The following is a 71,934-nucleotide window of genomic DNA, read 5'->3' as shown; positions in this document are numbered from 1 at the left end:
CTTTCTTTCTTTCTTCTTTCTTTCTTTCTTCCTTTCTTTCTTTCTTTCTTTTTCCTTTCTTTCTTCTTTTCTTTTTTTTTTTAGCAATGCCAGGGATAATACCCAGAGCTTCTGCACTAAGCTGCAAATCATCCTCTTTGAAACAGTGTCTCACTAAATTCCCTGGGCTGGGCCTAAAGTTGCTATTCACTTGTTTCAGCCTCCTGGGTGCCAGGATTACAGGTATGCACCACCATGGCTGGCTTCACTTTCTTTGTGTAAGGCTTAAGGCTGGAACTTTTAGAAACACAAAACTTATGCATGTTTTCTCTCTGGTAGAGGTATGCATTGCTTTCCATAGAGCAAAATGCTCAAAACTATGTATTCACAATTCATCTACTGACCTGAATTAAATGTTTTCATATAAGCAGATGGTAAAGGATACAGATGCAGGGAAAGAACTCACACCACAGACTGACTCTCCCATGGCTGTTGTGAAAAATCACCATGAACCAAATGACTTGACCCAAACAAGTTTATTATTGGATAATTCTAGATAGCAAAAATGCAAAACAGCTTGTACAGGCTAACATCAAGTTGTGAACAGAACTGCATTCCTTCCAAAGGCCCAGGGAGAAGTCAGTTTTCTTGTCTTCTCTAGCATTCAAAGGAGACCTGCTGTCCCTCACTCATGACCTCTTTGTTCATCTACAAAAGCTATGCTTCTTTGGCCACATCTCCTCTCTTTCCTGCCAACCCTTCTGTCTCCTTTTCACAAGAATCCCTGTGATTCCTCTGAGCACATCAACAATCCACAATAATCACTTCATTTAAATACCCTTAATTCATTCACACCAAAAACCCCTGTCATGGTTTATGTTTGTGTCCCCCAGGCCTCATGAGTTTGCACTGTTCATTTGTGATGGTTCATTGTATAGTGCTTGGATTGATGGGTCAGTGCTCCACCCACATAGGGGTGGAGCCAGGATGTGATGTAATGGCAGGAAGAAGGTGTGTCTTTCTCTTTGCTGGTTCGAGCTTGCTGTTTGCAGCCGCCATGAACTGCAGCCCAGCCATGCCTGCCTGTCTTGGAGCCAACTGAGTGTGGACTGAAACCTCCAAAAACTGTAAGAAATAAACCTTTCCTTTCCCAACTTGGGCATCAGGTATTTTGTTTCAGCGACGATCATAAAGTAACTAAGACAGAAATTTGGTACCGAGGAGTGGGGTCGTTTGCTGTGACTATACCTGGCCATGTTTTTCAAGAGGCTTTGGAAATGGCTTGTGGGCAGAGTTTGGAAAGGTTTGGACATGTCGCCTGGATGCATAGAGCTGGAGCAGCTTAGGCTGTTCTGTAGAGCTCAGGAGACCAGAAGGCTGATGATAGAAACCCTCATGGTAAAGACCAGGCTTGGGAGGTTTCTGCTGGGAAGGACTGCATTGGTTGTTGGACTCCACATGATGTATGTTATGGCTTGGCAGAAAGTTTGTCTGCATTTTGCTCCTGCCCAGAGACTTTGCCTGAGACTGAGACAAAGGGCAATGGACTGATTAATCTTGAAAAAGAAATTAAGAAGCAATCGAACATTGAGGCTGTGGCATGGCTATTGTTGGTGGCTTTCAGCCAGCTTTATGTTTCAAATCAGGAGCAAAGAGCCCAGCAGGATAATGTACAATGCTGTGAGTTTGGCCCAAAGGAAGATTCCAGGAAGGGTGTGGATTATAAAGACAGAGTTGAGATTTTGATTCCTGAGGAGAAATAGAGAGATAAGAAAGATGGCCCTGGGGCATCCCAGGAAGCAGGTCCCCACCCTGTGCAGCCTCACAGCAAAGATGAAAAATTTTGCTCAGAGGAAAAAGGTACAAAGTGCCATGCTCCAGAATGGCGACAGAGGCCAAGTGAGGTTCCAGAATGGCGACAGAGGCCACATGAGGTTCCAGAATGGCGGCAACACAGAGAAGCTTTTTCTCACAATCAGGTAAACAGAGCCCTGCGATCCAGGCAACTGAGCCCTACAGCCAAGAGAGAGAAAAGCCTGGCTACTGCTTCAGGTAGCAGCAAACCTTGGCGGCATCCACAAGGTGCTGATTTTAGGTGCAAGGAAAATGAACAAATTCTGAGGGTAAGACAGCTTCCACCTCGATTGCAAAGGGCCTGGCTGGCCATGCAGTGTGCCCCTGAGAGGGCAATTTGTGAAGATGTAAGTGTGAAGCCGAAGGTGCAGTGGAGACCCCAGAAGTTTGGAAAAGCCAGGAATGTGGATGATCCAAGGAAAGCTGCAAAAAGTGAGCAGAGAGGATTTAAGAGAAAAGCTGCTGGAGTTGAAATCGCTGGAAGTGCCCTGGGGGTGGAATCACCCAAGGCTTTTGGAACTTGCAACCAGATTGCTTCAGATGCTGAATGTAGAACTCTAGGACTTAATGTTTGCCCTGCTGGATGTTGGAATTGCTTTGTTTTGAATGCTTTCTATTCTTCTGTTTGTAACTTTTGGAATGGTAATATTTATCTTGTACCTTTGCATTTCAGAAATGTTTAACCTTGTTTCTTTTGTACAGGGGCTTATAGTTAAGAGTTTGCCATAGATCTTGGAGGAGACTTGGGACTTGGACTTTTCAGCAATGTTGAAGCTGTTAGGACTTTGGCAACTCTTGGAGATGGACTAAATGTCTTTTGTATAAAGGATGTACATGAGTCCTGGGGGCCAGGGGTGGAATGTCATGGTTTATGTTTGTGTCCCCCAGGCCTCATGAGTTTGCACTGTTCATTTGTGATGGTTCATTGTATAGTGCTTGGATTGATGGGTCAGTGCTCCACCCACATAGGGGTGGAGCCAGGATGTGATGTAATGGCAGGAAGAAGGTGTGTCTTTCTCTTTGCTGGTTCGAGCTTGCTGTTTGCAGCCGCCATGAACTGCAGCCCAGCCATGCCTGCCTGTCTTGGAGCCAACTGAGTGTGGACTGAAACCTCCAAAAACTGTAAGAAATAAACCTTTCCTTTCCCAACTTGGGCATCAGGTATTTTGTCTCAGTGACGATTATAAAGTAACTAAGACAACCCCTTTTGTCATATGAGGAAAAATATTCACCAGGAAGTAGATGAAGACATATTAGGAGAAGAACATTATTTAGCCCTCCTTGCAGAAAACAGTACAGCTAGGAATCCTAATATCAGGACTGGAGAAGGGTAGCCCCTTAGGTGGATGTGAGAAGGTTTGACTCCTGAAAGACAAACTTTATCTAAATCACAGAGCCAGGTCAAGTGTGGGAAAATTTTAGAATCAAGTTTTGGAGTCAGGCAAACACGAGGCCTCAGTGTCCTTATACTGTAAGTAGATTAGTAATGGTGTCCACTCAATGATAGGCTTATAATGAGGATTTTAAAAGATCGCATATGTAAGGTAGCTGGCATTTGGTGATCATGCAACTTGACTGATAGGTAAGACAGAGCTAGAGATGATATCAGTAGTCCATTTCAAACTCTTCCCTTCAAGACCAAAAGGACACAATGAAAGAGAAATTGCAAATGAAAAGTGATGGAATCCTGCAAGTGACCACAAAAACATGATGAAGTGACTTCCTCCTTTCCAGAAGCTGTAAGTTTTATATCCAGTGGTCAAGATTGCTTGCCAAATTACATGGCTAATTTCTGTCCAGAAGAAAAAAACAGCTCATAATATAATTCAATCAGGAAGCCATTTCCATGGTAACCCAGGACCAAGCTGGGTTTCTTTAAAAACATTGGGTTGCAGGATCCTGAGAAGATGGCAGATTGATAGGTAGCAGGGCAGAGAGCCTTTCTGAGAAAAACAACTCAGACACTAGAATTTACACCATGGAGAAGACCAGACAAAAGGAGAGGGATTCTCACGACCCAGGAAGAAACTGAGGGAAAAGAAAAAGAGAAAAAAATAAAAGAAAGGAAAGAAGGAAAAACATGGACGAAAGGCTGGAACCAGACTCACTCTCACTGGAGCTGGTCCCATGCTGTGCTGGGTATGCCTTGGAGCCAGACAACTCACAGTTGCGCTGAAGTTGCGGAAGTGTCAAAATTGGGGGTTGGTGAGCCCAAGACCCTTGGCAGGAAGACGTGGTGCAATGGCGAGCAGAACCAACATGGAGAGCTGCACTAACCCGTGGTGTTAGGAATTGGGTCCTGTAGAGGGGGTGACTGGCTGGATGACATATTGGAGTTGGGCAGGAAGCCCTGACCCGGGAACTGCAGTGGCATCAGTCGGCCACTCCTAACTCAAAGAGGACTGGTGGGAACTGCTTGGGCTGGGTCACACCCCTGGTCGGGACCCAATAGCCAGAGATAAAACTGTTCCTAACCTGTGACGTCTGCATGGCACAGACTAATGTGCTGAAGTCACTTGCTGGTTGACTGGCTCAGAAGAGTGGGGCCAGTCCACATTGTCCCTGTGTGCACCTCAAGACCAAGAGCAAACTGGAGAGGGCAGCAATCTCCTAGCCAGTGCACCTCAGAAAAACTGTAAGCAATATGAAAGGGCTTGAGACCTCTACCATACACCTGTCTGAAAGAAACCAGAAACATCACAAGAGAAAAAAATAAGAAAAGCCTCCAGCTGCTGACCCATGTAGAATAAGTCCAGGAGAGGTAAATGCAGAAGAGATCCAGGGCAACAATCATACAATATCAGCCACAGCATCAGCAGAAATAAAGAAATACTTTCATGATCTCAAAGACAAACTTAAAACTGAAATTCTAATTCAAGTGAAGCAAGATATAAAAAGATTAATAAAAGAAATGCTAAGCACCTCTCAAGAAGACACAGATGGAAGAATGGAGGAAACCAGAAAAAGGAGAGAAACGTTTGATGAAGAATATAAATAAAATTTAGAATACATGAAACAGATACAAAGAGATTACCAGGAAATTAAAAACTCCATTGAAAACTGGCAAAATTCCTTGACAGAAACTAAAGTTAGACTTTCAAAACTTGAAGATAGATTTGCAATGTGTGATTGTGAAAGGAATGATCTCTTAAAAATAACAAGGAACCAGGAAGTAACAATACAAAGACTAAAAGATGACAAGAAGATCTATAACTTAAGAATAAAAAACGTGAGCAAAGAAGCAGGAGTATACACGAATTAAATACAAAGGCTATTCACAGAAATAATTAAGGAAAACTTCCCAAGCATAGGGAAAGGAAATGATATTCAAATATATGATGCATACAGAATTCCAGCCATCTACAACAAAAACAGGTCTACACCCAGACATATAATAATCAAGATCCCAGAAATTCATCATAAAAACAGAATATTAAAAGCAGACAGAGAAAAGAAATAGATCACCTATAAAGGAAAGCCCATCAAAACCATGAGACTTCTCAACACAAACTATCAAATCAAGAAGAGCTTGGAGCAAAGTATTTCAAGCCCTGAAAGAAAATAACCTCCAACCCAGACTGATGTACCCTGAAAAACTGTCTCTTAAAATTAATGGAGAAACAAGATGTTTTCATGACAAAGAAGAACTGTGGGAGTTTGTGACCACCAATCCAACCCTACAAAAAATACTGAAGGACATTCTAGAGAGAGAGAAAAAAATCACCAGGATTCCAGCAACAATGGCAGAGAGGCCTCATTGAATGGAGCAGACAGTGGAATGCAGGAGAAAAGTAGACAACCAACAGCAGAAAAATAGCATAGCAGAGATGAGGCAGAGAAGACTAGCTATAATCTCTAACACAAATGGCCTTGATACACTAACAAAAAGAAACACAGGCAGAGTAGATCAGGAGATAGGGTCCATCGAGATGGTCTGAATAGGAAATATAATCTACCTGAAAGGATTAATGAACCGAAAGTCAAAGATGAGAAAACAATGCTCTATGTGACACAGGGAACCAGAGAGAAATAGGGACAGCTTGTCCAGCAGCTTCAGATAGGTTGGAAAGTCATGACACTTTTGTGCAGTGGAGAACTACTCAGCTAGAAGGAAGAAAATAGATAAAGGAAGTAGATAAAGTAATACAGCTCAAGATAAAGCTCAGGGGTAAAAAGGTTCAGCACCACTTAGGTAGATAATGGGCTGCCCCCCTAATCTAAAAACTAAAGGAGTTAGTGGGATCCAAAGTGTACAGTGCACCCTGAGAAATGGAAAGGAGAAGAACTGTCTAAAAAAAGAAGGCAGAGGACAGTGTTAATAGTGTATCAGGATTTAAAAGCCACATTAGTCTTATAGCTCTGTTCAGTTTGAATTCATTCTGTTCCAGTCTGTCTACTCATTCTAGATTTGAGGGCACAGAGAACTATCCCAAAACTAGCAGGATTTACTACAGTAACTATCCTTAATGTCCTATTAACTTAAACTGAAGCCCCGTATTACTTACACTGTGTTACTATAACTGATCTTATTTGAATCTGGTTTGTTAGATTGCCATTTTGTCTTGACTGATTTTATTCAAATTTGGTATGCTTGATAGTATCAAGTCTAAGAGCAGAGACAACTACTCTGAAGACAACAAGATGCAATAAAATACCCATCCTGGTTTGATTATTAACTGCTTTTGAAGTCCTACAGTGTCTCCAACGTTTTGTTTTTATTAATATTGTTATGTAGTGCTATGTTCAGTTATATTATGCCTGAGGATATAGACAATTCTATTGAAAATAACAAGAGACATCATAGTAGCTACTGTAGATCACCTAGTATTATGATTTTATATGTCTTTTTCTTTGAAATCTGTTTCTTAAATTGTTTTCTTATGATGTTTTGTTATGTTTAATTTTACCCTGCTTAAAATTTTAAAAACCAGAAATTTTAAAAAACATTAGGTTGGACCAGTGAGAAAAGTAAGTCTGATAAAGCGGTTGGCTCTGTACTGGTGGCAGCTGCCTGGCTCAGCCATGCTGCTTGGCTACTGTCTCTAAATGTACAAAGCAATAACTTTGGGAGTTGGTGCTTCTGTAAAGCTGACTGTATCTCATTAAAGTTCACAGGTTGAAAGCTGCTCCTTACCATGGTGATATTTGGAGATGGGGCCTTGGGAACATAATCAGGTCGTAAAGAGTCTGAAGTTATTATGCTTATTAAAGGTATCCCAAAGAGATGGTCACCAATGAACAAAGAAGGAGGCTCTTTTTACAAACACTGAATCTTCCAGAGCCATGACCTCAGGCACTCTGGGCAGTTGGAGGTGGGGCAGGAATGGTAGTGAAGTATACTTCCTTCTCAGGCAACATCATTTTTCTAGCAACAAGACTTGATAGTTGGAAACAGCCCAGAGGTCAGGGTACTTCCAGAAACCTTGAGCTGGACAGTTCTTCTGGTTGCATAACCTGCAAGATCAATTGTAAGCACAGGTGTGTCCCATCTGGAAGCTGATTTATTTCTCTTTGGAACAGATGAAGTGGTGGAATGGGGTCCTGAACAAAGCCTAGAATGACCCTTTTGGGTGAATGGTGATTTAGCTCTTACACTTACAAAGAAGACTGAGCTTCTTTTTTGGCTCCCACATTTTATTGGTGCTTGTATCCTGTGACCTACTCTGTCACAAATGGCTCAGGATTTTAAAAGTTACAAAAGTGAATTTGAGGACACCAGAGTAGAGGGGCCATGGAGTGGGGGCAGGACACAAGGGAACAGATGTGGTTCTGGCATGGGTCAGATGGCCATTTTAAGCAGTACAGTTGGCACAACTCCCTGTCTGCATGAATCAAGATTCTTGCGGCTACAAGAAACAGAAATGTAACCGGAATCACTCAAGCAAAATAGATTCATCCAGGGATACTTGTAAGCCAGGATGCAGGCCATCTCCAAGAGTTGAGGACCACCTTAAACAGTGAGCATGATGGGTGTCAAAGCTAGGGACAGGCTCTGCATGGCTCCAGAGGTAGCCCTGGGCAAAATAACAGACTATTTCAGGACACAGATTTTTTGATCCAGTGTAAGAATGAGTTGCCTTTGGGGACAAGTCACAATTCCTGTGTCACTCAAAAGTGGGAAGCAAACAATGTTATTGACACAGGGGAAATAAATATAACTCCCAACCTACCAGGTGCCTGATATGCTGAGTTTGTGTTCCCAAAAGCTGAACAATGAATCCTAATGAACAATGGAACTTAAGAGTAGGAAAATTTTATATAGATAGCTCCTGAGGGACAGGAGGGGATTGAAACATGGATTAGTAACAAGCTCACTTCTCAAAGGAAGTTTTATAGAACAAAATTAAGAGGTGGGTACAAAATGGGCCAAAACTATGATCAAACAGTAAGAATAAAAATGTAGCCACTCCAGTAATATGATCCAGTGGGAAAGCTGATCATGCAGCAAATGTAAGTGGAAAGCACAAAGATCTTTTTAGGAGGGGATGGACCAGGATGTCCTAGTCACCCACCTTTACTGGGCTGGACTTTGCTGGACCCGGTGATACCACTTCCCCTTTGGAGAGGCATGCTGAACTGATCATTTGTCTTTATTTTGAGGTCTGAACTTAAACAGTTGCACCGCCAGCCACAATTGCACTGTGTTCTCATCCTCAGCATTGACTCTCTCATGGCCTATCCCTTTCTGACTGCCTGTATTTTTTATCTAACTTAGCTTTCTAAAATAGTGTCATGCGATTGGGTCTGAAAAGGTCTCCCAGGCTGAAATAAGGAATTTATTCCACTCTTTGGTAGAATAAGTTGGAGATTGGCTGACTTTTCACTGCAGAAAAAATTTTTTCAAGGCACATCGGGAAGAAGCAAGAGACAGGTTTATCAGGCAGAGATTTTAGGATACACTCAAGAAAAAAGTGCAGATGCTCAGAGAAGAATGGGAAATATGAGCTAGAGCTGGGAATATTTAAGGAATGTTGGGGGTATCTTCAAAGTGGGTGTCTAAGATGTCTTTGCCTACTGTCTGCAAGGTTACCTATGTGGCAGTTTATGTAAACCGTCTCTGTGTTGAGACATGGTCCCCACTAGTATTGCTACTTCCTTGAACGTGAAAAGGACAGGTGAAAAGCACAGGCTTAGAGTCCAGTTTTATAGGTTTGTTGTGTCTTGAAGACCTTTAGGAATTTTTTTAATGAGTTTATGTCTTACAGCCGCAATTAAGCATGATTTTAAAATTTCAATTTCCTTGTCTCATTTCTGTCTACATTTTATTTTTTCATTGTACTTTGGTGGTAATTTGTGGAGGACGTTCTGTTAGATGGCACGCTAACGTCCATTCATTGCATCTCAGGTTTTGAAAGGCTGCCATCACTGGACTTGGAGTAGAGCCTGGACACAGTGTGTCTTGCTCCATACTCATCCTAGAGCTTGGAGACATCCCCTGTGATTGATCCTAAGAAGGTTCTGTGGCCAAAGGCTACATGAAGTCGTTACCAGGTTGTAGGGTGCTAGAATCTCCTTCTTCATGTGGTTTCCAGGTTCTTTCTGTCCTGAGCAAAGAATTGGTCGAGATCCACACAAAAGGTACTGAGGTTTTATTTACATTTATCAAAAGTAAGAATAAAAATGTACTCTGCAGAGTGACTTTGGGCCAAGTAAAAAAAGAAAAATGTACTCTCTACAGGATGAAAGTGAACCACTGTGAAAAAGAGAACACAGCAGCCAAGAGCTCAAGGATGGCTGTCTTGTGCATCTCCCACTCCTCAAGCTGATGTCAGGTCTAGACCGTCCTATCAAAACCTGCTCAAGTTCCTGCAAGAAGAATTGAACAAAGCCAGGTGCAGGGCTTTGGGAAATGTTCTGTGAATACATCCTGGAACTCTGTGATCAACTCCCACTGCCCATTTCCCCAACCAGTTTGCCTTAATTCCTTCCCCCTTTCCCCCAAAAGACATAAATCCTCATAATTTTTTATGGGGTGCTGAAGTAGAAGTTTCCATCTTTGTATAGATACTTTCTGCTGGAAGGGGCTATTGGCCCTGCCTAATGAGGATTATGTCCTCTCCAACTTCCTTAGGATGTTTGTGGGTCACCAGCTAGGTTGGGAAAAAAACCTGAAGTAGTACTGGAGTCTTGTTTTATGAGGAGGAACATCAGAGGTTCACAACCATAGCTTTCTCCGCAGTCCTGTGAAAATTCTAATGACTATTTCCCATGCAGGGCTTTTATAGCTTTCTCCTGTGCCCCTTGAGGAAGACCACCTTAAATGGTTCCTCAGGAACAGGAAATAAGGCTGAGGTCTTGAGGTGCTCCAAGGCCGTGCTTCTTCTGCCTCTCTGTCAGACTTGTTATTTCTCAAGTAGAGTTTAAACATGTCTCTCTGGTGTCCCTTACAATGAATTGCAGTGATCCATATGGGAAGAATAGCTCATGCCCTCCTTCTTGGTAAGCGACCATGGCACAAGCGAGAGGCAGACGAGCCAGGAAGAGAACCAGTCAGAGTCTCCCCTGAGCCTACTGGTGCCAAATGTCCCATTTCCTCACCCCACCCCCATTAGCAACTGGGAGCCAGAGGTCTGAGCATCTCTTGGGAGGACGACCATATGCAATACAGCAAATATGGAGGATTTCCTTCTGTATTCTCTTTGAAGGTAAATGTTTTCACTGTTTTGCTCTGTTTTGATTAATTGTTTTGCTCTATTCAATATTCTGTTTTGATAGGTTTATAATGCTCTGGTTTTGGTTTTATTTTGCTATACCTGATTGAATGGACAATTATTATGAAGAAAATGAGATATAGTATGGTAGTTATTACTGATATCCCAGTATCCTGCTGTGAAGTTCTGTACCAATTTCACTGCAATGTCTCTGTTTGCTTTGTTCTGTCTGGTTCTGTTGTATTTTATTATCTTCAAAAAACAAACAAACAAACAAAAAGAATAGTCCTAATCCAGGTGTGGTGGTGTATGCCTGTAATCCTAGCATTTGGGAGGCTGAGCAAAAGGATTCCTGTGAATTCAAGGTCAGCCTGAGCTGCACAGTGAGTTCAAGACTGCCTGAACTACATAGGGAAAGACTGTCTCAAAAATAAGTAAATAAATAAAAAGTCCTGATCTGGTGAAATGTTAGGACTTCTAGTTTTTGCCCCAAACTTAGTTTCATAGCTTCTTCTGTTAGCATAGTTGAAACTGCTACTGCCCTCAGGCAGAGTAGTGATTTAGCAGTCACTTTGTCTAACTGTTTTGAATACTGTGCCACTGGACAAATTCCTGTCTTATCTAATAGGCAGAGGAGGAAGCATTTCCTTAAGTTAGGTATTTCCAGGGCTAGAGCCTAAGTAAGGGCATGATTCACTACCCTGTCAATCACACTGTCAGTCATGCACTGAAAGATCCAATGGTATAAATCCTAAGCCAGATGTGCATTTCAAATCCTCAAGCCCAACACATTCTGCACCTGTGTCATTTCTCTCTTCTGCTTGTACCATTATGTTTTCCATTCATGCCACTCTCCTTTCTGCCAGCGTGAGCCTAGTTGCTCTGAGCATGACTTCACCTTTTAAACATTATTAAACTTAGGTACTTTTCCCATACTATTATGTACAACATTCCACTCTTTTTTCTTCATGTGCAAGAACCTAGAAACACATCCTAGACCTGCTCACCCAAGGTAACATACATATATGCATGTATACACACATTATACATATACACATATATGTACATAGATGTATGTACCTATATATATGCATCTCAGCATAGCTGAGCTGTGAAACAAAGCTGAGTGAAAAAAATTATATAATAACACACATCATACTGTATGTAGATGACCATACTGTCATCTATAAAAATCTTGAAGATATATAAAATAATATGCATTGCACATGAATTTATATATATGAAAAAAAGATATGAGAAAAGTGTGTAAGAAAAAGTGAATAGTAAAAATTGGCTTGGGGTGAGGAGGCAAGAAGAATGGAATTGAAGGGAGATGAGCAAAGATGCTTCCTTTTATTTATTTTAAAAAACACAAATACAACAAAGTATGAAATATTAGATCTGGTCAGGCAGGACACATGTTTGCTACACTGACAGACAGAAACAAGCTGAGGCCCTAAAAACTGGTTTTGACAGCATGCCCTAGGGTGGGGTTTAAGATGACTTTCTAGTAGGTCTGCCCAGCAACTCTTCTGCCTCACACCAGACTCCATTACACTTGGCCACCACCCTTCCTTTGTCTCTGCCTCCCATCTTTCCCCAGACCCACTCAGCTTCAACCACATGCCACAGAAGGCAAGATGCTTGCTCTATTTGTATAAAAAGACAGTACCTCACATCAGAACCTGAGAAAGCTGCTGGTAATGGGGGATTCCGGACACCTCGTGAGGATAAGGAACAGAGGAAGGCAGAGGTGCCCCTAAGTAATCGTCCTTGGCACCCTGAAGAAGACTGAAATTAGTCCAGAACCCATATCTCTTCCTGAGAGGAAGAGAGCTTATGAAATGGAACAGGTCTCACCTCTCAGGCAGAGTTCTTACATCTCGGTCACTGTGTTACCCATGCCGATCAATATGCCTTTTTCCAAGCTCTGCCCCAGGTAGGTCTGGAGGGGCCCAACATCCATAGTAGGGGAGCTCCCCAGAACCCATGTTTTTTACCATAAAACAAGCAAACAGAGGTCTAAACCAGTGCCCCAAGGAAGATGAAGTCCTGCTAATCTATAACGGGGGCAAGAGAAAGTGGATGCATTGGGAAAGGACACCAGCCCCCGAAGAAGAAGATCAGAAAGATGTTCCAAGCCATGGGTGATGCCCCTCTGTCCCCTGGGTCCTAAAATAGTCTCAGATCTCAAAACAGCTAGAGCCAGGGAGCAGCAGTGGCTTCATGCAGAACAAGTTGAATACTGAAACATCTGCAGACATCTGCAGACAGGTCTGCATAGCCACTCAGTTTTCATTCATTTTTGAGCTATGCAAGTCTTACTTCATGCCTTGCATTAGAGTCTGTGCATGAGGTCTGTGCTCTCGTGGCACTTACATTTTAGCAGGAAAAGTGATCAACAAACAAGCAGATCAGTGAGGTGGGTGTGTATGGAATGGCTAAGTGTGACTGGAGCAGACAAGGGACAGTGGGTTCAGTTGGGCTCTGAGCCCCTGCGCCAGGCTTGACAGTGCTTCCATAATGAGGTGGAAGATGCTGCCCACTTCTACCATCAGACTGGTGTATTTGTCCTTTCTTCTTTTCTCCTTCTGGGCACGAGTCCGGTTCATACTCTGGTGGCCCATACCCACCTGGAGATACACGGCATCAGGTCACCCCCTAGTGGACATACCATCCTCCCAGCCAGATTTACCATGTGTCCTTTCCTTCTTGCCTATCCCTGTAATAAATATTTTAGATGTTCTGGCGCTCCGATGCAAGATGCCTAGCTCATTGTACATGTCAGGTTCTCCAGAGAAACAGAACAGAATATAAATAAATGGAGAAAGAGACATACTACCAGGAATGACTCAAGCGGTCATGGAGGCTGAGAAGTCCTACCAGTGCCATCTGTAAACTGGAGGCCCAGGGAAGCAGGTTGTCATTCCTGTACAAATCTGAAGATCCAAGAAGCAGAAATGCTTGTGTCCTTGCTCATAAAGAAAGAAAGCAAACAAACTCTGCCTTTTGTTTTATCAGTGCTCTCTGCATATATGGGGAGGTCACCTTGAGGGGTGAGAGCTGCTTCTTCACTCAGACTACTGACTCAAACACTAATGTATTTTAGAAACAACCTCACACACATGCTCAGGAAAAAAAAATAAAACATCTTACCAGATGCCTGGGTATCCTTTAAGCTTGCCAAATTTGACCGTAAAATTAGTGATCATGTTACAGAACCCAGGTCCAGAAACTCATCTCATGGAAAAACCAATATCTAAGAGTTGGAGGGAAATAAAGGCTTTCTTCAATGATCAAAGAATAGTAAAAACAGAGGTCTGCTCGCAAATCAGCTTCTCCTCCAAGTGAGTTGAGGAGTTACTGACACAGATATGGAACAAAGGGGAGAGTGTCAGACTCATTTCTCAGAATGGGCAAAGATCTTCCAGGAACTCAGGTGTCATCTATTTCTCTCCTTTCATGGTCTAGTGTATCTGGTTATGGTAGATGCTAACCTTGAAGGAGAAGAGTGAAGCGGTCAAGTTACCCCTGTGCTATAGCTCTGGACAAATCATTTCTCAATTGATCAACATGTCTACATGAAAAGGAGTAGAATCTGACCCAAAGGTTAGCATACTAAAGGAAACAAAAACACCATGAAAACAGAGATCCCAAGCCTCTTCACTTCTTTCCAGTCAGGCATCAGACACGTGCAGTGTGGAGTGAGGAATCAGTGTTACCGCATGTCTAACACACGTTGGAGATGTCATCCACAGTGAAGCTACGGAAGACTAATAAATACATTGTTCAACTGTGTGATCTCCAAAATTATTGATTTTTAAGTTGACTAACGGCAATCTGGAGGGTTTATGTAGGCTTTTCCTTGGTGACGAGGAAGTAGTAAAGTTATAGAATGAATTGGTAAGAAAAACAGGCCTTGCCAGGGATTTAATTTAGCGGCATTAAACACCTGCCTGGCAAGCATGAGGATAAAAGTTCGATCCCCAGTTAAAAAAAAAGTCCTTGTGTGAGCAGGTATCAGACTGTACCACAATTAGCAATCTGAACACCATCAAGAGGGCTTGGCAGGATGAAGGAAGGAAGGACAGTGAGCATGTTAGCCAGGCACATGGGCCTGGGCAGATGGACAAGGCAAGAGACAAGTATTTCCCAAGAACCCAGGAGAGGGGAGGCAGCTGTGTGGAGGAAGCAGCTCTTGTTCTTATTACAAGGACAGACCACTGCCCCATCCTGCCCTAGGAAAAGCGTCTGTGCATATAACATGTAGAAATGTGCGGCGCAGGTGGCTTACCTGGAAACCCACAGGGCCATATGTCTATTTTGTCACATTTTCCATTGGCCTCCTTAGTCTAGTGCAGATTTGCTTTCATGGGAACATGTGTTTCTGTCATGGGAAAAGGATGGGGTCAGGGAAGCCTGGAAGGAATGCAGTTGGAGCCACGTGGGAGCCGTCTGCTACGCTGCCAGCAATTGCAAAGGAATTTTTCATTTTTACTTCAGGTTAGTGTGCAAGCTTTGGCCTGCTGGGGAATCTATTCCTCTGGGAAGTTATGCAATGAGAAGCCTCTGCTCACCTTTGTTTAGAACACACCTGCCTCAGGGCTGTGGCCTGGCCCAGTGTGGGCCACTGCCTGGTGCCACAGCAGAGTCTTTTTCTGAGCAGACAGGACCTCTTTCTTCTTCTAGGGCTTCATTGCGTGTCTCTTGTTGTTTAGTTTTCAAGATATTTTTAATTAACTTTATTTTTAGAGCATTTTTAGGTTCATATCTACACTGAACAGAAAGTATGGAAAATGCCCCTGTACCCACTGTCCTCCCACCAGACCTCCCCCATTAGCTACAAGTGATGAGTCAACTTTGACTCTCACTGTCTCTCAAACTCCACAGCTTCTAGTAGAGTTCACTTTGGCATTGTGCATTTTATGGGCTTTAGCATCAGGATGTATCCATCATTGCAATAATAAGTTTTATTGCCCTAAAACTCCTCTGTGTGCCTCCCACTCATCCCTCCCTCGTCACCCTATAGCAATCATTGCATAATTTTGCAATCTCTCCATAATTTTGCCTTTCCTAGAATGTTATCCACCATAAGTCCCTGACTTACTAATATTCGAGTGGCAAAGTTTTGGGACACAAAAGGACCTCACGATTACAAACATTCATAGATGTGAACAAATCACAGAAGTAGCTCACTTGTCTGCCAGCCACTGTCACAGTGGTACTGCTGTGTGCCTTCTGTACAGTGAGATAGGGCACAGCAGGGTGGTACAATCTGGGACTCACTGTATTTTGTGTGTGTTTGTTTTTCTTATGCTTTCCATTGTATACTTGTATCAAAAGTATATAAGATTCACTTTGTCAGACTAATGAACCAATCTGGCTCTTAAACGTTTTCCCAGAACTTATTCATAAATCAGGGACGTACTGTAGTTGGAATCATATGGTATACTGTAGCCTTTTCACAGTAGCTTCTAGAAATATACACTTAATTTCTTCCCCATCATTTCATAGCTTGAGAGCGCATTTCTTTTTGGCACTGGATAACATTCCACTGTATGGATATATTACAGTTTGTTTGTTCATTAGCTGCTGGAGGACATCTTAGCTGCTTCCAATTTGGAGGCAATTATGAAGAAAGCTGCTATAAACATCTGTGTGCGGCCTTTTGCATGGGTGTAAGCTTTCCGTTCCGAAACCCTTTTGAGCATTTTTACTCCTTGTGGATTTTCAGCTTAACACACTATAATTTTTACTAATGAGCAAATTATAATTGATGAATGTCTAGACTCTTCTTCCACCCAATTTCAGGGTGGGTATTGGGTTCTGTGGCTCCAGAGGACAAAGCCAGCCAGGACACCTCTGCTTAGGCAATCTGACCACTCGTGGGACCTTGGTGCTGGGAACCAGCTTCCAGGTCCCAAAGCACACAGCCTGGCCTCCATTATCTACTCTGACTTTAGTAGCTATGCATCCTTGAATGAGGTAAGCCACCTCTCTGCACTTCTGCTTCCTTCTCTAAGAAGAGGGGCAGCAACACTAACTAGGGTGCTGTCAGCATTCAATGGGATGTGACTATGCGGACTTAGCACAATGTTGAACACAAAACTAGCACCTGATAAAGTTCACAGGACCAAGAACGTGACCAAGGTCATAACGAGGAACTGTATGACCAGTCCCCACCAACACTGTATCTGAGACAACAAACACTCTAAAAACCTCAGTTCACTTAGATCTGTTCTCATTAGCCCAAGAGAGCTGCTCATTTTCTTCCACATCAACCCCATATTTCTCAATTTCAGTCATCAAACCATCAGCACAATTAATCAAGGAGGGAATGAGTAAGAATTAAAAGCCAGGAAATAACTGAAAAGTGAGAAGTCTCAATCATGAGGCTTTGAGGGAAGTTTGAGCCCTTTGCAAATGATCTCTAGAGTGTGCTCCCTGGGCCCTGTACTAGGTCTGTTCTTTCTCCTGAGCTTCACTGCAGATCAATGATTCATTACTCAGGACAATGGAAAAAGCACAAAGAGATCATGGTCTTAGGTTAAGAGAGGGCCCTGGAGCCAGATATCAGGGGTAGCAATGTTTCATCTACTCCTCTTTCTTACTGGGTGACTTCAGGCTGTCACTCAACTGGTGACTGCTTTGTGCCTCAATGTCCTTTTCTCTCAAATGGGGTTTCTAATGATATCTGCCTCATCAGGCAAGGAAGAGATAAAACATGTTGTTATAGTGGCTAGTGGAGAAGATAATGGTGAACAAGAAGGTGGAGCCGTGGTGACAGAGGATCAGACGGTATTCATACCAAACTTACGTCTCCTGGTGGGACACAATGAACAGAAAGCAGTTCCCCTATAGAGTGTAGGCCACATTTTATTTCATTTAAGACTTAAAAATGCATTTATTAGTGTTTATTTCATCTGATCTTTGATGGTTCTTGGCAGGGACCCCACACTGAGGCAATTACTTTTTAAAGTTCAAATAAAACAGCTTCGTGACAGGAAGGCCCCTCCTTGAAGTGTGCTCCACCCACATTCTGATGAAAGTTCAGGGTGTGAGTGTCAGCCCAGCTGGGCCACAGACACAGAATGCAGAGCGGGTGGGCAGCGCCAGAAGACTGTCCTAGAACCAGGCCTGGTGCTCTGCAAAGGCCAGTCCTAGTGACATGCGTCTCCCACAGGCAGACATGATTTGATCCCAACAACTGACATCCTTCTTGGCACTCAGATTTCTTTCTGTGAGTGACATCACCTCCGCTGGAAGATTCCAAGTTCTCTTAGCCAGAGAGAAGCCTGCCATGCTAGGCCCCTCTGCATGGCTGAGAGTGAGGTACCCAAGAAGAACTGTCCCGTGTAATACGCCACAGGGCACTTGGGTCCCTTTTCCTGCGATCTATTAGACATGAAAGTTGATACACTGAGCAGAAAATGCCTGTCATGGCCCAGGATGTGGAGAGTGGAAATGAGGGGAGGCACCAGAGTAGCAGAACTTTCAAGAGTCTTGAGGGCATTCTCAAAATGGATGTTTTAAGTCTCAAGTGAACATTATATTCATTGTTTTGTGGAGTTAGATAATACCGGCGCAGTACAGTTGATCGAGGTGTGTGGATTCCACTCTGGTCCTGTCTCTCTCCAGATTTGGGCCCTTCTGTCTCCCTGTTTCAAAGAATGCTTGATAAAGCACATCACTCCCAAACACCTGGAAGGAGTACCCCAAGCTGGGGACTGCACAGGCATAAGTCAATGCCTCTCACAGGATTCGTCATCCACACAGAGGAGCTTCCAATGGGGCCACAGGAGCTCAGAGAATTCAAGAAACTTGTTTCCCATATCATAGCTAGTAAAACCCAAACTGTGATTATGGGAGCTCCCCCACAGTGGGCTTTGTTAGGAGTGTTTCTGAGAGCTGAGATTTTAAACGGGAAGCACTGGCACTGAATGCAGACTTGGAGTTCCCTCCCTGTGACCAGCCTGAGGCCTCCTCCTATCCAGGGCGAGGGAGTGAAGTGCTTCAAAGGTTGTCACAAACTACCCACTTGCACCACCCGGAGTGAGGCCCTCCTCCCTTCACCCAACCCACTTCTTCCAGGTCCCCACTCCTCACGTGCCCTGCACACAGGCTAGTTGCAAAAATGAATTCAATTAGACTGTGTGCCAGGGTGAGCCTTTCCTAAATAGCTCATAGGACATCTGCCTGTCCAGGGAGATGCAGACCACACCATCTGTTTAGCTCATCCACATTGGTTGACATCCACTTTGCCCACCTGCTCCAATGATCCCAATGGAAAAGACTGACTGGCCTGGCCCTTCTAGCTCTGGGGAAAAAAAATACCCCAAAGTGGGGTGCTTTGACATGCTGAACTAGAGAAAATGTCTCAGAACCAAGGTCTCTCTCTGACCTTCAGCTTCTCCACCACTCAATTATCTTTGAAACTCTTTCTTTTCCCAAGAGAAAATAAAAACTTTCTTCAAATTTCTCTGGATTCTTTATCTGATAAAGGAAAATTCTCTTCCCAGAAGTATTACAGAATCTCATCAAGTAACCTGGAAAAGAAGAGATCACAGATTATTAGAGTCCTCACCCTTCAGACTTCTCATCTGTTCTTCTGGGGGCAGCTCCAGCAGACAACCTGGGACACTATCTTGGTTCACAGTGCAGCTGTGCCCCTTACCTTCCAGTAATTTATCATCACCTCCACACAACACCGAGGAACTTTTTCCTGGAACTCTGTCTTCACTTTGGACCCATTCATTCCTCCTAAAAATCATTTACTACTCTAAAATTGTCTATAGCTTCATCCCCTAAGAAGAGAGTATTTAAACCTCAACCATTGGAACCTCTCTTTGAGCTTTGTAATTCACATTCTCAGGCACATGTGCATGTTAATCAATGTGAATGCTTTTTCTCCTGTTAACCCAGCTATTCGCATTTCATTTCAGTGAATCATCAGAAGGTTAAAGGAAATCTCTTCATGCCCCTACAGTATCCCCAGAGACTATGACTCCATAGGAAAGAACAGACAGTCCCAACTCACAAGGCACAAAGAAACACTGCAAGCCCCAGGAAGGGAAGCCCGCTGGGCAGATCTCTGATCCTGGAGAGAGATGGTGAAGCAGCCAGAAAGGCTTCCATGCAAGGAGGAGAGAGCGGTGTATTTGGGTCTGAACACAAGGAAAAGAGTAGCTTATTAGAAGAACAGAACTGGGTTCTAGGGGAGAAATGCAGAGGTGGGATGGGAAGGAAGGGACCAAGTAAGGAAAGATCTTGTGGATCCCAGAAAGGTGTTGAAACTAGCTATCCAAAGCCTAGAGGTTGGGCAAGGCTTATCAGTGTGCTTCCGGGCCGCTACTGCTCATCATCTCTGTACTTTGTGTCAAAGACACACCCTCTCCCCCACTAGTTGCCAGCTGGGTGATCTGGGAAAAGTTACTTAAGATCTCTCTGGGTCTTAAATTAGGAAAATAGCTTCTATTCCCTAGAGCTATTGAGGGAGGTATGTATGCAAAATGCTTGTGCTGTGCTAAGCACAGACATTCTTGGCAATGATACTTTTGCTGTCCCTTGTAAAGACTGCATGAACCTTCATTTTAGAGCAACATTTACTCCTCTTTCACTGCGTTCCTTTTATGAACATTCCTCACCCTCTCTTGGGTCAGCTCATGGACACGAAGCCCACTCTCACAGCCCTCTCTCTGACTATGCACAGAAACCTATCGTGCCTGCTGGGCAGGTCCCTCAGAATGTGTCCCAACACCAACTCCTGCCCCATCTTCTAGACCAGTGACAGGATGCACAAGGAGAGATTCTCAGAATAGTCAGAACAGGGACCACTCCTCAACTGGCAGTAGGTGGTTCTGATGAAGAATGGCAAAATGACTCTTTTTTTTTTTTTTTTTTAATTTTATTTAAGGAGAAAAGAAAAAAAGCAGAGAAAGGGTACAAGTTATACAGATTTGCAGAAAAAAAAATGAACAGTAGGAAATTACTAGTTAATGGATTACATATTGTCATCTTAGAAATAATTGTTCAAGTCACAAAATTAAAGCTTGTAAAGTAGACATTCCATCAATGATACTGCAAACAGTTCTGTTCAATGATCCAATAAAACTCTGTGATATCATTTTCTATCTTATACACTTAAATATACATGCAGTTATATAGTACAGAGCACTTTCTTTTCCTCTCTTTTGTACAATGACTATTACACATTTTGGGTTTCATTGCTCCCATGGTTCTTATTACTTTTTTGGAAGAGAGTAAAACCAAATGTGACATAACAGAACAGAATCGGTCAAGTCAAAGGGGTGGACATAATAGATAATGTGAAAACATAATACAAGGTGATCAACAATGGTTACCATAATGCCTCCCGCTATCTCTAATAGAATTGCCTATATTGTTAGTTACAATACAATTAAACAAAACTGTAAAGAATAAAACCGACAAAACCAAAACATTGGAGACATTGTAGGTCTTCAAAAATAGATAAAAGTCAATGAGAATGGGCGTTATAATGAATCTCATTATCTTCACAGCTGATGCCTAAATTTTCGAACCTGATACTATCCAGCAAAACAGAATGGGGGAACATCAGTTAAAAACCAGATGGTGAGAGTAATACAGGGCTTTAAATCGAGGTAATGGAAAGTCAAAGTGGGTTACTATAATATATCCTGCTATTTTTTTCCTTTAATTAAAAGGATAAAAATAAAAAAGTAAATAATGGAGTGGAGATTGAGATAAAAGAGGGCATAACAACGAAACAGCACAGATCAAAACATAACCATTTAAGCAGAATAGTGTTTCACCACCAGATAATCCTGACCTAAAAGTAGTTACCATATTATCTCTTTCCTTGAAATCCTTGAGTACAACTTCGTATACTGTAGCATTAAGTATATCAAAACAATGTAAAACCATTCAAGAGAATGACAGCATTACAGAGTATTTAGAATCGACTAACAGAAAATGAACAATGGTTTCTGTATAATCTCCTTGTCTTTAAAAGGTTTTTGCTTATACTATCATACATAATAAAATCCAGTAAGATACAACCTATTTGGACCATTGGAGACAGAAGGACAAAAGCTAGATGAGACTTCAAAACAAGATGATACTAAATCAGTATTACCTATTAAGATGTCATTTTCTCCAAAATAGCTGTTCCTATCATCCAATCTTCTCTGCCTCATTTCTGTTGAGCTCTTATTCTGTCAGTAGCTGTCAGTTTGTCTTCTTCACTTTGTTCTCTGCTCCATTCGTTGTGGCCTCCATTATTTCTGGATTCTTTGTATTTTTCTTTTTTTAGAATATCCTGCAATACTCTCTGTAGAGTTGAATTGGTGGTTGCAAATTCCCCCAGTTCCTCTTTATCCTGGAAGCACCTTGTTTTTCCATCAATTTCGAGGGACAGTTGTGCAGGATATCTCAATCTTGGCTGGAGATTATTATCTTTCAAAGCTTGAATTATTTCCCCCCAAGCTCTTCGTGATTTGATGGTTTGTGCAGAGAAATCTGCTGTAATTCTGATGGGTGCTCCCTTGTAAGTGGTCTGCTTCTTGTCTCTGACAGCTTTTAATATTCTGTTCTTGTATTGAATTTCTGGAATTTTTATTATTATATGCCTGGGTGTTGCTCTGTTTGGGTTGTAGGTAGCTGGGGTCCTGTATGCCTCATACATCTGAGTATCTTTACCTTTTGCTAAATTAGGAAAATTCTCCTGGATTATTTCTGTGAGTAGCTTTTGTAGTTCATTTGTTTGTGTCCCTACTTCTTCTTTTATGTTCTTAATCCTTAAGTTATGGCTCCTCTTATCATCTTCTTGTCTTTGTATTATTGCTGTTTGTTTCTTTGTTATTTTTAAGAAGTTTTTCATTTCATTCTCCCATATTACAATTCTGCCCTCCAGTTCAGATAGTCTGTCCTTAGTTTCTTTCAAGCTGTTATGCCAGTCTTCGATAGACTTCTTAGTTTCTTGGTAGTCCCTTTGAACCTGCTTCACGTATTCTATGCTTTCCCTGTTTTCTCCATCAAACACTTCTCCCCTCTTTTTCTGTTCTTCCATTCCACCATCTGTTTTTTCTTGGGTGGTGCTTAGTATTTCTCTAACTATTTTGCATACTTCTAGCTTCAGGTCGTTGATAACTTCATTCCTGAATTGGTCTATGAGGCTCTCTATATGGCGCCTTATGTGTAATGGTGCGGTGTCTGTTATTGCCTGTTTCTCAGAATTGGGGGCCGAGGAGCCTTTCTTGTTGCTGCCTCTTCCCATATTCTCTGTTCCTTATGTATGCAAGCTTATATGAGAGGCCTAGCTTCTCTCTCTGTCAGCCACAGCCTGATCGAATTGCGCCAGTTAGGTGTTTCCACTCACTGCTGCACACCAGGCAGCCTACGCGGGGGCCCGCCCCTCCCGGCCTCCGTCAGGCTCTGGGATCTGGGTTGGGCCAGCCTACGGGGTCCGCCGGCAGCGTCACGCAGGCCAGGCACTTTTCACCAATCCCGCCCGACAGGGGAATGTGTGGCTGGAGTCGCCAGCGCGCCCTGCTCCCGCAGGACTGCCCGGGCCCAGAAAGTCCGCTGGAGTCAAACTGTGGTGGAGTGTCAGTTTCTCTCACTCACCTCGCCACAAGTCAGAACATGCCTCCCTGCCTGTCCTGTTTTCGACTCCGTTCACAGACTCCCGTTCTCAGAGTTTCCGTGCGTCTCTCTCCTTGCCAAGCCGATGTAGAGGCAGCCAGCCACCGCGTGGCGGGAAACCCAAATGGCGTGGGGTCCAGCCTCAGCAGCGAGGCTTTTCTGTTCCTGTTTTAGCACCAGGACTGCATTCCGAGTTGGTTTCTCTCAGCCGAGTTCGTTCCTGAGTCAGCAGAGCATAACTCCACCTGCTTATGTCTCTTTAGTCCGCACCATACCTGGCTTCTGAGCCTAGTTTTCAGAGAGCCTCCGGTAGTTGCTGTTATCTGTCCGCCATGTTCTCCCGGAAGTCGCAAAATGACTCTTGTCTTAACTGATTCTGTGCTGGAAGGCAGGAGCAAGATGGGCACAGTGAGAACAGCTCTGACTTGCTGCTCTGCTCCCAGGCGTGAACAGGGATTCTTAGCCCTTCGTAGGATGGAGATCAAATGTGAGTTGGTTCTTGAGCCTGCTGACAGTCATCAGCTTTGTCCACGCTTTTCCTCCAGGCCCTCTAAAGGGCAGGGTTCCTATTCCAGCTTGTAAGAAATGCCAATCTGAAGGCTCTTGCTCAATTCATATAGAGATCATGATTTAGCAAAGTGCAGCTTTTAATGCTAACAGCCTTGAGCTTTGAATGCCAGCAGCCATCAGTTCTTTTGGTATTAATGGTCTTCCTTGCTGCTCTGAGCCAGAAGCTCCTGGCAGGTCTTAGGAACTCTTAACTCTTTGGGCCCTTGGAGATCACAGCTCCCAGCCATTCTTTGCACTCTGTCTTTCCATACAACTATCCGTTGTCAGTGTTCCCAGCACTGATTGCTGATGGTTTTCAGTACCAGTGTCTTTTGGTGTTACCACCACAGTACTCCAGTGAGAAATCACAAGTAGGACTATTCCACCCAGGAGAGCTTTAGTAGGGCTTACGCGGCACCACAAAGGATGACAGCACCCAAGTTGAACCCACTAACAAAGGAAAAACAGTGGACTCATGCATGCTCAGCATCACATTTCCAGTTTGGTCTTAAATACAGGAGGGGTCCCTCACAGACATAATAGAAGGGTAGAGGTGTGAAATCATCCAGTGAGGCTGCAGAACGAAGTCATCGATAATAAACTCGAAGTCTGAAGCTTTTACAGTCAAAGCAGGACAAATATAGGATACCTATGCACTCAGGCTGGTTGCAAGGCACCTGGGCAGCTATGAAATCAAAGTACTTTTGGAAGCGGATGTGGTGACATCTGTAAGCCCAGCTACACAGTGAGTTAAAGGCCAGCCTGGAATGCATAAGAGACTCTGTCTCAAACCACCCCCAAAAATGTTGGGGACCTCGGGGCTATTCTCTCATAAGTGAGAGCCAATGTCAGGCCACACCCAGGATCATCACATAGTCAGTGACTGGAAAGACCCAGACATCAGTTCTCCCGCAGCTCTTTCCTTCACACTGCATCTCACACTCTAGCCCAGAGCTTCAAGCAGCCCCCCTCAATGACCACTGTCAGCAGACAATAGGAAAAGCCATCCTCATGCTGTTGGACCAGTGATGATGACCACCTTCTGAGAGGTGGAGCTGCCACAATAGCCTTGAGCCTGGAGGGTCGGTCCATTCACCAGACACTTCCTCTGCTGTGCCTCAGCAAGGCTTGGCCTTGAAGGCAGTGGCATCTGTTGAAACAGGGCCAGCATTATGGCAGCCAACCAAGCCACCACCATCCAAGGCTGGAGCCTAGCGTGTTAACCCAGTGGGGTCACATACCATGCAAGTTCCAAGAAAAACACTTGCTACTCTTTGCCACCAGACATGAGTATTTTCTCCAGTGCTCAGATGGGGCAAGAGCAAAACAGTACTCAGGGTTCATTTCAGATCAAGCTGGGTTTTTTTTTTTTTTTTTGAAAAAGTGGCACTGTAAAGATGCCATGGGCTCAGATTTCTTGGGCTCAAGTCATATTCTTACTACTTGTGTGACTACAGCAAAGTGCCTTGGAGTGTTAAGTTCCTCACTTAATGAAAGGTAAATATATATCCTCAGAACTACTCTGAAAGTTAATGAGCTAACAAATAGCAAATGACCAGCACACCGGCATATAGCACCAGGTGGCTATTAGCTAATATGGTTGTCACCGAAGAGCAGAACCATGGCAGGCTAATGACAAAAACAAGAGTGCCTGTGTTTATGCTCATGTGCCATGCTAGTGCCAGGGATGTGCTATTATTAGTCCTTATTTTACAGGAGAATGAAAGTTCATTAAGAATAAGAGGACTCACTGGTTCCTGCCTGACTTTAACATCATTCAAGCAGAGAGCAAAGGGCAGCCTGGGCTGCATTTGGCCATAATGCCAAGGCAAGCTTTGATTCACTTTGGTCTTCTTCCAAAGCCTTTCCAGATACAAGGTGGATCTACATACTTCTTATTGAAGAGAAGATTAAGCTTTCACACTGGCGAACTGGACCTCAATCCTACATGAGGCCTGTTTCTTAGTGCCGACCACTATACAGCCTCTGACCCTCAGCTCTTGATATAAACAGCCTGATCTTTGGTGTGTACTCACTATAAGAATCTGAGCCTGTGCACACTTCCAAGCCGAAGTTTTGCAACAATCTTTTTGGGTCCAACTTTCCAAACTCTTGGAAAATATTTTTGGAGGGAAAGGTGTCTACAGCTGCTTACAGCTGCACCTGTTCAAAGACATACTGAGGGAGCCCATTTAAATTCTCTGACACTAAGATCTAGTTCTTATTTCAGACTCAGGACAAATGAGTGGCTGCAGCTCTGTGAATGCTAGGGATTTACAATAGGCCAGGCCCGGGGTTGTGGCATGGTCTTCTAAACCATCTGCCTTTCAGGAGGAGACCCAGTTTCCGGGGTGAAGCTCAGGAGAGGGAGTTCCTGCATCTATCCTGCTCTGGCTAGCTTTCCACACTCGGCCCAGTGCCTGGTCCAGAGCAGAGGCCCGGAAAACCTTTATTGACTGTTTGCATGACGCATGGGGTCAACAGACTTGAGATAGTTTGAAAAGCTCCAGATGCAAGCGGAACTGTCCTCGAGGCCTAGTTCATAAAGCCACGGAGGCTGGACATAGTTGTATAACACAGGGAAATCCAATGGGGTGATTTTGGAGTAACTTACAAGACCGAGAGCTCAACTTTGCATGGACAGTGTGATATACTGTGGAGCCCACTGACACCACGCTCATTTTTAAATGACTGCAACCAACTTTCTAAAAAAAGCAAATCAGACAGAAATGTATGAAGAAATATTTTAATAGCTCAAACTCAAAGTCATCATACTTCCCATTCCAAACAGAATCCTAGAAGAGGCAACTCTGGCCATCCGAAAGCCAGCGTTCACCCATGTGTGGTCTCGGTGCATCGGCCTCCCCTGGGCGCTGACTTGGAACAAAGCATAAACAGGCCTAGGACCATTCTGGCTCCCAGAGCTTCCTGTTATTTATGCATTGCATCAAACGCATTAGTTGGACAGGATGATGACTCAGTTAAAAAAGGAGACAAATGTTGACTAAGCAGGAACAGCCCAAGCTGGCAGGAAAAAGCGCGCTGCATACATAGGGTACAGAAGGGTGGAGCTTCTGCCTGCACGTCGGCAACATTACACTGGTTTTGCCTGCAAACTATCAAGAAGGGTTCTGTTGGCCAGGCGGTTTCGACCCAATGAGCAAAATGGAGGTCAAAAGTCTTGGGTGTCCTCTGCCAGCAGCCCAGAGTTCTCATGCATCGTCCACGGGAGAGTCTCTCAAGGAAACATGAAATCCAGCTCATGCCTCTGCCTATGGGTCAATTTCTTCAGGAATCACTGTAATCATGATGTCTTCATTGCCCCTGCGGACAACCATGTTCAGGGTGCTCTCCTTTTTTATGACGTCACTGACATCATTGGCAGACGTCACCGACTGTCCATTGATGCTGATTATGACATCGTTTTCCTTAAGACCACCACTACAAGACAAAAGGAAACCCACTGGTTACGTCTCCATTCCTCCTGAGCTTAGAACCAAAAAGCGCAGAACAAATACTGCTAGGTGATAGTGATGAACTCGAGAGTGGTTTAAACGTTTCCTTTTGAGAGATTTAGGCCAAATCATTAACTGTGTTCACTGCAGGAATGCCTATGTGTACTTGTGTGATGTTACAATGTACTAATCCCAAAGAGGCAATGATCTATCAGATAGCATCTGCTACATACCACAACCATGGCCAACCTGCTTATGACAGGCAGTGCTCAGTTATTCTATTAGATAACACTTCCTCCATGTTACTACAGCTGTAACCTTACATTTTACCTATGACAAAACAACATCACTAGAGACAGTTTGTAGTGGGTACATCTGTGTTCCGTTAAACACCTGAGGACACTGAAATCTGCATTTCATACAACTGTCACATGTCACACAATACTAATATTGTGGAATTTTTCCAACCATGTAAAATATTTTCTGCCTACAAGTCATATAAAAGCATCTAGCAAACCAGCTCCGGCTCAGCCCCAGTTTCACACTTGTCTTTGAACATTACGTCAATACAGATCACAAGTCCTAATTGTTGGCTGAGATGCTTCTTTCGTGTTCTCTGGATGTCACCTGAATTATTTCTCTAAAGGTGTTAACAGGTATGGACTGGCAGGTCACGGACACAGAAAAGGTTCTGAGAGATTGGTCCTAAGGTCTTGAGGACACTGCTCCATAAAACCTCTTCCAGCCATGCTATCCAGACACCTCCTGACCCTGCTTTTGCTCTTCCCATCTGAATGACCTCAAGCAAAGCAAGGATATGTATGTGTGATGAGTGTGTGTGTGGGGTGTGTGTGTGTGAGTGTGTGCGCGTGCAAGAGAGATAGACAGACAGACTCTAAGTCCAGGGCAAGCACTCTACCACTGAGCCACAACCCCAGACATTTTTAAATTTTATTTTGAGACAGAATCTCACTTAAGTTGCCCAGGTTGGCCTTGAACTGAGATTCTCCTGCCTTATCCTCGGAAGTAGCTAGGATTTAGAGGTATGTACCACCATGCTTGGCCCAGAACAAGGACTCTGAAGGCCATAAATGCCCTTCTGTGGATGAACTGTGGGCCCAGGTGGGCCAGAAGTGACCCAAGATGTCCAATCACATTTGTCAAGAGTGGATACAGTCATCTGAACCAATAGAAAAAGAAAAAAAAAACCACTGCCTTATCCCACTACCTCTCAGGAAAAGGGGCCAGGCATGGTGGTGCATGCCTGTGATCCTAGCACTTAGGAGGTTGAAGCAGGATCACTGCACGTTTGAGGCCAGCCTGGGCTACACAATGATTTCACGGCCAGCCTGAACTACATAGGGCGACCTTGTCTCAAAAAACAAAACAAAACAAAAAAATACATATTAGCAAAAGGGAAGACACTTCTCACTCACGCTTCCGCTGGGGTGTCAGGGATTACTTCAATAATATACGCTCCCGAAAGCACATCTGGAAAGTCTCGGTGGCGATCTTTTAGCTCTTTGGCTTTGCTGCTCAAGAGGAAAAGTATTCATGTTAATGTTAAGTACCATCAGGCTTTCCTCTGCTGACATTTCCTTTTCATGAAGTTCCCGTCGCATCTCTGAGTCCAATGTAAAAATTCCTCCAAGAGTTCTGATTCTACTTTAAAATTGCCTGCCTCCTGGAATCAAAGGTTTACTATGTAATAGTAGAGAAATACTTTAATCATAATTGGAATTACCATTATTTATTATTAGTTAATAATAGCTACCACTGAAGGAGCGGTAAAATAGAACAGCTGGCCTAGTTTACAGCCCCACATCTGCCATTTGCAAGCTGTGTTGCTGTGGGTATTTGCTTGACCTCTCTGAGTCTTTGTTTCTTCAGCTGCAAAATGGGCTAGTAAGAGTGCTCTGCAGATGGGGTGTTAGAGGATCAGGTGGGGCTGTCTAGGTAAGGTGCCCACCCCAGCACCTGGCACTATGGCAGGTGATCACTGCCTCTGCTTGTTGATCCAAGAACCTGTGCTGTCATGGTCATCCTGGAGATGACACTGTGAACTCAGGAGTCACAGCTAGGAGGCACAGGAGCTCAGAGAGCATCCCAACCCCAAAGCCGACCCCAAAGCCTGTACTCCTTCCAGACACCTCCATCTCTCCTGGCCTAAAAACAACCAAAGTGGTTTTTTTCCTGGCAAATTATTCCTTCTTATGGAATACTGGGAAAGGTACCACCACCCGTAACATGTATCAAAATGTCTCAACATTTTGACAATGTCTCAACATTTGACATTTTACTAGTTAATAATTACAATAATTCACAGCAACCTATCTACAGAAAATCAATGTATTTTGTTCTTTACACACTCAGCCTACGACACAGCTCAGCCATGCCAGCTAGGTCGGTCACCAGGACTCATGACGTCACCCCCATTTTTCATCCAGGCTCACACTGCAGTATGTCATGGCCTGGTAACCACGGGCAGCAATTTCCAGCAGCTCAGGAAAACAAGCCCATCAGTCATCACAGCTGTCAGTGGGGCCTGCCCCAGCATTTCTGCAGCCATGGCCCATGGCTACAGAGCGAACAAGGGGCAGGAGCTGCAGCAGCTGGGCAGCCACTGGGACACTCCCGGAACGTGGGTTTCAACAGAGCAAGTGGCATGAGGAAGGTGTGAGGGAGCTGCGGGGAGCCAGCCCCCACACTATTCAGGCTGTCTTCAAACAGGAAGGCAGAAGCCCTCTCTCTGATGGTCAGATGCAAAAAACAAAGATGAAGAGTGAAACAAAAGAGGCCAATGCCCCCCCCTTCTTTCCCAGGGGGACTTAATTTCTAGCAGAAGCTTCGAGGTCTGAAGGCAGCGTATAGTTTATCGAGGTGGGGCGGGGGGGGGGGAGTTCGGTTTGAGTGCAGGGCAGACATCTGTGTCCTATTTACCCACCTGGATGTGAGCGACATCATTCGGATCCCAATATACTTCTTCTTGGTGATGGCTTTGCCTGGTGTGACAACAAAGGAACAAGAGGTCATCCCACTGGGTGGGAGTGGCAGAGAGCCAGGGGTCCCAATACTCCAGTTTGCAATATGAGGCCAGGACCCGAGAGGGACACACTGAGGCTGCAGTTCAGTCCTGGTCTGGGTCCCCACCTGCTGTGAGATCTTCCAAGAGTCCCATTCCAATATTTGAGTTAATCACCAGAAACACAGGAGAGTTCCCGTTTCTCACCGCCTCATCCTGATCTCTGGCCCTTCTCAGGCTGTATCTCTGCTCCATAGACATCGAGAACGGGACCCTTCTGCTCCCATTCACTGCCACCATCCTCTTCCACAACCTCGGGACTTCCCTCTGGGTGACTGGCAGAGCCTTTTTGTTGGCTCTTAACTCTCTCTCTCTCTCTCTCTCTCTCTCTCTCTCTCTCTCTCTCACACACACACACACACACACTCACACACACACACACACATGCAGCAGCAGCAGCAGCAGCCACCTCCTTCTAGTACTGAAGTGGGCTTTCCTTTCAAAGATATCACCCAGAACCTGAGCTTCTCTATTCCAAATGCAGTTAAAAATGCACTCTGGCCTACTGTAAGCCTTGCTTCTCTGGCTTCCCACACCTGTCCTGTGTCAGTGTACACAGCTTCTGCACTCCCGCCCCCATGGACCACTTGAAAGGCCACATACACTCTGTCGATACCCAGGCTACTGTTTCCCTGTCTGCAATGCTGCGCTGCCCCTGCTTGCTGTTTCCTCACCGGGCTGCAGCTCGGGAGGCATCTCTTGGCCACGCTGCTTCCACTATCAACCTCTCCAGTCACTCTGTAGTCACCTGCCATGCCTCATTGTCTTGGCAGCACTCACTGCAGTCTGATATTATCTTATTAGATTATTTACTGCCAGTCTCTCCCCCAGCAGAACGTAAAAATCATGCCTGCAGGGGCCCCTGGAGAGCAGCCCATTGCCCAGTTCCCAGGCTGATTCAGAGCCGAACCATAAACATTTGCAGAATGAATGAGCTCTCTGAATCTCCGTTCTTATCAACAAAATGAAGCTGGAAATTCCTACCAAATGCAGCAAAAGTATGAGGTGATACAAATGAATAACAAAGAGAAATAATGCACAAGTCATGATGGCTTGTGCCTCATATATGTAAGGCTGAGAACCACGTGAAATTCACATGATCATATGACAAAAATGGTCAGCTATCCATGCCCTAAAATCAAAGGCTTTTACCAGGATGGGGAACCTTCCAGAGCTTTCAATGATACAAACAGTGCCCTAGGTTCACCATTACTGGCTTATACTATACATTCCCTCTCTTTTTTTCCTTCCCTCCTTCCCTTTTCTTTTTCTTTGTTCTTTTTCCTGGTGCTGTGGAGTGAATCCAGGGCCTAGCACATGATAGCCAAGTGGTCTAACACTGAGCTACATCCCCAACCCTTTTGTAAATTTTGAGACAAGATCTCCCTATGTTGCCTCAAACTTTCAATCCTCCTGCACAAGTGTGCACCACTGTGCCTGACTCCCTTTCTGTTCCTGGTAGGCACCCACTTTGTCTAAGTTTCCAAAGGGCAGCCTAAAGGACTGAATCTCCAAACACCCCTGCTTACCTTTGGCCTGTCGATCGTGGGACTCAGTTAGGAATTTTTTAATCTTATCAGAAGGGATTGCAAAGGAGATTCCTGCTGTCACCTTCAAAGTATTGATTCCAATTACTTCGCCATCCTGAAAAGCAAGATGCACAAGGCTCACTGAATCTAAGAAGGCTAGCAGCAGGTGAACACTAGAAGAGAATGGAGAATCTCTATGAAAGAAGTCTCTGAAAAATGCTTGAGGAAGCGGAAATGTTAAGGATCCTGACTTGATCAACACACAAGGCATCAATGTATTTTGAACCATTGTATTGTACCTCATAAATTTATAAAATTAAAATAATAAAAAAAGTCCATGAGGATCTCAGGGTGGCACAGGGAGGAAATCAGGATGTCTGTGTAAGTCTCAGCCCTGCTTGGCTTCCACAGAATTGATAAACGCTCCAGACTGGAACCTGGTGATCACCCTGCTGGACAGATAGTTTCAAAATATACAGTATTTGCTCTTTTTACACAAAATATATTTTAGGACTCTTAAGAAGTTCCTCCACCCTTTCCTGATGCTTCCATTTCAACTGGCCTTGAGATGACTCCCAAGGCCAGGAGAAACCACCTCAGAGCTTGAGGCTGGCGGGCTTCCCTGCCAGAACAGTGCAGCATGGGCAAAGTGGGGCTGGGGACACAGGGGTCCAGGAGGGGCGCAGTTTAGGTTTGTCTGCTGGCAAAGGAAGTACTTGCTAAAGACAGCCTCTGTTTCCTCAGCAGCCCACAGTCTGTGATACAAAGGCTTCACTTTTTAGGTGTATTTAAATACAGACTGAGACAAGATGGCTCTGAGTGGGTAACTCTTCTGCATTCCAGATGTTTCAGAGAGGCATCCGGCCTCAGGAAAGTGTGTGGCTGAGCCAGGCCAGCTCTTCTCCTCCCACCCTCCACCATTCCACCCACACCCCCACCCTGAAGATCTGGTCCGCAGGAGCCGCCTTCGTCCCCTTCTGCCTGCACTGGACCTGAACTCCAAGGCATTTACCTGTAGCTCTGGTCTACTGTTCCTAGCCCTTCATTCCTTCTAGAAAAGTCACGTGGGTGATATGCAAACATACAATACAGTCCCAGAGCTCCTTTTTAAAGAATTAGATAATGTGTGTTGGCAAGCTCATACTGAAAAAAAAAAAAAAAAGAAAGCAAAACAAAACAGTTTGTACACAGACATTGAAAGGCCTTACCAGGTTTACTAATGGACCTCCAGAGTTTCCATACTGCAATTAAACAGAAATAAAACTGTTATAGTTGTGTTACAACATGGTCCAATCTGTATTCTTCCCTAGCAGCACTTTGAGCACTGTGCCTAATACACTACGGTGGATGGTTGTTCCCTCAGATGTGTTCCTGTTGATCCAATAATTGGCTGGAAAAAAAGGACCTTACAATTTTCAGAAATCCTGAGATGTGACATAAACGGAAAGTTTTTGGCTCTCAAGTCAAGCGGCCTGACAGAACCTAACACTTTCTCCTGGGACAGGGCCAGCAGCCCACTTGCTCCAAGATCACAGTAACTTAATCTTCACAGCCCCCTCTGAGGGACCCTAGCCTTGCTGCTGGGGCTGGAATCCATATGGTTTATTCTAGTGCCAGGACTTCAAGCAGATTACAAAGTAGTTCAGGACAGGGGAACTACAAGAGGCAACAAATACACAAAACACATTTCTTATTTGCTAGACAGATGTGGTGGAGGAAAAAAAGACTGCTTCTCAGAAACACCAATCCTTCAGGGAAACAGCTGAAGTGGAGAAACAAGACAGACATTTAAGAATTAATTAGAGAATGTCACGAAACAGTCCCCAGCTTTATAAGGGAGCCACAGGGAATGCTGTAGGCCTAATGCTCTGCCTGTAGCCAAGGGCTCTGGTCACAGGCAGGGCTCACGCCTGCTGAAGGGTGCAGGGTGTGTGCGCAGCAAGTCTTTCCTGCCAGAAAGGGAGGGCTCCACATGTCCTCATTGTGTGCCTGAGAGACCAGCAGGACTGGATCCTGCCTGGGTAGGACATGGGACCTCTTCTCAGCACAGCCCTTAGAAAATTGAGGATCCCTTCCCAGGAGAGGCAGTGATTGCTAATGGGGTACTGACAACTATTGGTGTCCTCTGCTTTAGGGGTTAAAAGGTATCCTCTTTAATAATACTACAGGTATCCTAACTCGATCCCGCTTCCTAAGCCTCTGGCAAAAACCTGCTGGAAGCCCCAGCTACTGGAGAAAGAAGAGCAGGTGGCTCACGTTGATGATGGCATCTGTTTGGATGTAGTCCATATCTGAGTTCCGGAGCCCAAGTTCTTTGCCACCTCGCTGGGTGGTGCTGACGATTCCAGTGGTGACTGTGTTCTGAAGGGAAAACGGACTTCCAATGGCGACCACAAACTCTCCAGGCCGCAGCTCCGAAGAGCGGCCCAGCAGCAGGACAGGCAGCTTTCCCTGTAACCACAAGGGCAGGTGCATCAGAGCACAGACACAACAGAATGCTAAGCAGTGAGGGATCACAAGAAGACACAGCCCTATGGGGACTGAGCTCAGGGATGACATTCTTTTTCTGGGACCGGAAGGCTGCTATAACCACCACACTAGAAGCTCTCCAGGAGCAGATACTGAGGATGTATGTCAAAGAAAACAAGGGGAGGTGACTGGAGACCATCCTAGGGTCTGATCACATTAAAGTTACCAGTATACACTTGCTCTGATACCTCCAGGGCAGATGACAGAGGGCCATGGAATGGATTCAGGACTTAAACATGCCTGAGATGCTTTCAGAGTGCAAAGGGCCTAGGAAGGATCTTGAGCCTGTAGGACTCCTGGCCCACTATTCACACCAGCCCCTCCCACGTCCTGAGGGTACGGGGAGACCTGCAGACAAGGAGCTGCACTGCTGCACGGAACAACCAGTCCAGGGAGCCTCATCCCAGTGCCTAAGGAAGCTGGTAGAGCCAGGAGCCCCAAGCAATGCTTCAGAGTAAATCAGGACCCATCAAGCCCACCAGGAGTCTCAGAGGCTTTGGGACTGGGCAGAACAGCTGGGGGCCTCCTCATCCACCGGCAAGGCCTGAGGACCTCTCTCTCCCTGCGACATTCCCCACATAGTCCCACACTCCTGTGTCCAGTGCACGGCACACAGAGAGCTCAGCAGGACATGTTTACCCTGGGCCTGAGCCAGCAGCCCCAGCCAGGAATGACTTCAGCAACAACAGTCTGCGGGTGGGGCTGCCTGCTAATGTGCACTCAGACACTCTAGGCTGGACCTGAGAGGCAGGCAAAAGGACAGGTGACAGAAGCTGCCTGGATGGGTTGGTCCTGCTGTCCAAAGGAGAGGCACAATGCGGGCTGAAATCAAGCTCATACCCAGGCACATCTCAGCCACAACCTGGGAACCAGGTCCAAGGCTCCAGGCAGGACTCATCATATAGATACTAATCAGCATTTCACTCCAGCCCCAGCCCAGCCAGACTCCATGTCTGCAGAGACCTAATGACAACTCTGTCCCTATCTTTGGTTCTGAAGTCTGAGCGCAGGCCCAGTAGATGTTGGGAAGGAGACAAACACTTTGTAGGAAGTGGTGAGGACAGAGGAGAAGGCACTGAGGCCTACATGCTGCCCATCACTGTCCTGGGAGGCCAAGGCCTCCAGGGGACACTCACTGCAGCCACCATGAGCCCAAAGCACTCCATGGACAAGCCTGGCTCAAATATGGCAAAGCTGTTCACACTTGGGGAACCACACAGGCTTGGACAAGGTAAACACCAGTGATGAGCTCGATGAGTCTCCTCAAACAGCAGCCCTCACTCCAACACAGGGGGAAAGGTAGCTACATAGTGGCCATTCAGTCACCCTTGCACTGGAGGGTAGCTCCAATTAGCATCTCATTTTAAATCTTTGTTTCTTCTTTTCTTTTCTTTTTTTTTTTTTTGGTGCCGGGGATCAAACTCATGACCTCTCGTGTGCCAATCAGGCACTTACACCCCCGGTCCCTCATTTTAAGTCTTAATACACTCAAATGTGCCATGGATTATGAAATAAGACAGAACGAAGCAAGCAGACACATATGGCAGGGGAAAGGGTCTCACCATATAAGTCCTCAATTTGTGTGAAAGGAATGAACACTTTGCCTGTCAGACAACAAAGCACTTCCATGAAAATCTTGGGGCTTAGGGCATAATTCTTCTCATTTTACAGATGTGGAAACTGAGGCTCAGTCATAGAGGGACTTCTCATAGCCAATGAGTAACCTTATCAGAGCCAGAGAATAAATTTCCCAGCCATCAAACCTGATCTCCCAGAATGCGGGAGTTGTACTTTCCAGACATCTAATTATAGGCAGAAATCCCTGCAAAAGGAGTGGCGTGATGCCGAGATGTCAGCCAGGCAGGATTTACAGCTCACCATGAGGTCAAGCCGCCTTTAGGGGCCATTTGGCCCCTGTTCCCTGCAGGTGCTGGCTGGCAGTGAGAGCACCAGGCCCGCAGCCCCACTCACATCCAAGTAGAGCTCGTTCTCAATCACAGTCCACCTCAGCCCGTCTGCTCGGCAGCTATACATACTTCATCTGGCCAAATTCCTGCTGGTAACTGAGCTTTTTACTCCATCACCGTCTAGACATGTGCTCCACGGGGACACCCGCGGGAGACGAAATGTACATATGGCTGGAAGGCACAGCCATGCGCTGGTTTTGACCTGCACAGGCTCACGCGGCACTCTGGCCCGCTCGGCCCTATTAGTGCCCCTGCTTCGTGTCCACAGGCTGCTTCCTGCGCCGCCCACATCAAAGCTGGCTCCAGGCTCCTGGCTGGAGACGCACAGTCTGAGGCTCCCTTTGAAGCAGCACCAGCCACAGGCTATGTGCAAAGCGCTAGTCCCTCTCCTAACAGTCACTCACACATCTCCCCATCTCTCTGGAGCCTCGCAGAAGCACGCAAAAGCATGCCCGCGGAGTAAACACGGCAGATGTCATTCCTCCTTCTGACAGCAGCAGAGATGGACAGGGAGAAGAGGAAGAAAGGGGCCTGCAGGGTCCCATCGCTCACATCAGTTTCAGTCTCACACTGCTGCGGGAACAGGAAAACACAAGTTGTAGACACACACAGATTGTGAGGTGGAAAAGCAAAGCCCTCAGCATCCCTATCAGAGCCAGCAGCTCACACTCGGCCCAAGTCCTTCTTTATGCCTCTTAATGGCACGTCCTAAAAACTCTTTTTGTGCAATGGAAGCCAGAAAACCTGCAACCTATCTTATGGGGAAAGTGAGTCAAGGCACCCCAGCCCTCTTTGCAGACCTCCTTGGACCCTGACTGATGACACGTAAGAAACTGTCTGGGCTGGACAGTGTCCTCAAGTCACCAAGAACAACTCAATTACCCAAAACTCTCAATGCACTGCCACCCAACTAGGTGAAGAGACAGCTCAGGGGACCATGTCAGAGGCCCCAGGCATGGAGTGCAGGCTTGCCATGCCTACATAGGTGATGAAATAAATACTTGCTATAGGCAGGCTGCTAATGGTGTTGTAGATTGAAATTGAAGCTTGGAAGACTTCAGTCCACAGCCTGGTTAAAGGAAGCCCTTACTAACCATTTATATACAACAAACCATAGACATAGGCCCCACAGTTGGACTTCTAGGACGCATAGCCCTCATGAAAGAGAATACCCCACGTGACAGAAAACAATCTCAATACTCATGTGCACCTCCTAGGAGCACAGAGCCGGGCCATGAAGATCTACGCATGCACCCTGGCCTTCAGGATTCCCATCTGTTGGGAAGAATCACTACACAAGTCTGCAGGACCCACAGAATAAAAAAGGGGCAAAGTCCATCCTCCTCAGCATGGGCATCTTAGTCCAGGACCTTCCAAAAGGGCTAATTATAAATCGATACAGAAAATGATTTGCACGTATCCAAGTATTTTGAGTATTATGAGTAACAAAAATTCCAGCTTAAAAATAAACTGAATAGCTAACTGTCCAACGGCAGGATGGTGCCAGGGTGGATAGCATCAAAGGCTGAAGGACAACGTCAAGAATGAGATTCCTTTTTTTTGTCTTTCCCATCAATTTCAGCCTGTTCTCACACTAGACAGCCACCACCACTCCAGACATCGCTTAATGATGTGAGTATGCCACGTGAAAATATGACTCCTTAGGAATGCAAAGGAATTCCACAGGCACCTCAGCACATTACTCTCCATGGCCACCAGCAGCACCCAATTGTTAAGGGCACCCTGGACCACTCTTCAGTGATGATGATGAGCCTAAAACACACATGCAGCTGTAGCAGGGATGCAACAAGCATAGGTGAGATGAAACAAGCCTGGGGACAAGGGGTTCATGTTACAGGGACAATCCTCATACCAGACCCGAACATTGAGAATGGACTCTGATAAGAGTGCACTCTTCTACGCAAGTTTTATGGAGTGGTGGGATAGAAGGAGAACTCTGCTGGAAAGCAACAAAATGATCCCAAGATGTCTGTGTTGGGACAGGTGTCTCAGGTGACCTAAATGGAACCTGCCCACATTACTCAGTACTTCCCCCTGCTCTGTCACACACGCAGCCTTCACAGTAATGACTGCGGACAGACACGACAGGCTTCATCTCAGTTCCCTGGTGGGGTTCAAGTGCAAGCCTCCCTCCAGAAGCTCTCACCAGCCCACCTGCCCCATGCCCAGCTGCACAGAGCACATGATCAGCCAGGAAGGAAAGAGCTGCTCTGAACTTTGGCTCAGGCAACTGGGTGGTCCAGAGCTAGGGCAACAGAATAGGGTGCCAGATGAGTTTAAGAACAATTAAAGACCAGAAAAGGGAGCTGAGCCAGTGTGTCCTCAAGGTGAACTTCTGGTCTTGCTGCTTATCCCATGGTGTCCTTAGGAGTTAGGCTTATCCTCGACCAAGGCCTGACAGGGGGTGGGGACAGGCCCAGTGCAAAACCTTGGCTTCAAGGGCCCTACACATGCCATGGATCCCCTAACTGAGCTAAGGTGAACCCCCACTAAGCCTGTGCTGAGTAACACCTGTGCTGATGGCTCCCCTGGGCTTTCTATCCAATGTCCAATAAGGTGGTATGGAAGTGAAGATGTGTCCATGTGTATACACACACACACACACACACACACACACACACACACACACACACACTGTATCTCAGATTCCACATTCTTGAGAGAACACTGTCCTACTCAGCCGGACATCAGCGTTCTGTGAGCATGGGCCACTTGATTAACTTCTCTGGGTATCAATTTTATGTTCTCTAAATAAGGGAGTTGAGCCTGATGACAGCCAATGGTAACCTCGCTCTGACAATCAGGGGTTCTTTCCAGAAGACTCCGTTACTTCCCAAAAATTCTATTACCAGACAACAGTTATATGGGTAAGATTAAAAAGGCCCCAGGGACCTCAATAAATCTTTTAGTTATACAACTTTCAGTGAGGTCAGAGGATCTCTGCAAAGGTCTACAGCAGTGAGAGGACAGAAGATTCCTGGAATTTTCTAGATAGTCACTTGACCAACCATCCTCCAGGGAGGACCCTGCACGGCCACAGCCATCACTAGCTCAGCTTCCATTTAACAGCCCTCAAGTACTCACTTCATTTTTACCTCATTCTCTGAAGCTTGGAGAGAAGAGCAATAAAACCAACCAATAAAACCAAAACTAAAGAAATATTAGCAATTTTATTTTAACCTAATGAGCCAAGCCAATCACTTCTTTCTCTGTCCTTTGAATAGTACAAAGTACTCCTCAGTTATAAAAATATTTTTGTTGCTGAATCTGCAGAATCTACTGGATCTGCCAGCTGCAGAGCACACTCATTTTCAGGGACTGGGGCTTCCAGCCTGGCCCTGTGCTGGGTAAAGTCTGCTTCAAAGGCTGATGTTGCAGTGTCTGGCTGAGACTCAGCCGAGTGACTCAATGTGCCTTCTGGAAACAGTTATACTAACCTTTCATTTTCTTTAAAAAATATGCAGTGCAGGAAATGGCTTGTCCCTGTACCCAGAAAGAAGCTATGCCAAGAGACTCAGATGCCTCCTAAGGAGAGCAGACTAAGCGTGGAGAAGTCCTGGAAAGGACTTTTGCATCTCAGGACCTAACAAGACAGAGGGAGCACCCTAATCTGGGTTAGCTGGACAGAAGCAGATGAGCAGGATTGGTACAAAGGTGGCAGGGCCATGGACTGTGGACCAAATTAGCAAAGATTTTCTGAGTTACATCATGAGCAAGGCCCAGTGTGGAATACAACACGGGCCTCTTGTTCACAAGGTGGGTTAAAATACTATTAAAGGTATTAGCATAAGCCCCTGCTCCACTCTTTGATTTTTTTTATTTGCTATTTCTGTTTTTTAAGCACAAAGACAGTCACAAAGGTGGCAAGTGTAGATATCTACCAAGCCTCACAATGCAGCTCTCCAAGTACTGTGTCCCACTGGGGATGAGGACATCAAGGCAGGGATCTCTCCTTTCCAAGGGCTCACCACTCCAACCTATGCACCCTGAACGGCTCCAAGGGCACTGCCACCTCTGTCAGGTTAGACACACTCAATAACCAGATGTGGGTGAGAGAAGCCTGTCCCTGACCAGTGGCATCAGCCTGAGCCCTACACTATATACTGCCCCAAGATGCTTTGGTTGTAACACCAAACCCTGAACAGCCATGCCACCCCTTTTCTAGATGAGGTGGGTAGCAGTGGCCACTGTACAGAGATGGAAAGGAAGGTTGGGCACAGAAGCTAAGGGGAGTGGGAAGGCTAAGAACCCCCCATGGGGATGGAGGAGAAGGAGGATTATGTCTGAGCCAAGGCCCCTCAGCATATCCCACCTTTTCACTAGATGTCTAGTACAAAACATGAATGAAAGATACAATTCAGATCATGACCTCAGGGCACAGGGCCTTTCTGAGCCCAGGGCCTGTGAGTACTCAGCTCACATGCTCAGGAAGCTGACCACGACTGAGACATTAGGGTTTGGACTGGAGAGAGGAAGGTGATTGCAAGGCCAAGGGTGGCTGTGGTACACAGAGGAGTGACTCCCAGCTGAGAGGCCAGGGCAGGAAGGATCTGCTCCAGGGACACTGAGACCACCACCATATCCAGGCCCAGAAGAAGGTGTCCTCAAGTCGCCATCACCCCTTTGTCAGCTGACACATTATTATTGCTATCTAGTGAGAGCAGACAAGTAGGATGGATGAGAGGCAGTGTGGCAAGAGAGGGAAGAAAAGTGAGGCAGATATATGGAGAGGTAAGGAAAGAAGAAACAGGGGCTGCCTGCAAAAACAGAAAGGCAGAGAACACAGGAAAAAATGGAGTCACCTTCCTCCTTACTATTTATGAACACCACCATAATATTTAGTCTCCTTTAGGGTATATCAAGACATGTTTGCAACTGCAAATATCCACTTAGCCACAAAATGTCAACAGTGCTGTGTGGAAGCCCACCATACAGTGACTGTATATACTCCGTGGTTTTCAGAGGAAGAAAAACATCGTGTTGGCCAAGCGTCACTTTTGTCTGTTTCATACTTCAGTCCTCTGATCTACCCACTTTTATCCACTGACCTCAGCAAGGCAGATGCTGCTACAGTGTTTGGCCATGACAGATGTGCAATAAATATTTACAAAATCCATGAAGAAGTGAATAAATGAACAAGTGAGATCTTAAAAGATCCACTAGGGCCTTACATGTGGGTAAGGCTTGAGTTAGCCAGGTCCTGGCCTTGCAGCCAGGGTGCATGACCTGACTTGTGGCCATGTGTAAGGTGGCAGGTGGGGATCAGAGAAGCCAAAGAAGCAGCTTCTGTCCAGCAGCTGTCAGTGGTGGACATGGGCTGTGCCCCTGCCCTGCTTGGAGGCTCGGTATCCAGATTAGCCGCCCCTCGGTATCTGCTGAATAGAGCTCAAGGCACTCAGGCTCCTCATTACTCATGAGGGGCCCAAGATCCTGTATGGCCTCATGTGCAGGGACCCTGCTCGGGATACAGCATTCTCCCTAAATTTACTTAACAATGTTTGGAATACAGAGAACCTCTTTTCTGTATAAAAATAACCTGACATGGTCAATGACAAATTAAATATATATTCATGGCAAAATGTGGTCACAGGAAGGGCTAATGTTTTCTCTGAGTGGCGCGGCAGACAAAACAAAGAGGGAAATACCATGAGTCACATGTTCCTGTTATCAGATTTCAGTGCCTTATGTGACAAAAATGACTTGTTAATCAGCATGTTTATTAGGATAATTAGTATTACTTCTAGCTTGCCATGGAAAGGTCTGGATGGCTTTCGGAAACCAGCTAAGGGAAACTGCATCCTCCTGCCACAGATGAGGGGGATGAAATCCTCTGAGCCCTTTGTGTTTTCAGACTCTCAGGAAACTGACTACGTAAGACCAGGGAGCTTTCTAGAAGATAGGTGGGAACCTCAAAGGACCAAAGTGAAGAAAAAACAGAAAATACACAAAGAAACCAGCTAACCCAGAAGTGCTGGCTTGTGGTACGAAAGGTTCTAATAAACTCACTAGAAAATAAATCTGCACTTGATCCAAGATCCAGGTCTTTCAGGCTAGAAAGAAAAAAAGAAAGAAAGAGGGGGGAGGGAAGGAAAGAAAGAAAGACAGACAGACAGACAAACCCACTCCACCCAAATTATCCTGTCGCCCTCTGCCCCCCATGGCTGGCTCTGTGTCTTTCCTAGCTCAGCTCAGCTATCCTTCCTCAGGTAGCTCCTGATCTAACGACAGCTTCCAGCCCCAATGCCTGCTGCTTCAACCCCTCTGTCCCCTTTCTTGTACTTGGTTCCCATATTTATCTCAGTTCGCCTGTTCTTCACACCAGATCTTAAGCCTCGTAGCTTTTGTGTACTGTGGCTACATCTTCCACACCTAATAGAGAGTTTGGTTAAGAGAGATGTTCAATACAAATTTTATTAAATCTGCAAATCAGGGGCTAGGATTATAGCTCAGCAGCACAGCATCTGCTTGGCAAGTGTAAAGCCCTGAGTTTGATTCCTAGGACCCCCCCAAATAAAATAAAATAAAATCTGCAAATGAATCCCAGTAAACAGTGACACTCAGGAACCCAGGGATAAAAATTAATGTTAGCAAAAAAAAAAAACTGAAATTAGTGAACAAGAGTTTAAAAGATCCAGTAGGATGCTAAAGTTGGACAAATAGTGTGTAAAAGCACGCTGTAAACAGGCAAACATAAGGCTTTCCTTTGCTTAATTTAGAAGACTAACACCCCATCCTCACTAAAGAAGCATAATCCCTCCCAAGAGAGCAAACGAAATCCACTTCTCTGTCTCTGTTTCCCTTGCTCACGTGAATGGTTCACCTTGGTTGGCGCCTATAAGCACATTATCTCCCCGCCACCCTTAGTTCTCTTAGGTCAAGGACATCATCCACCACCAGGACTGAAAGACCTTTCCTGGGAAGCACCAGAAAGTATTTTTGGCTTCACGGGCTATATGGGCTCCATCCTAACTAATCAGTTTCACTAGTACAGAACAAAAGCAGCCATAGACTCTACATAAGTAAATGGTCATCACTGTGTTCCTACAAAACTTCATTTTCAAAAACAGATGCAGGGTCAGATTAGAGTCAGACTATAGTTTACTTGGCCAATCCCAGATTCTAAAACACTGTCACACACACACTAAACTTCAAATGAAATGAACTACCCCCACTCCTGTCATCAACTGAGGAGGATAAGGGACTTCCCAATGGGGCACCCAGAAATTGTCAGAACCAACAGTAACAGCCTTTATCCAATTCCCTGAAAAGAATGCCTAGATGAAAAAAAGGATTACCATATTAAGAGAAAAATATAGCCAAAGAGTTTCCTTAACAATCAGCTAAGTTCTTGAATCTGAGCCAGAGAACACACAAGGCTCCAGTTTGGAGTTTAGGGAACTGAAATATTTCACAAAAGGAGTTGTGAAGAGAACAAGGAGAAGCCATGTCCCCATTCACCTCTGGACAAGGGCTGGCACAGAGGAATAAGGGCTAGTTTCCAATTCACTGTCTAGACTTCCATTCTCTCATGAAATATTGATTCCCACCTCCCTAAAAATGGTAAAAATCGATTCTGTTACAGAAGTCAACAGGCTCTGCGGCATCTTAAGCAAATGCAGTGGGAGCCCTCTGAGTGCCAGGAGAGAAAGAAGACCACAAAAAGGACAGGACGGAGGGAGGGGGAAAGAATCCAAAGTGGAAAAACACCAAAACAAATAAGGGCTAACTATCGCAGTATGAGTATGATATACGTGAGAGACTCCAGAGGATGCTCAGGCTCTGTGCTATCTGATTCACTCTTGGACATGCTTGTGTCTTAGTCAGCGGCCTCTGACAATCTTGTTGCCTGAGAAGAGCAGGCATGAGTCACATGGAGTACTGAGCTACCTCCCTCCCTGGCCACTGTGTGTCCTCAGAGACTCCCCAGACCCTCCTCACTTAAATAAGTACAGCTTTATTGCACACCAGGCCAAATTCTCAGAGCAGGGCCTAAAGAAAGAGACCTGGACATGAAAGGCCCAGTCCCCTCACCCCTCGAGTGACCCTGCTCTGAACCTCAGGATCAAGTGCTGGCCTTCCTGCCCTGTCAGCAGCTCAGCCGTAAGAAGACCCTCTGCAAGCAATGCAGCACTTGGGCCACTTCAAACAGGTCTGCGGGGGCCGCCAGCCTGAAGGTGGCCAGGAACCAACCCAGGCTTGCGGGGAAGAAGAAAACCACCTCAAGCTTGGACAAGGCTGTCTCCAAATATTTACCTGGTGCCTGGCATCAGGAAAAGCACCCATAGGAAACCCTGCTGCCTCAGCAGTGCTTTGAGTTACCACAGAACCACGTAGCCCTGGCAATGCTGCAAGTTCTTCCAAACTCCAGAGCCTCTGGCTGAGAGGTGGCAGCCAGCCTGCTGCTCAATCTCTGTGTATCAGAGAGGGAGCAGCAGCTCAGGGAGCAGACCCTGGTGCTTTCCAGCCTTCACTATTCCAGGAGCAATGGGTCTGCCCTTCCCCAGAGCATTTGGCTCTAAAACCCCACTCATGAGGGACACTGTTGTTGAGAAGCTACTGCCCTGATAGGTTAATTACACAAATAGAGCTGTCTGTGGCAGCTGAGGCAGGAGGATCACTTGAGCTCAGGAGTTAGAAACCAGCCGGGGCGTCAGAGTGAGGCCCCATCTCAAAGTGCATAACAACATAAATAAATGTGACAATGACCACTGGTGATAAAGAGGGAAAACACTGGGATGTGATATTATCATGAGAGATAAGGCTGAGGGGACCCAGAAGCCACATCATGTCATAGGTCAGACAGAAGGACAGAGAGCTCGGCCCTGTGAGGAATGAAAGAAAATGTCCCAGAGGAAAGGAAAAGGCCCCAGGAACTGAGCATGGAGGGTGGCTGAGAAGGGGAGTGAGGTGCAGGGGGGCAAGTGAGGAGCCAGAGGAAAGGGAGGCTCAATTCAGTCAGGGTGGCCCTAATAAGGAGATGAAATCTCTTGTAAAAGCAATGGGGAATCTCCATAAAGGCTTCACAGTGAGGATGACACGGTCTGAAATAATCAGCACAGTTCGAAAAGCAGCTGTAAGGAATGTGACTTTCCTTGCCTACCTTGTTCAGTACCACCCCAGTCTTCCTGGCCCACGCTCTCGTCTAAAAAAAGCAAAGAGCTCACTTTTTACATTTCTCTCCTCTCCAGTCCCATATCTCTCTGTCTTTCTCTAAACTGCACTGACAAAATGCTGCCACTGGATAACAATTTAAAAAGTATTCCGCACACATGGCCGGTGGCACATATTAAACACATCTGGAAATAGTTTGCGTCCGAAGCTGAACTAGTTTGCCCTCAAAGCTGCTTTCCATTAAAATGTTTATATGTATGCTTCCCCAACTTCCTGGGGCTGTGTTCCCATCCCATATTAACGGCAGCCCCATCCAGGGTCCCTAAGAAAAGGAACTTTCAATTCTAGCACAGAAGCACAGGAAGGGACAGCAGCTGGGGGAAAGGACAGGTGTGTGGGGGATCCGCCTCCTCCAGTGTACTGGGGGACCAGGCTGGGGCCACCCATAAACTTTCTCCAAATGGCCTCCAGACTCTCAACACACAGCGGCAAAGTGAGTACACACGTGTCTACTTGGCAGAGAGAAGCAGAAGAGCTCTTTGGTCCCAAGCCCAGAAACATCTCCAGCAACTGCAAGCCAAGCAACTCCTAGGCATGAAGACCTGAAGGCTCCAAAAGGGGGAGAAAGTGCAGGCTCAGAGCACCAGTGCTGGAGCTCAGGCAGCGCTTAGCCAGACACTGTAGGGACCACCAAGATAAGCCTTCGCTCGTTCACAGTGCATGCAGCTGCGTTTGCAGTTCCAAGCAGAACATCTGCCTGCCCTCCTCCGTGGCCAAGAGGTGGATACTTGATCGATGAAGGGAGGCAGACACACAACCGAAGGTCCTACCCTGGCTGTGCAATGGGAAAAAGACAGATCCCTGAAAGAAACGCTGGCTGCCACTCCCAGAAAAGGAGCTAGGCCACCACGTGACGACAACAGCAGAGGTCCACAGTACTGTCCACTTAGTTTAGAAGTGTTAAGACTGCCCTTTATAGGAAGAACCATGGCAATGCCAAGGGAACTCAGGATGCTGAGGTGGGATTTATACATCATGAGCCATCAGGTTGGTCACTGGGCCCATGTACATCTTGGGTAGCCACACCAACTTCATCACGTTATCCCAACCTGGTCCAGAGAGGCTGAGCCACAGTCTCACATGACAAGATGCCACAGGGGATGATTTTCCTTCCCACTTTCCAATTTGTTTGGTTCCTGTTTTGCCTTCACTGAGTTTCCCTGACCTGTTTCTTTGGTGTTGTCCCTATCCCCACGATGACAATGCCAGGCAAGCTCTCACCCCACATGCTGCCTACTGCACCCATGATCTCACATGCCGGGTGAACTGGTGGTAGGACTTGTTAGCCTCCGTGCTAGCTCCTTCCAAACCAAGCCTCCTGACAAGCCACACGGACTCTCATAAAAACAAGGGGACAAAAGAGAAAGGGCTGGAAGAGATATTTTTCTCTCCCTACTTCTAACTATCAGCAAAAAAAGACGAAAAAAAAAAAAAGCAGTTTAGTCAGTGGAAACTGGGCTTTTGTGTGGGTGTCTGCAATTTAATATCCTTTCATTTCCGATTCCATTTCAAAAAGCCACATCGTTCAATTCTAAATTTTTAAGGACACTTTTTTGGAGCACTTTCAACCCATGTCAAACAGCATGCTGCTGACTACAGAGCTAGACCCCCGGAGCAACAGGAGTTAAGTCCATAACCCTCTGCACACCTCCTCTACTAGGATCCTCTATTTTTGCCTGGATATACCAGGGATGGCTCGAGCTTGTCTCCACTTTAGTTCAAAATCTGAACAGAATATCCCTGGGCCAGAAGCAGTTGCATGGTATACAGCCACACATTCCAAACACAGAATTACTCTGTGAGGAAAGTGCACATACCACGTGGGTCAGAGCACCGCCTACAGATGACCCTGGCACAATGCTGGCTGCCACTCAAGTGCTCAGTGAAGCCCAAAGTCCCACGTGTGGCCACAGGCTATGCTATTCTGGCAGCTTCCTTCTCCTTAGACTACCACATCCTGCACACCTTTCCAGCAGACGCACCAGTCTTGTTCAACCTATTTAAGGCCAAGCTGTCCCGTCACAAGCAGAGGTCAGGTTGCATCCCTGCGAATGGGCTTGGGTACTTGGCAAACTGCACTCTGTCTGTCTTATGAGGCTGGGGTAATTAGGTGCCGTTGTGCAGCCTCAGACAGGCTACTTATATTCTCTGATCCTTATTTCTTCCTCCACAGAATGGAGATAAAATAGCTGCCTCACAGATGGTTCAAGATAAAGGCAGAGCCTGGCCCAATGATCTTGTGACCAAAAAATACATTTTGAAAGATGAGCTGTTGCTAGAAATTCCACAGTTACCAAACAGACATAACACACAATTGTGACTTCGCAAAGAGCTCTCAAGCCTCGTTAGCCTGTGTCTGGCTATATAGCCTCAGACAGGTAAGGGAAATATGCTTCTGGAAGGGTGTAAATGTCCTGACCATGGCTTTCTGGAAAGTTGACAGTAAAGGACCCTGGGATGGGGCAGGAGCCTGGTGCTGCTTAAAAAAAAAAAAAAAAAAAAAAAAAAAAATCCAGAATCCTAGTGCCCAAATAGTACACAGAGCTACTTCCATTGACAGACAAACAGCCTGTCAAATGCCACACCTGTTTGTCTGGAAGACCAACAGTGAGGCAAAGCAAGCAGACAGCTGACAAGGAAAACTTCCTCTCAGTCCATGGTCTTTTCCTGCACTGGCAACAAGATCCCAGCTAACCTGATTCTTCCTCCATCCGAAGTCTAGAAAACTGGAAGGACATGAAATAGCTACAAAAAGCAATCTTAGTGCACCTGCCACACAACAAACTCATCTCTGTAATCAATGTGACAAGCAGGAGCAATTTTTGATGATCCAGTGTGGACTAGATTTAACCTCATGTATGAAGATTTTGCTAAATGATCAACAGAGCAAAAATGTCTACAAGGAGCATATTTGGATAGAAAGCATTTTTTTCCTTTGTAACACTGAGGATTGAAACCAGAGCCTAAGTTATATCCCTAGTCCCGAAAGCATTTTCAAATACATTTCCCAAATTGAGCTATTTCTCAGTTGCACTGACCCGCAACATGCACACAGTTATACAAGCAGAGAATTATAACTGGAGAAAATGCTACAGCCTACTCCCCTTGACAGGTGAGCCACATGCACATTAACATACTGAAGGCTCTGAGAAGTTCTGAAGAGAAGAAATCCATTAGCTTTGAGTCAACCATTTCCAAAACTTTCTGCCTATGAAATCATCAGTAACCCTACAGAGACTCTAATTTAGTAGACCTGGTTTGTTTTCACAAACACTACTCTAATTTAGTAGACCTGGTTGTGTTTCCACAATAAGGATGGCTCATTCTGAAACTCAGCACATCGTGCATCTATGTGTATGACCCATGATGTATCTGTGGAATAAGCAAACTAACACATGCCTCCACATCACGAGGGGGTGGAAGACTCGATTTTCACTACACAAACCTGATATTTTATTTGTAAATGTGTGAGTTGATATTTTTAAACTTTCTAATCGCATAGCAACCTTCATCTAGAAGCCTCTCTGAGCCCCTTCTCTCCCTTACACAGTTCCCTTGGGTGTAGACCCAGCTGGTCTAGGAGCTGCAGCACTGTCTGTGGGCACCCAAGGCAATCAGAGAGCTCAGGTCCCTCTGCTATCTTTGGGTCAGGTCAAGAGTCTGGCTTGGCCGGGGTGCCTAAGAACTCAGTCCAGTAGGTTAGCTAGTCATGGGCTGCCCGCACACTTGGAAGACATCGGGTGCACACTCACCTCGTGATCAATTTTGATAAGTGCAATGTCTGCCTTTTCATCCACATCCTTGATTTTGGCTTCATAGGTGGCTCCACTCTTCAGTTCAACTTTGACCCGGTGTTTATTGGTCACCACGTGGGCATTTGTCACAATCAGTCCGTCTTCTGACACGATGAACCCAGATCCACTAGCCACTGGGATTTCCCTCTTAGAAAAAGGCAGCCTAGAACCCAAAAGGACAGCACTTTGAAGCCTGAAACACTTACAATGAGACTTTAATACATGGGAGTAACATTTTGCAGGAGCAATGCACGTCTGTACTTGTTTCCTTACATGCTGGGTCTAACATTTAAAAACCAAACATTGCATCAATTTTGACACTAAAACATCCCACTTAAAAAATGTTCTTAGAGATTCTTTACAGCCAGAAGTTCTGAAAACATCTGGAGGGTCAAGAGTGTAGATTTAAGTAGTCAGATGGAAAAATCTTCCGGGAGAAATACTACGGGAGAAATCTTTATTACAATCTATTCAGTGACACTTTGACACTTTAATGTATCTCAAAAAAAACCCAGTTCTGATGTTTTGCTAATGAGGACACTTATCACGAAAAGCTGTATAAGTTATAGAAAAAAAAGAACCCCCTCTTTACTTGCGAAACAACTCGATGTGGACCACAGCAGGAGCAATCTTCTCTACCACGTCAGCAATAAAGTTGTATTTATGGCGCAAACTGTTGGGATCTTCCTGCCCTGAGAACAAAGGCAAACAGACATTTAATGATACTGACTTCTGTGCCATTGTGCCCTGGAGAAAGCTATGGGTTAGTGGTGCCAAAATGCACTGTAGCAAAAAGATACACACTCATATGTACATACATAAACATGCCCACATACATGCATGTAGACTCACACAAACACACCCATACTTGTACAGGGATATACACGTGTGCACTTAGCCACAAACTCACACACACATGCATATCATCACATACACCCACATCTCCTTCAATGTGAAGGAAACAGCCATTCCCCAGGCTGAGTAATCCTGGGACACTTCCAAGCCCTCTTGTGACCCATCACAGCTGCACAGCCACAGGCTCAGCGAGCAGCCCCAGAGCATCTGTAGATTGTTTCTTGGTTCCTGTACCACCAGGAACTGTGTAACGTGACTCAGTGCCACTGGATCCAGGGACCTCCTGGGGCCAGCCTGCAGCTCCCCACCCAGTGAGGGAACATCTACAAAAGAAAGGCCCTTTTTAGCCTGGCTCCTACCTAAGCTGCTTTATCTCAAGGCTGAAATCTGATCTCTGCATAGCACAATGTTCTCAGGTTCAAAGATCAGCAATTACTAAGGAAAATAAACTAACTTGACAAACTCAGGATAGCATCAATTTATAATTTGTTTTCAAACCACTTTCACATGCTACCTCATTTTAATTTTTCCTACTCTCCCTAGTAAGGGAGAATCAGATATTCTTCCCATATTGGGGGAAATTGAGGCTCACAGACTTTGAGCAACTTCTTTGGGGACACTAAATCATAACAAAGATCACAAATAGCAAGGAAAGCACCAAAGTCACAACTTTTCCTCTTCAGTACTTGCCCTGCTTCTGTGTGTTAGCCTCCAGGGTCTCCAAGAAACTGTGATGGACTGGTGTGTCTTCCTAAGCCCTCCAATTGGAAAATTAAATAGCGGGTGGAAACCTTGTTCCAAACAGATTCTGGCAACATCAACCAGAGACAGTTGTCAACTGGCTTCTCAGCTCTAATTTTTTTAGCAAAAGCCAAGCAGAGGTTTAATTTCAACAAGGCCAACAACCCTCAAGGGCCATGGCATTCTGAGACTCTCAAGAAAAGCACAGCCACTAGAGTCCTGCTAGTAAGTATCACTGACTCACTTCCTCTTTCTGACTTCCCAAAGTAGGAAAGGGAAAAATCCACTCCCATCACGGGTAAAGCTGAACATGAGATTTTCTAGCTCAAATGAAAAGTAGGTACTTTCTCATAAGCCAGAAAAGGGGTATCCAGGGACTATAGACCAGGAAAGCTTACAGGGCAGACTGCGTGGCCACTGAAAAGCCTGACGTGCATCCACTTCCCCACCTACAGAATGGGGCTGCTGCTCCAGAATGAGCTGAAGCACTGATTCGAGCTCTGACTCTGATCCAATCTGTCTCCTCCTCTCACCTTAGCAGGCTGCACAAGACAAAGAGCACATGGGACCAGGGCTCTTGCAGTTCTGCAGATGACCAAAGAAAAAGGAGAGCAGTACAAGGACAGAGTTGAAAAGCCAGGTGAGAAGCCTTAACTGTGCAAGTCAGATGAAAAGAGGACCTCCAACTTCCACTCACATCACTTAGTGGCCAGCAGTCACTGGGAAACAGAACACAAGGAACTTCAACTAGAATTGTTCAAAGATGAACCAAAAAAAAAAGACAGAATGTCAAATAAGAAGAAATACTTGGTTGGCTTCTCTCAGTACAATTTCAGAATGAGGATCTTAATTGTCTCTAAAAGCAGCCTACTCAGTGTCAGATTCCTGTTCCACTTACAAGGCTTGTCTTCCAAACCAGAGGCAGTTGGTGTGGGCTCTGGTATCAGATGCCCCTGCATGCCCTCTTTGCTCTGATCTCAAATATGTTCTCTTTGCAGCAGAGTCAATCCAGGTGGAAATGTCCCATTAGTAGGGGGACACTAGCTGAATGGCAACCTGCTACCCACTATCCAAGGATTGGGGGTGAGCAATCATTGCTGCAGCAGCCAGAGCACTCAGCAAGAGAAAGAATCAAGCATAGACTCTGGCCTCAGCTTAGTCCTATGCCTCTATGCTAAGAGGACAAGACCACCTACCTTGATGTTTGCTATGTTGATTTTATGAGCTACTGGCCAGCAAGTGCTTGCCCAGACAAGACATATAGTTTAGAAAGAAAAAAGGAAAAGGACTGGCAAGGGTGCTGCTCAGGAGGAGGCCGTTGGCAGCTATCAGTGCTTTGACCATAGCAGCAGGATTATGGAGAGAGAGAGAGCTGGAGGCACCACCCTGGCAAATCCATCTGGGTCCTGGAGGCTCCTATTAAGAACAGCACCATCACAGCCACCCCTGCAGAGGCATGATCACAAGGAGGTTATGAGACAGGCCAGGTTCTCCTGGCCTTAGCCTGCACCTGTGTTCCCCAGCTCACAAGGTCATGCCATAGCCACTGCAGAAGGGGGAAGGGTGTTAGGTCAGCAGATAACTGGGCTCAAAGTGCAGCCCAGCTGAGCTCTCACTCTGATGGAGCAGCCAACACAAGGAGGCAGATCTGGCATGCTCTCTGCTTTGTTCCTCTAGGCTAGAACTGATGCAAAGAGTCTATGAGAATGGTCTTCCATCCTCCTCCTTCCATTCTCTCCATATAGTCCCCTGCAGGGTCAAAGCCTAGCCCTCCTAACTTCTCCCTTACCCCACAGAACTGAAAGTTGAAGCTAACATGTTTCAGAAAACCTGCTGCTGCAGTGAAGATGAAAACTGTAAAGTTGCTCACATTCCATCCCAAGACAACAAAGGATTCATTTCTCCTGTTTATAAACTAAACAAACATACAACTTCATAAATATGGCTTGCTTGGATCCCATCCTCTCTGGGGATCAACAGGGAATACCTCTTAACCATTTCAACAACTGCCTTCTAGAAGAAAGGAAACACACAGCATGGAGAAGTTTCAACGATGATTATCCATTATGGAGCATTTACTAAGAACAGGCCACTAAGCTCAGCCAATGTTCAGTATCCATGGAGGACTGGCTGGTTGCAGGACGCTCTACACACAGCTCAAAACTATTCTATGAAAGGGCACACTATTTGCATGCAACTTATACAACCCTCCCCTATCCTGTAAATCATCTCCAGATCATTTAATATCTAACATAATGCGAATGTTATATAAAGAGTTATAATACTGTACTGCCTAGGGGACAGTGACAAAAGTCTATGCATGTTCAGCACTGATACCATTTTCTTTTCGTTTTTTTATAGCACTTTAGTATATATTACATGTGCTAAAAGAAATGCATTTTCAATCTGCAGTTGGTGGAACCCATGGATGAGCAACCTGTAAATACACAGCATTATCTGTATCTGACATACTTTAACATATTGCAGAATTATTGCAGTGAAGATGAAAATCAAAAGGCAGCAGGAACCAAGAGACAGATTTTATCTGTGTTTCTCCCAAAAGCACAGGCACAAAATTGGGTGGCTTCACATCATCAAAATATGTGTTTCTTTCATCTTTAAGGAGAAAATGCCAGTTAAGATTAGACCTGAGAGAGGAAGAAGAGGATAGGTGGCCCTGCTGTCCTAATGCCAGCTCTTTAACACAGCTCCCAAGGTGCCACAGAACATCGCAGCAAGCACAGAATCTTCCATCTTTTTTAGGGGAAACACAATGGCACCCACACTCACTGGACACCTTGTAAACTAGCTCATTTCCTCAGTTTCGAAGTCAGATAGCATGCTATTCCTTTTGATGATTCCATACCTTTGTGAAGCTGCCTTTTTGGAAGCTGCTGAGATAAAGTGAACACACTGCTTAAAAATCAATGTCGAAGGTGACAGTGTCCAATATAATCCCAAGAATTCGAAGGTTATTTAGCACCCAGTGGGCACACACATCGCATCCACAGGTAACGGTGGCTAAAATGAAGTTAAATTTATTCCTTCCTGTTTCACAACACTTACTAAGTTTTTGGACCTAACTATTTGACAAATGGAACCCTGGGGTACTTTTCTGGCCTACAGGTGCCATAAAAAATTACTAAGGGTACTATAAGCCACAAAGGTTTGGGCTCTCTGCCTGATGTCTCATGGGCTCTCTGCAGTGCCTAAAGCTGAATCCTGCACAGATGCAGTAGTTGAGAGCAGGCAGATTTACAGTGGAGCTCAACAAAGCTCTGCTTGTTGTTATAGGGTTATCCTAGCAAAGTGGTCATCACATGTTTTTGGAAATTTTGTAGAAATAAAGTAGTTAACATAGTTGGCTGAGACTATAGGCTCCCCCCCTGGCACACCGCAGCTATCTTGTCAGGGGAGGCTATTCAGAACAGAAAGCACAAGTGGAGAATCACTTTGTTTGGTTTAAATGAGATGCATTTACACGCCCTGCAGTCACTCTGTCTCTAGTCCAGTGACTGCCCTGAATCCTCATACAGATATAGTTTCAGGACATGCCTGCCACCCACTCTGCTCCCAGTTCTGCAGGATGGTATGTCGGTTCTAAGGATAGCATGTTGGTGGCAGGGAAATATAAAAGATTTAATTATTCAAAATTCGATAAATAATAATAAAAATAATAATGAATAATTCTTGTTTTTCTCTGTAGGAAAATCATTGCCATATAAAAAAAGTGATCAGAGCTGACAACCAGAAAGCTTAGGGGGTGAAGGTGTTTTAAAAGTGCAGGTGAGCTGGCGTGGTAGCACACCCCTGTATCTCAGCACAGAGGCTAAGTCAGGAGGACTACCTCAGATTGCAGGCCATCCTGGGCTACATAATGAGTTCAAGACCAGCCTGAACTGAGTAACGAGAGCCTGTCTCAAAAAACAACCCCACCCAAATTAAACTAAAATAAAAAGTGAAGGTGTATCTGGCAGATAATTAATGTTATATTTTTCTGGATGCTGTGATGCTTATGGTATTTGCTTTGTGAATTTTAACTTTTTAAATTGTTTTTTATTTTACAGAAAAAAATGTAAAACAAAATTTCACAACAAAATAATAGAAGAATTAAAAATAGTTAACACATTACATGTTGCTATCTTTAAAGTAGTTGCTCAAGGTATAAGATATGGACATAAAAATTTCTCTAATTGCTGGGCATGGTGGTGCACCCCTGTAATTCCAGCACTTGGGAGGCTGAGGCAGGAAGATTGTTGCAAGTTTCAGACCAGTCTGGGCTACAAAGTGAGCCTAAGACTAGCTAGCCTGAACTGCATTAGCGACACCCTGTCTCAAAATATAAATAAATAAATAAATAAATAAATAAATAAATAAATCATTTTAAAAAAATTTCTCTAATAACAGAAAACTTTCCTTTTCAATGAACTAAGAGATTCTAAAAGTATAACTGACTTGTATTTTTTCTTTATCTATTGTCCTCTCCTTTCATCCATCCTAGTTCCTTCTAAAATGTGCAATAGACATTGTGAAACAAAATTTTAACTTCTAATAGTTTCTTCTTTTAATCTAATTCATACTTAATGTTGCATATATAATTTTGAGTTTTCTTAAAGAATCTCTTGAATTGTGTAAGTCTCAGGTCCCATGAACTTGGACCTGCCAGTGGAAAATCCCTATACCTGCCTGGGTGGCAGATCGTATTCCCTCCATGTCTCCACGTGGCTGGCTCCCAGTATGACAGAGCATGCTACTTATTTACTGCACATTTACTATTTACTATGTGCTAAACACAATGCCAGGAACAAATGTGACCTCTAATTTTTCCCACAAGTCTACAGGGTGGATATTACGCTCACCCTACAGAAAGATGGAAAAATAGAAGGTTTGCTATATAGAAGGAAAAGGAATGCACATTGCTCAAGGCCTCAGAACTGGAAGCAGCAGAGGCAAGAGGAGAACTCATCCATCTGGCGCTCTGGAGCTGGAGCTCTTTGCTCTGCATCTGTGGCCTCCCTTCCTGACCCCAGCCTTTCAGACCTCTGCAGGCCACATCATTGTAGGAGCACGATTCATACTTCCAGGCCAAGAGATCAGGACCAGGATGTGGGATTAACAACCCAACATTCCCTACCGGCAAGAACAATCCCACCATCCAATTGCTCAGCAGAGTTGATAAGTACAGCTAATTTGGAAAACAGAACGCAGTGTATTTGAAGGAAAAGAAATGAATTCTTCTTTCTTCACAGGGAACAGCATGTTCCCAAAATTCAAATCAGTTGCAAGAACAGATTGATCAAATCCACAGCATTTTAATGCACTGTTCCACATTCAGGACCAGCATCATCATTTGCAAAGACCAGGGCAAAATAAAAGGTTTTGTTCAAAAATTAATTATAAATCTCAAGTGCAGCATTAAGACAGGCAGAACCTTTCTTGTGTGACTGTACAGGTCCATGAGCATGGAGCCCACTCTAGCTGAGTTTCAAATTCATTTGACTTAAAAACCCAAATTAAGTGAAAAACATCACGCACTGCTCAGAAACTGCTGGAGGTGTCACCTACTCTATAGATTCCAAGAGTCCACAGCCACCCATGTGCAGGGGCTGACAGGGCACACATCTGCAGGGAGATAACGTGCCCAACCTCTGTCACCCGTAGTATGGGCCAATGCAATATGGGCACTTCAGGCCAATGCAGGCTGTGCCATCTTGGGTAGGCCCATTAGGCTGGGGATTCCTCAATTTCAAAATGAAAGGCTTCACCAGATTCCCTGTAAGCTCACCCCTGGCCCTCAAATTACTTGAGATTTTCCCACCAAATTTCAAATTCACCTCCTAGCACAGCATTTGTACAATCTGACAGACTGCCATGAAGAGTACAGGCCAGTTCCAACAGCTACTGAGATTCAGAAGCAAGCCCAGCTATGAAGAAAGTTAGCAAAACCTAGAGCTGGATCACATTAGGGTATGCTCAGGAGGAAGCCAGGACAAACTAGGGTAGCAGGTGATACCTGAAGACAGCTCATCGTCCTCTCTCCTACTTCCCGTTCAGCGTAGCTTCCTTCTGCCACGTAAGCCTGGTCATCAGTAACAAAAGCAAGCCAAGTTATTTCAAAGTCAAGGGCACCAAATGTCTTGTGCAGAGGCTGGAAACTAAGGCTGAGGGGAAACATGTGCCCATTCACACTTGAGGGGCCAAGAGGCCACCTTGACCATCTGAGGACAAGAAGTAATCACCTGGGAAATTGCCTGCCAGGGCCGCCACTGTTTTGGTCCCAAAGTCTGCCCAGGAGCCTGCGAAAAATCTCTCCTGGCCTCCTCCAGACATGACCACTCTTACTGGCAAGGAAACTGTAAATAATGAAGGGAAACATGCAGGCCCCCAGTGGAGCGCTAAGGAAACTGAGAATGATCTTTGGGAATCGTCCAGTGTATAATGGGATAGGACATGCTCCTCATCTATCGTTCACACCTTCCCATGGCCAGTACCCCAGGCAGCAGGCACTGTGTGTGGTGCTGCCTCCAGAGCCCCAGCAGCCTCCTACAGGTCTCAAGTGCAATGACCTTCCCACCACTGAAGCTCCTGCCATGGGCGAGTGCCTGTGGGAGGCATGCCCTTTCTCAGTTTTGGTGGTGCAAGAGTCATGTTGTAACATTTTTTAAAATTCTCCTTGATCTCTAGTATGGCCAAGTGGCCTGGCTACTTAATAAAGCCAGGCCCAGATCCAAAGAGGACCTTCAGGAATAAAAACAAACCTTCTCCAGGAACTCTATCTTTAAGTGTTCATCTGTCTGTTGTTCTCAGTCTAGCACCTCAACAGGACCCCAGAGGAGAACAAAGGCAGTCAATATGAATGCAAAGCTCAGCCAGCTCCCCACTGCTCCTCCCACTCCCTAGCACCCCAAGCCAAAGGTCCCCAGCACCCCAAGCCAAAGGCCCCCAGCCCACTGGCCCTTTAGATGGAGTAGAGTGTACATGAACAGAGACACATAACAGAACAGAGATGAGAAGGCTGCAGGCCCAAATTGATACAAATGCCTGATTTGGCTCCCCTTGGAGTGACAGAAAAAGAGGATCTAGGATACTGATTTTTCTCCAAACCCCCACAACCACCCCATACTAGAAACTGAACCAAATTTCTAGCCTTGCAATCTCAGTATTTATTTTGGAGACAGAGTCTAAGTCACCAAGTTGCATTGGGCTCAAACTTACAATCCTCTTGCCTCAGTTTCCCAGTCCCTCTGTGATTACAGGTGTGTGCCATCATTCCTAAGGAATACGACTGATCTTGACAGTGACCGCCCTGGGGTCTTTCTGTGTCAGGATGGAATTCAAGACCCAGCACTCTGCACAAACACAGGCACCTCAAGCAGCACACTTGTCCTAGGTATAGGTTTCATGTCAAGACCAGGCAGCAGGCAGTTAATGAACCCAACACCTATAGCTGGGGAGGGGTGCCTATCTGCAAGGAGGAAAGGGAGATGATTTTCTCCTAAGACAAGCTTCCTCTGTGAGGCTTCTTGCTGAATCTGAGAACAATCTGAGAAGCACAAGATTGCACAGAAACTCACACAATTTCTCCTTTTCCCATGAACCTGAATTACTCTTTTCCCTTAGAGTCTGGGGAAAATCAATCCAAACAAGTTCTTAACAGCTAACAAGGCATAAGGCACAAAGGGCTGGGGCCTCCTGCTTGCAAGAGAGTTTAGCTGGAGGATAAGGGGAAAAAAAAAAAAAAAGGCATAACCCCTTGAGTGTAGCAAAAATGCCTCTCAATACTTACTTGCTTCATGATTTTGGTCTGAGTGGCTGCATTCTCTCTGTCCTGCTCCATTAAATACCAAGGATACGTGTCAGCAAGGGCCTGAGTCAGGCCCAGAGCTGGTCTGAAGCATTGAGGTAGAGGAAATAGAAGTGATCCCTTGCACATTCCAGGAAACCAAACCCCAATTCTAATCAGTGCTACAGCTGCAAATTCCAGGGCACAGAGGAGCCTAGGCAGAGAGGTTTCCTCAATCTTGCAGAGAAAATGCACAGGAAAGACAGAGGCATCACAGAGCTGGGGACTAAGGCAGCCAGTTGGGTCTAAAACAAATCTCAAGATCCTATTCAGATTGAAGAAGGAATCAAACAGGTAAGACAATGACCTTCAGAACTACCTTTGTTAAAATATACTGAATTCACTAGCAGTATCATTGTTTTCTAAGATTACAAATCGAGTGATGCTTAGAATAAAGAAATAAAATCCAGGTAGGTTTTATAAGACCTCTTTCTTTTCTTGTAATGAATAAAGGCGGAAGGGGCAGTAGAGCCCAGGGCCTGGCCTTGATTTCCAGCCCATACTGGTACTTCCAAGCGCTGGCAGCCCTCTCTTTCCGGGATAGTGTCCCAGACAGCTCTGAGTGGGAAAAGCTCACTGTATGCCAGGCCTCAGGCTGCACTGCCCAAGGTGGTGCTTTGAGCAGTAACTATTTGCAGTGGCTGGGCCAAGGCTGCCTTGAATAGTGCCTGGAAAAGACTTGCAGTAGGTGAAGTGAAGAAGTTAGATTATGCAAACAAGTCTAAGATACTCCCCTACAAATAGGCTGCATTGGGACTCCAGTTTCAGGGCATGTGGCCAGCTGGCTGCAAGCCCCTAACCGTACTGTGACTCACAAGCTCAGCCTCATTCTGTAGCTTTGGCTTTACTGGGAAAATGTGCGTTTTCCAGAAAAATGTGTTTAGGTTTAAAGGTTCCTATTTCTGAAAAATTACTTCTCAGTCTCAGTGGCAAAAAATGAAACAAAACAATGATAATGATCCATACTTTTGTACCCATGGTAAAATGTTTTGGTCTAGGTCAGTGCCCTTGTATTTCATCATCTTTTCTGGTCTATTTTTTTTTTTTAATACAGAAAAGTTTTTAATCAATTCCACTGCACGATGTTTTTCCAGAAGTCTCTAAACACCCAAGATGATGTACCTATTATTATCTGCAGGGAAATAGCTGACAGCCCAGTCCACAATATCCCCGTCCACTTTTTTCTAATAAGCATGTCTCCAGTCCTGACCTTTGCAGCTTTCTCAGCTGGGCTTTCTTCCTGCTGCGATTTCTCTGGCTGTTTTGTCTGGGGCTGTCAGGGCCCTTCAGCCTCTGTCACACAGCTGGGAAGCAAAGTCATGGAGGGGCTACCCTTACCAAGCCCAGGGCGGGCAAAGAGCCAAGCCTAGAACACAGGGAGAGAGATGCTGAACAAGCCCATTTATCCAGGAATCAGAAGATCAGAGCAATACCCAACATTCATTTGCTAATGAGCTCGTCTCCTAGGGAACAGAGGACAACTAGGAGAATTTATAAACCTGAAACAGAGGAGGCTAGAAATAAACAGGCTCAAGTAAAAAGTGAAAAGTGGATTCAGAACCCAAGACAAGCCACTTTCCCTTTCTGGGCTCCAGGTACCTTGTCTGTTAGATGGGGGTCAGGGACTTAGACCATTTCCAGTATCCTTTCCAGCTCCAAAAAATGTCATATGAGCTAGTAAACCTGCAAAGTATGATTCCTGCTGTTTTCTTTTTAGCACACAATTCCCACCCAAATAGCACACTTTCATTTTTAATGCCGGCTTTCTGCAGCATGTGCTTCACTTTGTTCCAACAGAGCCCTCAGAACTGTGTCAGCAGTTTCAGTTTTCAAAATGACTTTCAGGACTGGGATTAGGATTCCCCAGGAAGAGAGACTTGGTATTCCTATCACCACACAACAGAGTATTTTTGGGTCATAAAATAGAATTAAGTACTGACACATGTTAAAATGTGGGTGAACTTTGAAAAGAGTATGCTAAGTGACGGGAGCCAGTCACTAAGGATTACATACCGCAGGATTCCACTTCCAGGCATGTCCAAAATTGGCAAATTCACGGAGACACAAAATAGATTGGTGGCTGGTTAGAGCCAGGCAAAGGGAAATATAGGGTGATTGCTAACAGGTATCGGGTTTCTTTTGGGGGTGATTAGAATGTTCTCAGATTAGTGACAATAAATGTACAACTCTGAACATATAGAAACTTTAAAAGGATACATTTCACAGTATGCAAATTATCTCAGTGAAGTTATTTTAAAACAGAAAAACAATGTCCCTTGTTTCTTTTTACTCTAATGGAACTACTGCACTTGAATGTTGATTTTATATATGCAGCTCACAGTATACTTCTATGTGCACAAAACACTTAAGTGACACATTCTTCACTTATCAAGTTGCAGTCTGGCCTCCCCCACACCATGAACAGAGGAGCATCCAGGGTTCCCTGTGGTAGCTCCTGAACTGGGTACCCAGGGACTCAGTTCTCTGTCAGTCCTGACTGGTGACCTTGGACATTCATGTCCCCTTGGTTGATCCAAGCTCCTCACCCAAAATACAACTTGCACCAAATGACCTGGGAACTACAGGGGCCCTTCTAGGCATATGTCCTGTGATCACAACTCACCCTAGCTCTCGGTAGAAGCACATTTTAATAAGACCCACAGGGTCATCTATCAACTGAGCAGAATGACTGATCTGGAATCATTGTCCTCCTGGGATTTCTTTTAGTAGAATTTCTTTATGACATTCAGTGACTACAGAGGCTGAATTTCTATAGCAGTTGGCAACAACTATAGCAGGATAGCAACAAGCGGTTGTTATAACCCTTCTAGAAAATAACTAGAGGACCATAACAAATCCATACTCTTCTATCCAGTCACTGTACAGTATCTATCCTAATAGAATAGATCCTAACCCAGAAACAGAAGAGAAATGAGGGGTGTCTGGAATAACAGTGAAGCGTAAAATCACAAATCTTTTTCCTCCTTTAGTTTTGTTGGGATGAAATTACTTTTCTAACTTTAAAAACCTGATACAGCGCAATGTATCATCAGGTGCAAAAAATGTACTTCCCCTGATGGTCAAACGAAACGGAGAATTTTAAAGAGCCGTTATGCTAAGAAGAAAAATCTGGTAGATTCAGCCCAAGGACAGGTTAAATACGTGGAAATATCTTGTGTGTGATGTGTACTGCACACCGTGATGGTTATGAGGACATTTTCCGCACAGCAAGAGTGCCGCGTCACCCAAGGCTTTTGCAGGCACCTTAAACTCTTGAGGGCAGAAGCCACATGGATTGCTCGGTGGTTATTTTCCATCCCAAGGAGAAAACTTTTTTGGGGGAAAAAAAAATGATCTTCAACATTCTATTGAAAAGGGAAAAAAGGTGAAGACACCCCCTAAACCTCTCAAGCCTATAAGGAGCTCCTACACAAGGACCCTGGCCCCTCCCCAGCACATGACTGTTCCTCCAGGAAGTGGCAGCAGAGGGATTCATGGGCTCAGTCCTAGAGGCTCCCAATGATGAGCTGCTCAGCCTGTGAGTCATGTTCCCTTTGGATATCTCCTCTCCCCAGCCGCAAAGTGAAAGGCGTTTGGGCAGTGGGATTTGCAGGTAGAAAACTGCCCTTAGTTTGCATGCTGTGTGATACTGTCCTCCTTACAAGTCAGGTGGTGGTGCTGGCCATCCACCAGTGCCTCTGTGGGGAAGGCGGTATCCCCATCCATAGGACCTAAGAAAGCATGAAAACGAGTTGATGTGGTTAGAAATGTGTCGTGGAAAGTGAGAACAGACGGTCTATTCCAAAGGATGAAGTCTGAGGGGGCCACTAATGAGGATGCCAAGGGAACAGACTGTAGATGGGAGGGATCCCAGAATCTACAGACAGAAAGACATCCAGGCACCTGGGCTCCCCCCAGATAGCCTTAAGTCCTTGCCCCTTCTCCGGTATTCCTGAACCATTATCAGGCTTTTCCTAACAGGGCTTTTTCCAATAGGGTGGACACCATATCGGATTACATTTTTCAGAGCCAAAAATGTCAAACTGCGAAGAAATACCAGTCTAGAACCTGAGGAGCCTCACCTCAGGCTGTTTTTTGACAAGTAAATGTGTTTAAAAGAAACTGAGACTTGTGTGGTGATATGTACCTATAATCCTAGCACTCTGGGAGGCTAAAGCAAGAGGATAGCAAATATGAGCCCCGTCCAAACAACCTAGCAAAACTACCTCAAAATAAACATTTTTTAAAGGCTAGGGGATGTAGCTCACTGTGAGAGTCTTGGGTTCAATCCCCTTTACCAAAACAAAACTGGGCTTGAGAGGAACCACTGAAGAACACCACCTCGCAGGTGAACACAAGTCCTCCACAAAGCAGACTCAGGAGATGCCTGAGCACACAGTATACTAACTGGGTTGCCAGTGTTTTGAACCAAACTCATCTTCCCTTGGATAAAACGGCAGTGGACTCTACCCTTGACTTGCCCCTGAAATGGAAGGTCAAATTCAGTCACCTCAACCAAGAGCTAGACAGGAAGCATACTACTTTTCCACCCCTCGGCTCTATTCTTGGCGCTGATTGTACCAGGAGTCCTGGAAGAGTCTGGAATTGCTATCTCGAAGTCCTAATCTCTTGCAGTATCAATGCTTCAGTACTTCCTGCTGACAAAACTCCCTCAGACCTATTATCTCCTCTGACATCAGTCTCCCCAGCAGCAACACTGTCCCTGTGTAACAGATGAGAAAACTGAGGCGGCAGGGGGCTAGTGACTCACTCGAAAGGTCCAAATGGGGCTAAACCCAGGCTGCTAACACTGGTGGTTCACAATGGAGACTGCAGTCTTGTTTCAGAACAGACTTGGGAGACTTCACATTCCTCTCTCAGAAAGTAACAAACCAGCAGGACAAAATCAATGAAGAGCTAGTTGACCCAACAGCACTATCAACCCATTGCATCTGACTGATGTTCAGAGAACACCTATCCAACAACAGCAGGACACATGTTCTTCTCATCCTCACAGGGAACTGTCAACACAGCCATACTGTAGACTGGAAAATACACTCTAAAAACTGAAAAGAAGAGAAACCATACAAAGGATGTTCTCAGACCACAATGGAATTAAACTAGAAATGAGTCACAGAACGATAAATGGAAACCCCTTAAATATATGGAGATTAAACAGCATGCTTCCAAGCCACACTGGAGTCAAAGAAACCTCGAAATTAGCCTGGAAGCCAGACAGTGTTGGGTGTGAATCCTGGCTCTGCCTTCTCCTACAGGGTGGCCTTAGGGAAATTACAATCAACCTCTCGGAGCCTCATTTACGTCCTAGGCTGGGCTGCAGCGATAATACTCGCTCATTCCTCCCTGGGTAAGTGGGAGGGAAGGAGGCAACACCCATAACATACTACCATACTGTCCAGCTCAAGAAAGTACCTGTTCTGTCTAGTGACATCTTCCACTGTCATATTATGCCCTGAGCCCAGATAACTCTGAGCCACAAAAAAGCAGATATAACTGCTGAGTGCTCAGCTTTCCTTCTCCTATATACACAGCTGGCTGCCAACTGCCCAGAATCACCAGTGCCCAGAAGTCTGTTCCACCAATCCCCACCAAGCAGTGACTGCCTCTTAGAATACTGGTGCTAAGGAGACAGCTCATCTTGGTCACAGAGCTGAGATGATATGAGTATCGGATAATGGGGTAAAGTCCTGCCCAAGACTGTGGAAACCAATTCTACTGTAAACCTCACCAGCACCGAGAAAAACACAGCTCATCACATGGGCAGGCCTACCATCTCCTGCTGAAGACTGCATTGCATAACTAATGAAAAAGATGTTCCTGGGGTTTGAAATATTGCACAAGGCTCTGACTCATTAAGACAGGAGTTATGCAAATTTGGAAATTATCAGAAATCCCAGCCACAACAATATGCTCTCAGAGACCTTCATGTGTACAGGGAGACAAAGGACACTCCTGTACCAGATGCTGTCACAAGATGCTGTGGGGAACTGTGTTTAGAAAACATGCTTACTCGACAATTTGTCCTAGGAATCTAAAATAATAGGATATATATGGACTCTGTCTTTTTTTTTCTTTTCTCAAGACAGGACAAGTCTTTTCCTGTGAGGAATTCTCAGAGTATGAGAACTGCTCTAGAAGGTCACAGGGAGTCTTTAAACTGCCATCTCTTGGGTGTCATGAACTCCAGTGAGCATTAATAAGAGGATTTCTGTAAAAATCTCAGGTCATCCAGACACTGCTCTTAATTCCAGAGAAGCCACCTACTTCTCAAATCATACAGTAGACAATCCGGGGTGTCCATCAAAGGGCGACAGGAAGGCAGTATCTGACTCCTTCTGCCCAGAGAACCTTTCCAGCATATTAACTGATAAATTCGAGGTGGCCCCAGGACACATGCCCACATGGCTCCCCTCTCTGTAAATCCTTCCTGACCAGCCCACAGACACTTCATCCCCAGAGATGACATCCCAGCCCATCTTGTCTGAGGTGGCTCCTTTGTGATCTGTTGGCAATGGTGACTATAGCTAATTTTTTTTAAGACAGTGTCCCACTGTGTTCCAGGCTGGCCTTAAACTCATGATCCTCCTGCCTCAGCCTTACAGATATGTGCAACCAATATCACAGCTAATATCAATGGAGTTCAAGAAATGCAGCAGGTACAAAGTTAAGCAATGAAATAAGGTCCTTCCATTCTGCAACAACCCTAAGAAGTGCGTGTGTATACACTGTTATTTCCATTATCATTTTACTGATAAGGAAACTGAGTTAGAAATTATGTCAAGTCTAAGAAATCATATATGTAGAAAATAGTGATCTGATTTTGGAAGTTCAGCACTTAAACCAGGGCATCATACCTCCTCTGTGAGCGCTTGGAAATGAGAGGTTAAAGAATCTTCCTCACCCCTCACTCCCTGTGTCCAGCACAATTCTGAGTACACAGTGAGTGTTCAATAAATGCTCTAAATTCAGAAATGGGACTCATGGCACTCATCCCAAAAGCTTGGCTCGGCAAGCTCCCCACAGTGACAGATCTGCCTCTTTCCTGCCACTTCCTCTGTCCTAAGGCACTCTACCCTTGATTCCGGACACATCACTAAGCAGAGCCACCCCAAGCAGAGCTGATGGTACCAACTTCTCTCCTGCTTCTGGAGAGCTTTTGGGGAAAGCATTCAGAATGGCTTCACTTCTCAATTTTCTTTTGTACTGGAAATTGAATCCAGTGTTATATCCCCATCAGCCCCATATCCCTAGTCCTTTTCGCTTTTTATTTTGAGACATATTCTCAGGAAGCTGTCAGGGTTGGGCTCAAACTTGCAATCCTCCTGCTTTAGCATCTCTAGTAACTGGGATTACAGGTTTGTGTCAGCACACAGAGCTATTTTTCCCCCTTAGTGGCAGGAAAGGAGGAAACGGAAACGAAGAAATAGCTCAGTAGAGATCTCACTCCAGAGGACCCAGAAGCAGCCCAGCCTTGTGGCCCCAGGGAAAGGAGTAGGGGACCCTAGGCTCACTGACACTCTGTCCTTGGGATGGGCATTTGACTCCCACAGACTCCCAGGGATTCTCAACAGCCAACACAAAGCCCAAATATAAGGCAACAAAGCTCGAATGGGTCACAATGTCAACCTTGGCTATAACCATCATAACGTAAAAGGTCTGGGCAGCCAGCCCAGACTTCAAAATAAGGATTCAGTGACCACAACCTCAGCAGAAGCTGACTTTGCTACTGGCATCACAGGCCATTCTAGTTAGAAAGGACCTCTGAGATCATTTGATCCAGTCCTTTCTCTCTGAGGCTCTCAGAGCTCTGGGGGCCCACAGACATGACAGGTAAGTGCACATGCAACAGGCCTAGGCCAGGTGTCCATGCGCTGGCTCCACCATCCCAGCTGGCCTTCCAAGGAACCCTCGACCACTGCCAAGCCTGAGTTCCCCGTCACATTATGCCTTCAGAGCTATTTATTCACTAGACATATAAGCTCATGGAAAATCTGATTTCTGGATCCAAGGCATGAAACTTGCCCAAGATCACACAATTCCAAACAGACTCAGAGTTCCAGTCCGCCTTGCTGAGGCTTCTGGCCACAGTTAGCTCATAGTTCTACCATAATCACTTTCTGAGTGCAGTTATTTTAAGCTCTAACCTATTTACAGCTCTCTAAATCAAATGCTTAGCCTTTGATCTTGTTAACTTACTAATTTTATGAAGCCTTCATGTTTTAACTCCTTACTAAAACCACAGGAGAAAAAGAACATAACCAGAGTGAATAAAGCCTTACAAATACCTCAGAAGACCGTCCTGTTTTCATGCTGCACATGACGGAAATCTGGAGAGACAAGGCTTTTCACCAACCTTACCCTAAGAGGAAGCCTGGTACCCATTACACACATAGTTTAAGTGACAAAAGCTATATTCGAATGACCAGTCATGGAAACATTCCAGCAAAATGCTGTACCTGACAAAGGAAAGTGCAGGTCCAGGTAACGAAAGGCTGGATCCCCACACACCCCACCCAGCACTGCTACCTCCAGGATCCCTTGCAGCAGGAGCTCTGTTTTGCTCCTTGCAGTCTCCCCAAAGCTCAGGACACTGGCACTCAACACACTGAACACTGGCCCACAGCGCCCATAAAAAAACCAATGAAGTAAAACACAAACAGTCCAACTGAGAGGAATGCCACCATTATGTACTACAAACATGTACTAGTAAAAAAATAAAAACCGAAAAAAAAAATGTCTACGCTTCCAGGAAGGCAAACAACTATTCTGTACACTCTATTCTCTGGTCTCCATATTCAGAGGCTCTGAAGCGACATCAGGATCTGAAAAATCCTCATTCCGTCTGGGCCTTACACACTCCTACGCTTATTCACAGGGGCTGCTCTTCCCGGATGGGGTGCAATTTCCGGAGCGTGTGCTAACAGGAGAAAAGGACTAGGATTCTACTATCTGAGGAGTCCTTCTCAAACCTTTTTCCTGGCTTCTTGTCCATTTCTTAGCAGAGATCAGCAGTATATCACAGTTCTGCTTGGACTTCTAGAACATCCAAGAATCTGGAAGGGCCTTTCCCTCCTCAATAGCAGCTTGGGGTCTAGGACTCTGGTTTGGAAACATGTTTATGACATCTCCTTCTCTTTCATTTTTCCTTGGCAGGGCTATGTGAATGGCAACTGGAGGCAACCTTGTCCTCAGACTCCTGTACCTGCTGATGACATCTGGGACCTGTCTCACTTTATCACAAGGCCATGGCCATCTGGAGCACTGTTTGTTTCAGCGATTAGCTGTGACTTAGCTGGAGTTGGCTTTAATCTCTGTGGTTCTGTCGACAGCAGAGAGGTGGTTTGTGAAGGGAGCTCTGGAATCAGATGTAGATTCAAGACCTGGAAAGATACTGCTGTGGGACTACCTTGCAGCTATAACCTAGGAAGATCACTATATAAATATTTTTAGAAGGATCAAAAGAGTTGAAAATTATATGCCAGACACAGAATAAACAAACTATTTGTGGGCCCTCATTTTCATCCTATTATTAATTACAATGCTTTTTCTGTATTCTCCAGACCAACAGAATAGGAGATTACATACCTTTGTTCTCTGGTATAACTGGGTAGTTTTCCAAATGAACTCTTGTCAGCTGTAGTAATCTCTGAAATTGATGACTTGGCTTTTGTTCCCAAAACTATGATTATAGATATTTTCTGAAGTCTTCATTAAATAGCAGACAGGACTGCTTCATTTTCAATAATGACCCTTCCTCTATTCCAGGGGCCACCATGACTCAAAGTGTGGCCTGCTTGCCAAGGACCCTTCCTCAGACAGCATTCCTACCTCTCCCCCAACACTCTGCCTAGAAGCAACCTCCTTAGATCTGTGTGCTCTCAGCTCTCAGCCTATTGCTGCCTAGCACAGCTTACCTCTCCAAACTCCCCTTCTACTCTAACTGAGGCATCTCTCAAAAAGGTCTCCACATCGACCCAGCCAAAAGAGCACTCCCGCCAACAGTTGGCACCAGCGGCAGCCAGTTCTCTTCATTCAGTTGTTACATCAGGTGGCCTGTCCTGGGCACCAGCTGCTGGAGTGGGGCTTAGGCCAAAGGAAGGCTGTTGGCTCCAGACTAGTGCCCTACAGACACCTTGAGGAAATCAGGGTGAGGATCAGATGGGGAATGAGGGACACAGCAAAGCAACACCTTCTTCTAAGGAAAGACAGGATGGCTGCTGTCTTGAACACCTTCTGTTTCGTCATTCATCCATCTATTCTTCCACTCACTCACCCACCCACAAACCATCCAGTGCCTAAGTGCCAAGCAGACAGACACACAGTGCCAGACACGCTACAGAGCTCAATAAATATTTGTAAAAGTAGGAGACATGGATGAGACCAGTGTCACACCCGTCTCCTTCCTTTCAGGTCTCACATGCTCATTCTTGTATGATTGTCCCTACTTTGGTGCTTCTTGGTGCTGCTGTAGGCCTGCTGGCCAAGAAGGACCTGTTTCTCATCGTAGAAAGAATCAACAGCCAAGTATTTGGACTCTGCTGTGTTCAGTTTTTGGACACTCATTTCCATCTCAAAACAGGTCATGGAATAACCCACCTGGCACACGGACCTGTGTTTAACAGGTATGCCTTCTCATCTCCCCCATTTCTGAGCACTCTGAATCACTTCTCTCTAGAAAAACTCTTCTCCCCTAACACGCTGAGTTTTCTGAATGCTGAGGCCAGGCTCTGTGCTCCTGTGTCAGTGGATATTCTCTGCCTCCAAACCTGGTATGTTCTTATCCATGAGACAAACTGCCAGGCCCCAGGTGGTCACGCTGGACCATATTCCTATAAAGAAAAATCCAGACCGGTCCCTCTATGCTGAGCTCCCCCATCCCTCACCCCAGGCACTGCCTGCACTGAGGAGGTTACTCTGGGTCTGGGCAGCAGTCCCGTGGCAGAGACCAAACGACCAGCCAATCCCAGCTGGCTGGTCCCCACACCGCTGCACTGGCCGGGGCTGAACTCTGCATTGTTTTTCCACATGGCATCTGTGCATGGCAATGGACAGAAGCATCTCTCCTGAAGATCCCAAGAATCAGAAATTTCCCCATTCTTCTTTGCCTCACACTAGCACCTCTCTTCCACCGGTCTTGATATAGAAAAGCTGCAAAGGAGGGGAGGTAATTGCTCATCCCAAACCGACCCTTTTCTGCCCCGCAGACTCTATGATCCAGCAGCAGCCTGAATTTATTCAAAAGGAACCACTTTCATTTTTGTAGGGCTGGCTCAAAACCAGGGAAGCAAGACAGGCAGCAACACTGCTGAACTAAGCTGGTCCCTGCCCCCAGGAAATCATCAGGGGAACTGCCACCCAAACAAGGAAACGCTATTCCTTCCCTGCAAGAAGTTAAAAGTTTTCATGGAGAGGATCGGTGTGAAAATTAACGTGTGGTTCATTTTAAAGCGGGGGAGGGAGGCACAAAAGTAGAAAGAAAAGCAGCATAAACGAATCCTTATGCTCCCAAAGTGGTTTGGGCACACGGCAACATTCCCAGACCTGTACTAGCTTCCCTTTGCGTCTGTGTTCCTGCCTGACCTGGGCGCTGTGTGGCTCCCCAACACCCAGCGGCCCGCTACCTGGGCAGAAGCCTAGTCGCCCTGGCCCCAAGGCTACGGGGCAGAGCGCGTGGCCACCCGCGACTCATCACCAACTCAGGCTGGGGGCACAGTTTGGTTCTGAGCTGGTGCCCTGAACATCCCGCAACGCTTTAGTGCACCTCCCACTCCTCCACCAGCCCGTTGAGGCGGGTCGGGAGGCGGAATGCAAGGACCGACCGAGTCCGAGAATGGACGAAGTACCTCGGCCACAGGCGCCACGCTGCAGGACGATAACCGGCGGCTGGTGCAGCCTCTCGGAGCGACGGCTGGCGGCGCGCAGTTGGCACAGGTTGGCGTAGGTGTTGGCGTCGCTGCCGCACACGGGCTCGGTGCTGGTGCACACGCAGATGCCGGACTGCGCGCGCCGCCGCACAGTGGCCGAGGCTGGCACCCCGAAAGGCACCACACACTGCAAACCCTCGCCGCACGGTCCCTCCTGCAGGCCGCACGCGGCGCCCTCCGGAGCGCCGCACACCTCGCAGCACCCGCACGCGTCGCGGACTCGGCCGCCCTCGCAGTTGGTTGGCGGCGGGGCGCAGCGCGCCGGCTCGCAGCGCTCGGGACAGCCGGCGGCGGGTCCGGAGAAGACTGGCGCCGAGCGGCCGGTCCGGGGCGGCAACGCCGAGGCGGGCGCCGCCAAGAGCAGCAGCAGCGGAAGGAGCGCGGCGCACCGGGACTGCATGGCGGCTCCGACGGCGGCGAACTGCTGCGAGCCGGCCAGCAGCACTGGGAAAAGTGCGCGGACCAGGGCCTCCGGACAGCGGGTGCGAGTACGCGCGGCGGGCGGCCCAGCCTATTGGCCTCGCGGCGGTGACGAGCCGCGGGGGATGGGGGCGGCGGCCGGATGCGGGACCGCCCGCGGCGGGGCAGGGCGGGCGTGCCCGGGCGCGGCGGGGCTCCTCGGGCGCGGGCGGGGCAGCGCGCGGGTCCGCCCTCTTGTGGGGCTCAATTTCCCGGCGCGCGCTCCCCGTGTGCACTCCTTTTGCCAAGATTTGCGATCTTAAAACCAAAGCGACAGACTGTAAAGTGGAACCTGCCAGCGACCCCGGTAAAGTTCCCCGCAGATCGCCGAGCAGGGGAGCTGCCCAGATAGGACGGCGAGGCCGGCACGGACGGAGTGGCCCGCGACAGAGACCCGAGGCCAGATAACCCGGCCTCCAGTCTCGCGCTGGAATTGACTCCCGTGCCCAGCGCGCGGGACTGTGACTGTAGACCTGATGCGGCCATACAAAGGCGGCGTCCAGACCTACAGTTAACTGAAAAGGCCAAGAGCAGTAACTAAAACAGAATCCTCTTCTGGTTTCTGTAGAAAGTTGTTATGGGTGGCGTGCACACTAGTCAGGAGCCGATCAGGAAGAAGACTCAGGAGTTCCTACGACGCGATGCAGTGTACAATTTCAGATTTTCCCCTCGTGAATGTTTCAGAACAGTTTGTAATCCAATAGAAGAGCTCGCCATTGCAATTTCACCTAGGAGTTTTCAATGCATCCTTTGGGACATGGACAAGTCTAAGAGGCCAGGGGTGATGGTAGAGAGAGGTGCCCATGCAGCCTATATGGTCAACACTGAACAAGTAGGCAGAGCTTGTATGGAAGCCCGAGGAGGTGCT

The 71,934-nt window shown here is 45.8% G+C and overlaps 1 protein-coding gene and 2 long non-coding RNA genes across 3 annotated transcripts; 2 read left to right on the top strand and 1 right to left on the bottom strand.

Moving 5' to 3' along the window:
- Positions 1-850: 850 nt before the first annotated feature.
- LOC134475229 (uncharacterized) lies at positions 851-10,776 on the top strand. The gene is made up of 3 exons (XR_010046261.1): positions 851-2,955; positions 9,179-9,411; positions 9,512-10,776. It is a non-coding gene; the product is annotated as an uncharacterized LOC134475229 (long non-coding RNA).
- Positions 10,777-26,405: 15,629 nt separating this feature from the next.
- Positions 26,406-71,116, bottom strand: Htra1 (HtrA serine peptidase 1). Its single transcript, XM_063244884.1, has 9 exons — positions 70,527-71,116; positions 49,816-49,915; positions 49,182-49,386; positions 33,998-34,192; positions 32,950-32,982; positions 31,742-31,856; positions 30,075-30,132; positions 28,567-28,662; positions 26,406-27,116 (listed from the first exon to the last, which is right to left on the bottom strand). Exons 1-9 carry the CDS (start codon positions 71,005-71,007, stop codon positions 26,948-26,950), a joined length of 1,452 nt encoding a protein of 483 aa, XP_063100954.1. The 5' UTR covers positions 71,008-71,116; the 3' UTR covers positions 26,406-26,947.
- On the top strand, positions 58,822-68,198 carry LOC134475228 (uncharacterized). The gene is made up of 2 exons (XR_010046260.1): positions 58,822-58,956; positions 67,837-68,198. It is a non-coding gene; the product is annotated as an uncharacterized LOC134475228 (long non-coding RNA).
- Positions 71,117-71,934: the final 818 nt, after the last annotated feature.

Source organism: Cavia porcellus, unplaced genomic scaffold (assembly GCF_034190915.1).
Source record: "Cavia porcellus strain 051 isolate PalLab524CR breed Dunkin Hartley unplaced genomic scaffold, mCavPor4.1 scaffold_2, whole genome shotgun sequence".
NCBI classification, from domain to species: Eukaryota; Metazoa; Chordata; class Mammalia; order Rodentia; family Caviidae; genus Cavia; species Cavia porcellus.
This window is presented reverse-complemented; position numbering and strand designations above follow the sequence as displayed.

Bases quoted from the DNA above. Each gene is read 5' to 3' on its own strand.
- Htra1 (XM_063244884.1), bottom strand. From the start codon at position 71,007: ATGCAGTCCCGGTGCGCCGCGCTCCTTCCGCTGCTGCTGCTCTTGGCG. The intron at 32,983-33,997 runs GTGAGCCACCTG...GTTTAATTGCAG, and splicing joins AAACAGATGCCATCATCAAC to TATGGAAACTCTGGAGGTCC. The intron at 30,133-31,741 runs GTAAGCAGGGGT...TTGTCACACCAG, and splicing joins CCACGATCGACAGGCCAAAG to GCAAAGCCATCACCAAGAAG.